Below are 72089 nucleotides of genomic sequence, written 5' to 3'. Positions count from 1 at the left end.
TACAGAGAAATGAGCAGAAATACAAAGGCCATTCTTCAAACACAATACATCAAAAATATCACAAATATCAAAACATATATCTTATATATAAACATTACATCAGATTCATCATCACATATATCAGAATTAACATCACATATGTTCAAAAATATATCATAGTAAGCTAGAAAAGAGGAGCCTTAAATTCTTGTACAGAGAGGGAGTTGTGTCACCATAACTGTCCAATCAATGAGTTACCAGTCAGTCTGTATATCTTTATGTTTACAGCTCTTGGTTCATTCGTGAAAAGTCATTGTGAAACTGATCCAGACCAGAATGAAAAGGTCACAATGAATTATTTTTTCCCTTGCTCCAGTCCTAATGAACTGACCCGCTGGTGTGAAAGCATCTGTCTTCACCCAGACTATTTGTTCTAATTTGGACACTGAACTTTCTTCACCTTCTCAGAGCATTTCTGTGCTGTTGTAGGACCCTTTGCACGTGTTTCTGCTTATCAGCAGACTGAAATAGCAACCAGGGTTAACAAGGAGCTCAGTCTGACACCTGGCCTGTCTGACCTTACAGCTAGTGCATTGGGAGGTTGATTTGCTGATGTTTTAGGAAATTGTGCTTTTTTATTTATAGCATTGGATATTGGCCAGTCAGCGTCATCCACTGATCTAAAACCTGGAAAACATGATGTTTCATGGGTTGTACATTTTCATCAGTCATTTGTCATCACTGACTTGTTCAATACTCATTTTTATAAAATCTTAACTTAAAAGCAGCACTGATTAACATTTCCCTCACCTGCTCTTAAACAGCTGGCAACTCCAATATAAATACAATAGTAGTAAGTAATAAGTACGTTTTTTTAATGTTCCATGATTGTCTAAATGCAGTCTTTTCACCCTGATGAGAACAAGATTTGGCGGAAATACAAATTCTTTTAAAGATAAAGAACACAAAATACTTTAAATGCAGTTGTAATACATTATATAAGCACTTGAAAGCCACACCAGTCAAAGTTGTGTGATGCTTGTGTCACACCATATCTTTCTATCTTTCATACTTACATTTCATAATGATTAGCAATTTATGATCTCCCCACAATTATTAAAACATACTGTATATATGAATACACACAGCGGGTATCTAAGGTACACACACTCTTTCAATTGTGAAAAAAAGTGTGTGTGTGTGTGTGTGTGTGTGTGTGTGTGTGTGTGTGTGTGTGCGCGTGTGTGTGTTTGTTGGGGGTGGGAGCAGGCTGTACCAGTTGATACATCTGATGTGAGACGAACTGGCTCTCTGACAGGAGCTGTCACTGGAATAGCAGGGGGGTCCTTATCAATCAACCCCTGCCAATCAAATCCCCTCACCATGGCAACCAGTGCCCTGTTATCTACACAGCTGTCAGCTCTCTCTCTCTTTCTCTCTCTCTTGAGTCTGGGCCTGCTTACCACACTTTGCACTGGCTCACTGGCAGAAACAGTTGATATATCCAACATCACCTGCAACTGGTCACACTACAGCTTGTATTCTTTTTGTCCTTTTTGTCGTTGGCGTTTCCTCTGCTCATTGAGACCAGATGTACCTGAGTTGTTAGAGGACTTGTGTATCATCAGCCCCATGATTTTCAGGCCCCCCATTTTTGCACAGTGTTATTAATTAAGGTAGCCTCTGGCTATTACAACTTGGGTTGTAATTGCTGATATATGAGCATGTGGCAACATCAGTAAAAATAGCTCCAAGTGGTCAAGAAACACAAGCAATCAAACAATCAGACAGGTTGGAAACAAACCAACCAGTTATCCAGATGATGTAAACCATTTGTAAACCACACTGAGAATGAGCACCTGAAATGTTGCTAATAATTGTACAAGAAATCTGTGCACACAACTATAGTGAGAGTAGAGTTTTCTGAAAAAAGGGGTATACAGGTCTCCTGTGGTATGTGCCTTAACCATTCCACTAGCAAGATGCCCCTAATTTGGGTGATAATTTTACTGTTCACTTTTACTCTGTTTTCTCCTCCAAATAAGTCTGTCCAACCTGAAGATTTGTTTCTAACTATCTGATCGTCTGATGGCTGCTTGTGTTTCTTGATCCATCAGATTTCCTTTTTGTCAGTGTGTTCCCAGATCTCAGCTATTTCCTTGGTGAGTAAAAGATATAAATGTAAAAAAGAAAAAAAAAACAGCATAAATGAGATTAAAGTTCGTAATAAACTGGAATTAGCCTTTAAAGCCTGAAACAAACCCTACATGCTCTTTGTATGTGAATGTGGAGGCTTTGTGGTATTCAGTCCATTTCAAGTGTTGTAAGATGTATAAAGAAATGTTTGTTTTTATTCATGCATTTACACTGAGTATGTCCCAAGCTTAAGCCAGATTTATGCTTTTTTATCGAAGTGTTACCTCTATATATGCCCACTGAAAGCATTTATATTTAACAGTATTTAAGAATGGTCCCAAATATCAACAATTCAAACCCTGACTGTATCTGGTTGTCCAACAAATTAATGATGGAAAATCAGATATGTTACAGCAATATGGTCTCTTGCTTGTCTTTCCTCTTTTCTCTCACTCTTTCTCTCATCAACACACACACACTGACACACACACACACACACACACACATACGGCACTATAGTCACAGAGGGAGAAAGGCAACCTGTGGCCTTTGTTTAACAGTAGCAGAATGAATATGTAAAGAAGAGCTCATAAATAGAGAGCTGAAAGACCCCCAGCTGAGGCTGCTCTGGGCCGGCCTCTAGCCACACACACACACACACACACACACACACACACACACACACACACACACACACACACACACACACACACACACACACACACTGAACCTTTCAGGCAAAGATAAGCAGCACTCAATCAAATGTCTGTAAGGGAAATAGTTGTTAACAGATCAATCACCTATAGGATGAGACCAACAGAAGAACAATCCATCTCTAGCTGAAGCTGTATGCTAATGAGAGGAGTCACTGCTAACACACAGACACACACACACTGCTGACAGGTTGTCTCCATGAGAAAAATGGGCTTTTCTGGAATGAACACAACTAGGCAAACTGTACCTAAGCTGATAAGCATACTTCATGATTTCTGAGATAATGTTACAATATCTAATAGTCATATCTGCAGTTTATTAAAAAATCAAACAAATTAAACCTAAACTATCAGGCTGGGCAGAGAAAATATGCAGGTTTTTAACATGGGTGACATCAGTATGATATATTTGGATGCTCTGGAGAAAGTAGTTTACAAATAGTTTGATACATATTCTTAACTCAATATCTGCTTACTGTAGCTTTCAGCCATATATCTTGGCCTTCATTAGCAACAAAGTTTGTTTAGTTGTTAAGTTCCATCAGAGCTCTCTGTTCTTTCTGCGAGATGTTTGATTTGAGGGGCTTGGCTGTACTGAAAGGACAAGTTCACAATTTTTCAAGTCTGTCTTAAAACAAGTCAGGTGCCAAATGAACACTGAAAGAGGTTTTTAGACAAGAGACATTTAAAAGTTGATGTGAAGCTTATATGAGGCTTCATCAGACTGAGTTAGTCATATCAAGTGGATATCTACCACATTTACAGTCTTATTAGCATCCAATTCCCTCTTTGTGTTTCCTCAGACTGTGTTTCCCTGTTGAGCTGTGGTGGAAAAGGAAAAACCCATTTCAATGTTCATGTGGGCACTTGACTGTTGTTTTAAGACAGACTTGAAAAATTGTGAACCTGTCCTTTAACATCCTGGTCATATCCCCCCATGAGGCCCAGTAGCTGGTATGATTTCATCCTCTGGGACTTTTTTGGGTGTAACTGTGCATTTTAGACCCTTATGTGATACTGCAGTTTCAGCTTTGATCAACTTATGTTTAGGTAAGTTCATTCATCTGTCCTTATCAACAGTGTCTACTGTGGTTTTTCATTCCCTCAGTCTCTGTTTCCTGCGTAGAAAGGAAACAGTGGAGCAAAGTTACACATGTGGGTTATGTGATTGCAACTGAACCATCTCCATAACAACTGAACAAACTCCATCCACTAAAGAAAGATGAATGATGTAGCTGAAAGCACCAGATAAAATTCTAGTGCAGCAAGTGGACTTTGAGTTAAGATTCATAGTAGAGGAACTACTATGGTACTATGGTACTATGGTACTATGGTACTGAGAATGAACCTTCAATCTCAGTTTACAAATAAAACTTAAGAATAATCAAATTGTATTTTTACCATCCAAGGATAATTTACTCACTTTGAATAAAAGTGTTCTGTTCCCTTGCAGCATGACCTCAGTGTATCAGCACAGTGGAATTGTGAATGGGTGTAAGAGTGTCTGTGAGTGCTTACACCAGAGGCACAGAGAGAGAGAGAGAGAGAGAATGTAAAAATGTGAATGAGAGAGTGAGAGGGAGGAGAGAGATACAGCATAGCATACATAGCTGAAATAGCTGATGTTGACTTGTTTGTGTTGTGTCGGAAACACTGCATAAATGTGTGTGTTTGTGTGTGTGTGGTCATGTGTTTGTGTTGAGGTACAGCTGCTCTCTGCTGTTTGTCTCCACTCTGTGGAGTCCCGCCAGTCTCTGTGGATTTTCCTTCTTCCTCGTCCAGGTGGACTCTATCCCTCCATCCTTCCATCCCATCATCCGGTGGCTCGGTGGTTAGCACTGTTGCCTCACAGCAAGAAGGCCCTGGGTTCGAACCCTGGCCGTCCCAGGTCCTCTCCTTGTGGAGTTTGCATGTTCTCCCTGTGTTTGCATGGGTTTGCTCCATGTCAACATGGATTCTATGTATTTGCAACCATTGTGCCTCAGCAAAAAGGAAACGGACGAAAATTAAAGGCTGTCTGACTTACACTTCCTCCATGTATCAATCATAACTTTCATGTTGAACGATGAACAATCAACACTGACTACATATTGGATTGTACATGAACACAGGCTACTGTTGAACGCAAACACTTACAGTAATAGGCCTACAGCCATTACCACCACACCCTGGCTTTACACTGCTCTGCATCATACTGGACTACATGGGCACTGAACTGCAGCTGACTGTACATCATCAATATAGAATAGTTTCATGTGAGGACTGGATTGCCTGCTCAAAGTCTTTTCAGCTGTAGTTACAACTGTCTGCTGCTGGTCTAACAATGTAATATGAATATTAAAGGGACACTCCAGCAGTTTAGAATTGCACTTTTATAAAGTTGGGGGATTCATACGAGGTGAGAATAGTCAAAATCTGCACAGCAGAACATCCTGACTTTCAGTCTGTAGTATCAGAGTCAAGCTCTAAAAACATAATACATTTCCCATAATGTAACCAAAAGTATCTTTTTGCTAGAACCCAGCGGCCTGATAATGCCTGCATCTTTCAAACTCATTTTATAACAGTGTCTCTTTGTAGTATAGTTGTAATATATGTCCAAGGCAAGGTAACCTGGTGACATCAGTATGACATCATCAGAGTTATCTTCTCAAACTTGACAAGGCTCCTCCAGAGCCACAGAAGACATTATACAACTGTTTTTACAGGCAGAATAGAACTAGAATTTGTATGTAGCATTTCAAATATACATAATAGACATTTAATAGAAATGTCACAGGTTGTATGGCATTTGAAAACTGCTATAACAATAAAAACATTTTAAAAATGCAGCTATAAGCAAGGCACCTCCTACAGCACATTTGACTTTCCCTCTATTCACTTCATCTTTCCATTCAAACTCTCTCCTGCTCTCATTCTCTTCCTACCATTCCTGCCAGCTCCCACCAGTTATTATTGTGGCCTGCTAGCCACTGCCGATGCTGTAATCATCATAGCTGTGGTGGCTCGCTCATTACACGAGGGCTGTGCTTTGATTTGGACAAATTGCGATGAGATGTCTTTGCTTCTCCAAGGGTGAAAAACACTGGTTGGGACACATGGAGCTGGATCAGGAAAAAAGAACGTGGACTAGAAAGGGAAGTGAAATATTCTCTTTGTCAGAGAAAGATGAAGAATGTGATGTCTTTTTAAACTTCAGTTCTTGTGGTTGCTGTAGAAAAGAGAAAAGACATGCAAAGCTCTTACTAAATAGTCTGACAGAATAAAATCTTAAGGAGCCCACTGCATTTTTGAATGCATTGTTACTGTCTGTACTGAAATATGTATAAAAAAACCTGCATCTGTGCATCCTGTCACCTAAATTGCAGGTTAGAGTGCTACACACATTTAGCTAATCATGCTAAGCTTCTGTAGGCAGAGCCAAACAATTACCATTGTGAAGTCCTTGTTAGCTATGTGGAAAACTGTCAAAAATAATTTATTATTATAGTCTTTCACATTTAGCAGGCTAGCAATCAAGCAAATCTCAACAACTAGCTGGTTGGAATTTTAAAGGTCTGCTAGGCTAACATGCTAACCTCAATAAAATCAGTTTTCATATTGTACAGACTGTAATTATGAGCTACCGCATCAGGAAAAAAGCCTCCTATTTGTAATTCCAAGTCTGTCCATAGATTTCTGACAGCATCAGTGTCTAGGTGAAAAGAACTACAGAAGGGTACAAAAAAACATTGCTGGCATTTACATTTAAATAAAATCCAATATTTACACTAATACAACCGATTAAGCTAATTAAAGATTAGCTGTATTATTTGTATCTGGTTTCACATGTTAACGAATTGCAATGAATTTGTAACACAAGTCACAAATTTCCATTTATCTGATGTGACTGCATAGTTAGCATTGGGGCTAATCATCTTCAAATTATTCGTGAACGTTCCCAAGATGGAGGTTTTCTCAGCATTCTGCTGACACAGCATCCATGCCACATTAGCATAGCCAGCTCATTTTGTCCCTCTTGCTGTTTAAACTGAGCTTCAGCTATGTTACATAGCCAGGAAACTGGTTTCTTTTGACCTGCCCACTGACATTTAGGCAAAGTAAAAATACTTTGGTGTCTAAACCAACTCTGTCTCTGAGAACTGCTCTCAATATCTCATAGTGAAACCAAAGGTGGTTTGGTTGATTTGAAGGAGCATCATTTATCCCAGCATTAGCATGGAAACGTGTATTGATATATCTGCATGTCTGCTCTCAACACCTCTATGGTTTTGTTTATTGCTATGACAAGACTTGCAAGTCTTTGACTGAGACTTCATATTAGTTCTGAATACACTAGACACCAGCAGGTGCATACTGACTTGACCAATCTATTGGATGATCCTACCAATGATGCTTGCAGTTTTCACTTGACTATGCCTACAGGTTACATTGTTGAATGGGAACTCAGACAGAGTGTAACACAAAGTGTTGAGTTTGATGACAGACTCCAGGTCTAAGAGCTGACCTGGGTCAGTCTCACAGATCAGAGCCATATCTTCTGGGCCAGCTCCAGAATGTGGCTGCTGCTAAAATCACGGGTTACATATGGTCACTTTCTGCTGGGCTCTACGTGGACCGAGTTCCGGGGTGTATCCAACCCTGCTGGGTGGACACACCTCTGACCACAGCTCCCCTAACCAGCCAAGCATAGTCAAACCAATGCGTTATCACCTTGGCTGTGCTCCTGCACAGACCAAAGGCTACTGTGACACATCAATTCATGCAGAAGCTCTAAGAGTCCATATTTAAGTCTTTTAAACCAGAGATCATCTTTTTAAACCCTGTTGCCAATTGAATTGAATGGATACTTTGATTGATAATTGATTTGGTGCAAGCACTATCACGTCTATGTATTTCTATTTGTGGTTTGCCATACTTCACTGTGGACCTGCATCCTGTCTCAAAGCACATCATGTCTTACATTCTAGTTGACTGAGTCAACTGTTAGTGGAGAAAATTGATACCTTCTTGTGTCTGTTTCTGCCTGGTGACAACACAGCTGAAATCCTGATGTCACTTCCTGTCTCTCTGTTGTTTGGGCTTGTGTAACAAAATTCAGTCCATTATTGATGGTTCATTTCAAAAAATAAAAGTGAAACATGTTCCTGTGATATTTATATTTGCAATAAATAGATAAATGCGTTTCTACTACAGCACTTACCCTTAGTTTTAATAGTTAGACAACAATTAATTTGTTAACATACAGAAAACTACATCTTCCAGTTTTACCAGTGAGACGGTGTGTGTATTATATGTCAATGTAAAGTGGCAGCAGTGACAGCAGAAGCTGATTTTAAAGGTATTTTGTAAGGGGAAATTTTCTTCTCAGAATTTTTCATTCAGAGTGTGATGTTAAACACTCTGAATGAATCCTAACTACTCAGAAACCCAAGCATCTAATCGACAAAGCACAGTTAAAACTTAGTCTATTTTGGCAATTAGCTCAAACTTGCAGTTCTAGTAACCTAAGCACTATTAACACCCAATCAAACTGCTATTCAGCTCTCCAAAACCCAAAGACTTGATCGTATTTTTACACCCTTGCTCAGGTCACAGCTCAGCCAATCATGGTAGCATCTGGAGAAGCTGCTATTGTTGTGTTTCGTGTATTAGTGACCATAAAGAGCCTTCACAGGGCCCAAGAGACCCACTGTGGGATCACAGGGACCAAACACAGGGGCCACAACTGGGAAATGGTTGTATTGTTATTCGTAGAGGCAGACACTCAGGTTTCTCTTTTGAGCGCTGTTGGGGGATCCACCATTACAGGTAGTTGCGAACTGTCACTACTTGTTAAGATGAGGGCCTAGTATACAATGAACCGCTGTAGGGTACAATGACTTCAAATAGGTTTCAAGGTAAACTCCCTCTGCACAAAAGAAGGGCTTGGGCCCGTCACGTCACAGACACTGAGGGTCACCTTGTGTATTGAGCTGTGTATTGGTGATTTGTTGTTTTCGGGGTTTTGAGAGTCGTAAACGAATGGAGTAATAGCATGTCTGTGCCATGTTTGCCAGTGAAAGGAGAGTGAATGGAGGAGGGCCGGGGTGATGTTGTTGTGACCCTGCAGAGCAATAATGTTGTGATCAAACAGAGGGATGCTGCATGGGAGCCTGCCCCAGTCTGAGGGTCTGGACTAGCTGAACTTAAGGATGAGCTGATATCACCACATCTGTCCTACTTCCACCTGCTGACCTGAAGTTGTCCTTTTCTAGTATCATAAAGCAACATGCAGTTTGAAATGCATCACTAGTGTCCTCTAGTGGCAGTTTCTGTTCAGTGCCGACAAATCAGCTCAGACAACTGTCACTAATTATCAGTGTCATTATATCACACACCTATGTAAGTAAAGCATACATATCCATACAGTACACTGCAAATGTGTTTATGTTTTTTGGACATGTAAGTAAGCATGTATGAATTTAAGTAAACAAAACCCCGCTGCTTTCTTTTATTGAATGGCACATAACGAGTAGTGACAAAAAAAGATATCCTGTAAGCAGGCAATAATGATGACATAATAATAAGAGTACAGGCTCATGTAGGTGAGACTAGTTCCTGGCCTACATCACTGGAGCCTCTGAGTATTATGTCAGGTAAAAAGAAGAAAGAAAGAAACACAAATATAATAAATAATAAATGAACAAGACTGAGGTCGGATACAAACAACAAGGCAGAAGTACAATACAAAGCAAAATGTTAAATATCAACCTCCTCACCCCAAACCAACCACCCCCACATCAACTCCCCACAGTGATTATGTAGAATATTTTCATTGTCGATTTAAATCAGGGATTGTTGAAATGTCAGCAAATTGCTATCAACCAGATTACAACAAAATGACAAAAACTATTCTTGAATGTGCACAGGCTCACTTTTGAATGGTTATTCATTAAACTTTGACCCTGACAGTAGCCTTACATTTCCACTTACACCACACACACACACACACACACACACACACTGCTCATCCACATCAAAGCCAACAGGTGGAAAAACGCCCTAACACATCCACATTGAGGAATGAAAGACTGCAATCAACATGTGACTGACTTTAATGATGTGGGAGAATAAACATGTGAGTATAGTGGAGTGGTCAGGAGAAACCAGTTCAGCTCTGGAAACAGCAGATGCTTATTGGCCGACCACATTATCATACCAGCATCTACGGCCGTGTCTGTGGCCCCGGGGCAAGGCAGTGGTGATTAACATTTAAAACAGGCCCAGAACTCTCCAATTCCCCTGCCCTCGTTATTCTAAATTATAGTGGACAACCAAAAGTTTCCAAAGATACAAAATATGGCAGTTGAATGTTTGGGAACATACAATAGTGTAAATCATGTTGTCTAGGGTTTGAATATTTCCCTTCATGTCATATACTATTACTTGCTTGAACATACAGATTACCCTGGCAGACTTTTTTCAGTAATTTGTCCAAATAAAAGGAAATGCAATTACAGTTTAATTGCTTAAGAAGTTACAATTTTGTTCATTTACACATAATTTGTGTTAAAAAGTCGTTGTTCCCCTGCTATTGATGAAGCTGTTAACCCACCTTTTGTCCTGTGATCATGTCACTGTTTCAGACCCCTGGTGGTCTGTGCTGGTATTGCATGATATGTATGGAAGCTTTGAAATATCTATAAATAGATTTTTGTTGATTAAAATTAGACATATACTAATATAATTATTTCCCATATCAAACTCATTGTTAATAGATTATAAAAAAACTCTGTGTGTCTAACTTTCACTCCTGGAGATACAGGTTAGACAAAGCCTGGTGCTGAGACTGGACTCTGTGTACAGTAGAGAGCAGCAGCTGGGTGTGTTCATCCACAGCACACAGATATATCAATCAATGTAGTTACACTCTTAAGTGTGAGGAAAATAGAGGTTGACTTGGATCCTAAAAAGGTGCTTTGGGTTACAGTTATGTAAGATATATGGCCAGTGTGGAGAGCTGTGGTGATGAAAATGAAATCATGTGTGTTCCACCAGATGTGAGAGAGAAGGGAGAATGAAAAACATGGCTGAAACGTGTGGACACAAGAATTTTCACTATTACATTGCATTTAGGCTGTGAAGTGGCTCTGTTACGTCTGCATGGTTCCAGTGCACACAGGAACCATGCAGATGTAACAGTTTGCCTGTTTAGTTTGTAATCTGGACATATTCAACAGTCTAAATTATTTGAATGTGGCTTTGTACGCGTATTTTTCATTTTTCTTTTACACATGATGTCACACATGTGCAGCTGGGGATGCCACTAGGTTCGGTCAAGGTGGGGGTCCCTGAGGCATGTCAGCTCATCACAAGAGATCCAGTGTGTTATATTTTATCGGTGTTAAAACTCCTCTATTGTGTCAGTGCTGCAGTTTGTATTAGGAGGTGCAGTCACAGCTTTCACCAATAGCTACATTAAAAATGACTCACATACATGATGAGATGACAAAAATTTGTTCAGAGGCATATTCTGTATTCTCAGAGACATGTTTGAAATGTGTAATTTTTGGGCATAAAATGAATGTGTAGTGACATGTATAAGCTCACTGCAGTTTCACTGAAAGATGATCAAACCCCTCTCAGTCTGTTCTTCCTGATGTATTTATGTGACAGAGAAACATATTGTATGTGTGGCCACAGAGCTGTCTGTGTGGCAGCACGGTGCTAAAGCATAAAGGATAGGCCAGCCCAGTCGTAAGACACTGTCACAAAACACTTACAGCCTGTAGCAGGGAAGTGCCACATTCATCGGCTATCTGCCAGAGCATTTACACACCCACCATCAACAGCTCTGAGAGACAGAGGACATGGAGGAGGAACTGCACTAATTCATTCTGATGTGAGGAGTCATTTATACTGAAACTATAGAATTATAGGGTAGAGGTGGAAATAGAGATTTTAGGCATTCTGATGATGTCTTTTTCCATTAATTAATTAATGAGCAGGTCACAGCCCAGACTACATTCACACTAAGCAAGCTAAACGTGAGCTTTTAGAGAACAATGATGTAAACCTGTTCAGACGTGGTCAGTAGCGTGTGGCAGTAAAGCAAGCAGCTGTTGTCATTAACCTGTATGATTTTGTCAGAATCAATTTCATTCAATTTTTAATCATAAAACAATGATTTTTTTTGGCCTGGTTATTTTACAGGTAGTATTCATGAGCCAAAATCAATCACTATTTTCCGTCTGTTTTTATTGGACACCAGGTACAGACAAATATGTAAATGAGAGAAAGTAAAACATGAATTCAGCTGTATGAAAACATAGTGTGGATGATGCCAGAGAGCTGGAGGACACTGAACAGACGTTTAACCAGCTGATAACGAGCAGCAACTACCACAACTTGAGGCTGAAGCCAATGTGAAAGTACCTTAAAGTGCAACCAACGGCCACTAGACTCTCCAACTGACTCCCATTCAAAAAGTCTCAACTTTTCTCTTGAAATACTACGTCAGTCATTTTTTCAGTGAGTCTTTATGGTCTCAATTGCTAAATTCAGACCCTCCAATAAGTGTGCTGGTGATCATTTTTTAATAATTGCTCCATTAATAAGATTTCATGTCTGCTATGTGGGTGTTTATTGACAGCTGTGATTGACAGTCGGCTCACCTGCTGCATGGGTTTAATGTTTTAAGTTTAACATCACTTATGATACTTATGATACCTCCCCAGAACAACTTAGCTCAAGTAGCTAACATGACGTCACACCTGGCTACATCCATCTGTATATACAGTCTATGGCTGAGACTTAGCAGAGGAATCAAACTGTGAAAATGGTGCTTTTTCAAAAATGCTCTTCAGAGTGGATTACTATGAAAACACCAGTCTCACTTTGTAGTATGGACATTAATACAATGTATTAAAACATGCTACACACTACTTCACAGCAGTTTTTGAGCCTATTATGTTTCCACACCGAAAAAAAAGTAAGTATAAAAAATAAATACACTTAAAACACTCAGTTTGCAAATAAAGAATGCTATGTACTGTTGATGTAAACTGCTGTCCCATAATGCAATGCACAAAGGAAATGGATGAGCTACTTGCAGCTGCAAAAATGTAAATTAACTGCAGATGGTGATGAGGCAACTACAGACGGATCTAAGAAAAAAAGAAAAAAGTATTTTTGTTTTAGTGAAGTGAAATTTACATTGGTCTTCCAAAGCTGCAGATTTATTCTGTTTGTGCTCATATTGTATCATCTGTATTAATCAGTGATTTGATTAAGGGTCCAAATGTGGCTGCCCGCAGTTATTGAGTGCACTTACATGCACATGAGTATCCAGGTTTCTGAAAACAGGATAACATTTTTACATGCACAACACATGACAGGGACACAGGTAGCATTTTTAACCAACTTTCAAATCCATTTTGTCAGGCTATTCCATCACAAACCACTCTGACCCTGCAGAGTGGAAGGAACTTTCTCATCCCAAATGGAGGGAGTAGATGGCCTGATGTGGCTATCAGGTAGGTGGTTTGCTGACTGGTGACAGAGCTGCAGTGAGGGCATGAAAAAGAAAAAGAGCCTCCGAGGATGAAGTCAAAAAGCCCTGTGGGATTTCAGTCCGACAAGCCTGCAGCCGGAAATTCTAAATAATTCCTCTGAAGGATGGAGCAACACTGCTGCAGCATTGGCATTGTACTCTCATATTCTCCATGTGTGTTTGTCTTGGAATTATACCAATAATGTAAATTATGTATACACATTTATACACCATTTTTATTGATTTATTTACCTCACTGTTATTATATTATTCTTATCAGAAATGCATTTTTATACTTTTTATAGTGTACAATTATTAGTTGTGGTATTTTGGTACTGCAGGTTGATTTGTTCTTATTCTTTTTCTGCACACTATCCTACTATTATTGTAGCTCTCTCTTGTTCCCCTCCATTCTTCCTCTCTGGTTTAATTACAGCAGCAGTGAGTGGCTGTAGTGGGGCTTTAGCTGCTGGATCATCCATCTAGTTTTATTACTCAGTGACACTGTCACCACTCGATCTGTCAGCAGCCTTGTTCCATGATAACAGACATTTATCACTGTCCTGTGCCTCCCTGCTGTAATGCCATCAGCACCAGTGACAACCACTTGGCAAGACACACACAAACACACACACACACACACACAAACACACACACACACACACATACACACACACACACACACACACACACACAGGTTTGTATGACCAGAGGGGAACACGCTGCAATAAAGATCAGCAGAAAGCTTATTAGGGACAGAGGTACTACCATTAATTACAATGCTGGGATGGTGAGGTGGTGTGTGTGTGTGTGTGTGAGAGAGAGAGAGAGAGATGGCGACATAAACGTATTGATAGATGAAGTGCATTATACTGCATTACACACAGACTATAACTTCCTTAGGCAAGTCATATAAGGAAGACATTAAGAAATTTAAATTAACATAATTTTATTAGTTGGACAGTCCAGCTTAAGTATTCAACCAATACTCAAGTGTGTGAAGGGAGGACACACACTTGATATTGTTTATGAGAACATACTGGGCATTTAAATTAATGGTGCAGTATAGAGGTGCTGCAGTGATGTCACTATCCACCCTGCCCGGTTCATAAATAACAATGAATAGCTCAGTGTTTTTTCATGAATCGGTCATTAAATGAGGCTGGTTTTACAATGACCTCTGGTGTTGCATGACAACTAGAGACATGCAGTGGTAGAATAAGGGAAACATTGCCTGCTCAGATGGTTACATGCCTAACCATGGTAACATGTATGCACCTGCACTCTCAGCTCAATTTTAGGAGGAAGATTTGTTTTCAAAGCCTTCATATTTACATGTCTCATATGAAAAACATACAGATACATGCACACATACTATGACACATGGTCAGATGTACATTGAGGGACAAGTTCACAGTTTTTCAAGTCTATCTTAAAACAACAGTCAGGAGCCCAAATGAACACTGAAACATGTTTTTCTTGCTGTAATCATTCCTCCTGTTCATACTGACCATTAGAAGATCCCTTCATAATGCACTTACAATGTAAGTGATGGGGGACAAAATCCACAGTCCTCCTTCTGAGCAAAAATGTATTTAAAAGTTTATCAGAAGCTAATATAAAGCTTCAGCGTCCAAATGAGTCAAATCAAGTAGATATCTTTCAACGTTACAGTCTTTTTAGTGTCAAAGTCCCTCTTTTTGTTACTATATATACTATATTTTAGATGTATTTTTGTTCAAAATGACTGTGTGGACACACCGTGGATTTTGAAATCCCATGAAATCACATATTTATTGTAAATAAAAATATAAAAAATATCATGTTCATTTATCAATGATGCTGAGAAATAGGTTCTTCAATAAAAAATGCCATCAGACAGAAACCATTATAAGCTTGTCATGTCATGTCATGTCATACATATAAAAGATTATGTACAGTAGGCGTGCATGCGTCTTCATTCATTGCATTACTCTTAAGCCCCTGACTGTGTTTATGTTTTTCACTGTCTGATTATAACTGTTGATCAGACATATTTATTTTTTGGTGACAGCAATAAAATAAACAACAACACCAAAGCATCTGAGCTTGAGCCATGAATCTGTGTGAAAAGACAGCTTCATTAACAGTGTTAAGTGTGATAATTCACTTTTTGACCACTGAGGGTCAGAAGTGAGTTAGGTTTGGAGTTGGTCAATGAGGGACAGCATGGTGTGTACCTGTAAGAGAAAGTGTAAGTGTAATTGAGTGTATAGATAAAGCTTCAAGTTAGGTTTAATCCATAGTATCCACCTGTAATAATGAGAATCTTCATTTTTATTTTTATTTTTTTTCAAAATTTCAACATGCAACAGCAGGAAAAACACAGATACAGGTAAATAATCAAATGAATGATGCCTGAATTCCATTTAGCTGCTTCAGTTTCAGATCCTGGTATTGTGTATGCTGGCTCACTGTCACAATGTCATGACTTACTGACACACTTGAATAGAAGGGAGCCATTGTTATTGTTACACTTGTACTTTTTCCACTGTCACAAGTCAAAATACCTGCTGTGAAAAGAGTCTATTATGAATGTGACTTGAGTCATGTGACTCAAGTTATGGCTGTGTCTAGAATCACTCCGTTGTATACTCATCCGCTGCTCCATTTATAATAGACATTCAATAGTTTACTCAATAGTGATAATTGAGATGCTGGACACTCTAACCATCATCGACAGCTGTCTCACAATGGTAATTTTTGCATCTATTAAATGTGACACATTGCATTGTGGATTGTTAGCAGAAAGAAGCATACATGCCATGGCCACTACTTTTTTCATTCCATTATGGATTTTTTGGGGGCACTAGTGGATGCATTTACACACTCAGAGTTTGGACACTCACATACAATGGTGGAGGGTAAATATAGAACACTGTATAGTGGGGAGTGATTTCAGGTACAGCCATTACTTATGTTATGGAGTAATCATGTGGAGACACAGAATGAAGTGTTCAACATAGAGTATGTTAGAGTCCACTATCCACTATCCTACTACTACTAGCCAATTGCAATGAGGCCGTCATTTCCACACCTCCCATTCACTTAAAACAACTAATTTTGGACTAAAGTGCAAAGTAAATTTGCATTCTTAACTGCTAAACTCTGTGGACTTTGTTACATTGTAAACCAAAAACCCATTAAATGATATAGTCCATCATATGATTTCTTACATTCCACACCAAGCTGTGGAGTCAATATTTTGTTATATAAAACATATTTAAGAATGTTATTGGAGAGATGGCAAATGTGTTTGAGAATAACTGTCAAAAAAAACAGTAAGACACAGTATTACAATATTATTTAATTCACGTAGTTATCTTTGAACACAATTAAAAAAAAAATGCTTATGTATATTTCCATGTATTGAAACAAACTGGGTTGCACAGTTTGTACAAAACACATTTTAGCACACTTTACTGTACAGACTTTACTGTACAGCACAGATAGTACAGAGTGCTCTGATACAGTCTGTTAAATGACTGAGTATTAAGAGCTGGTACAAGGATTTATATTTAACTACAAGTGAAACAATATTAACAAGTAATATAACTTTGCAACAAAAACAACATGACAGTCAAAAACATGCATAAATATTGGGATTTCACATTGTAGAGTATTTCTCACTGCAATATCCAAAATATTCAAAAATGTATTTTTAAAAGGTTAATTTCTGTCACTCATTGATACTGCACATACTTCATTTCCCACAAGCTCTGATCATTTTGTTGAGTCTACCCTTAAATTATATTTTTAATTGTTTGTGTGTTACTAAGCTGACATGTGGGACATGTGTATGTACAACTTAAGCACTGCTAGCATTCAAACAATGGATACAGGTACATGGTAGCTTGCAGCAAGCAGTGCACATTATATTACAAACACTACTACAATTAACATGACATTTTTTATTAAAGTGCCGTGATAGACACCCTCCCTCCACCCCCAGTAATACTAACCCATTGTGATAAGTGCCCGGAGATTAAAACTTGTCAAGCTATGCAACTGTTCTGTTCTGACACTGCCTCAGCACATCCTGGCTACTGTATCTATCTTTCTGACGTGCCCAGTGTGTACTGCAGGTGTCCACTGATTAAATGATGCAGAGCTCTGCTGCGTGCCAGTTATGCGTTGCACTTAATCACTGAGATCTGGAAACATGGTGACATCACTAAAATAAGAATGACGGGTCAAGAAAACATGAGCAGTCAGACAATCAGACAGGTGGGAAACAAATGTCTATCTAAACCACTTGGTGGTCAGACTGCAAGTGAGTAGAGCTGAAAAAATTCATTGATTAGTAAATTGACAGAAAAAGTATTGGTAACTCAACTTTTGATAATCAACCAAACATTCCTTTGTTCGGGCATCTAAATTGTGTGAATTGGTCACTTTTCTTTGTCTTATGTGATAGTAAACTGAATGTCTTTAAGTTTTGGATGGTTGGTCAGATAAAATAAGACATCTGATATCATCAACTTGGACTTTAGGAGATGGTGATGTGTATTTCTCACTAGTTTCTGACATTGTATGAACCAAACAATGAGTTTTCATTTAGAAAATAATCAGCAGATATTAATAGAAAATGAAAGTAATCATTCAAGCCTTAGTTGCATCCCTAAAAGAGAGTACACCTAAAATTTTGCTAATAATGCCTCATTCCTAGGTCTGTCAGCTGCGACTTTGCCTTCATTTTCTCTTTTAAATGAGTTGGACTAAGCTGGATGTTTATAAGTCTGATCATCTGACTGCTCATGTTTCTTGACTTATTGGACTTCTTTTCAGTGATGTTTCCATGTTCCTAGATCTAAACAATTACCTGGGTGAATACAGTGTTATGATTACTGAAAGCAAGGACATCTCCATAGTCCTAACTTTTCTTTAATGGCTTAGACTGACTAAAACATGAAATCGATAAGAAGTTGCACATTTCAGAACCACATAATGTACTGTTTATTCAGCAATGTTTTGAACCTGAGTATGATCCAAGTGAAACGTCCAGCTTTACCCGACCAGAGTAAGTGTTTGGTTAATGTGTACAATCTGGATCTGTAGTCCCAGCGAGAACCTGAATGTTCATTAAGGTACAGAGGAAGAGCTGTCGAACTCCAGTGATGTGTGTTCCAGGCCACCGTAGCCGTTCATCTTCTTTAGCTTCAGCTGGTCGACGTGGATCAGGCCCTGGGTCTCTAGAATGGCCTCCTTCTTAGAGAACATCCGGCTGATCTCCATGAAGGTCTTGTTTTTGGTCTCAGGGATGACAACGTAGACATAGACGGCCACAGACAGACAAATGCTGCCAAACACTAAGTAGCAGTACGACCCGGCTGACATCTATGTTTGGATGTGACAGATTGAGAGAAGGTGATAGAAAATTGAGTTTGAGACCGAGAGTCTGAGAATTGATTAACAGCATGTTTGTTTTCTAGAACTCAGTGCATGAGAGAAGCGATCTATGAAGCATTTAATCCAAAGAGGAAAGAGTTTAACTCTGTTCAAACTCAAAACAGACCAAAGCTGAAGAAAAAGGATGAGAATTTATGCTGTCATAGGTTAATATGGAGCAGACTTGATGCAAGGAGAGGTTAGACTGTTTACACTGAGAATCCGGTGCTGTTTGGTATCAGCCTATAGTCATTACAACATTATAATGTAAGTGAGGCAAATGAATAAACATCACTGGAGCAGTGTTTTCACTGCCTCATCCTTCATGATTCATCTCCACCAAACAGGAGTCTGAGGCAGTTCCTGTTGGGGACCAGATGATCATGTGGGATGCCCTCTCTGTTCCTCATGAGCTTGACAATTGCAGGTAATTTAAATAGCCAGCTCAGATTGGCCAGTTACTACACTATTTCTATGGCTTACTGTTACATGCTCAACACAAACATGCCTGCATGCTTCAGGCTTGTGACACATAAGAGACTTGGTATATTTTTGTGTCATTACATTGCCTTGCAGCACACCTTCTCCTCCAGTTATGTGACTGCAAAATCAACAGATTCCAGATTTAAAGGGTTTTGGAAAGGACAAACAAATGGTGTTGTTCTGACCACAGTAGCTGATTAGAAAACACTTCTATGTGTTGTTCTAGAGCGCATGGACAAATGACATATTTTGTCATGGTGAGGATTTGCTGGAAGTACCTGTCTAATGTTGCTGTGGTGATATCAATGGGTGAAGTCTAAAACTTAGAAGGAAAGGTTCACAATTTTTCAAGTGTGTCTTAAAACAACAGTCAGGTATGTACTTGATTTGAATCATTTGGACGCTAAAGCTTCATATTAGCTTCGGATGAACTTTTAAATACATTTTTGCACAGAAGGAGGACTGTAGATATTGTCCCCCATCACTACATTGTAAGCGCATTATGAATGAATCTTCTAATGGTCAGTAAGAAGAGGAGGAATGATTATGTCAAGAAAATCTATTTCAATGTTCATTTTGGCTCATGACTGTTGTTTTAAGACATACTTGAAAAGATGTGAACCCTACCTTTAACCCCTTGCATCAAGTATAAATGAAGCTTAAAGCTCATGCAGGGCAGCACAGCAAAGGCTTTCACCTGTAAGAAGGGGAAGACGAAGCCCACTGTGAAGTTGGACAGCCAGTTGAGTGATCCTCCTACGATATAGGCTGCTGGGCGGTGGGACTGTTTAAACAGCTCTGCTGTGATCAGGAAGGGAACCCCCGCTGGAACAGGAACAAAGCAGAAATAAATGAACACAAATCACACAGTTGTTTAATGCTGTTGTGGTGAACTCTGAACTCATTTAAAGGGTTACCCCAGCCATTTAGTATTATTCTTTCATAAAGGAAGGTGACTCACAAAAGATAGATTTTAAAAAGACTGAATGGGCGCCATTTTTAGTCTGGTATCCAGCTCTTATAATACATCCATGGGACGGGTGCCTGCTGTCCTCCGCAGGGCGGGATTCTTACATCGATTTAATGTACCTCATTTTTTTTCATGCTAATCTATGATTGGCCAAAACACGTAAAATGACGCGCCAAGGGAGAACGTCCTCCCTAACCAATCAACAACCAGAATGCAACATTCACATTGCGTTGGTCCAATGATAGTTTCTAGATGTCATCTTCAATTCTCTCCACTGTAAGGCAGAGTAACAGCAGTAGATAACGAGCAGTAGATAGCTCCTTGCATTAGCCAACGCAACAGTTGGCTTGTTGTAGCAGCCTGAAGGACTCTTTATACATCCAAGGAAGGACTGTTAAGGACTGATGTTGCTAACAGGAGAATGGATTTGGACTGTGTGGCGCAGCAGCGGCAGGATGCTACTCACTCATTCATTTAGAATTCAACAACCACTCAATTTTTAATTGAATGATTAGTGATTGAATGTGCAGGAGGTCTGGGTGCTTGCTTGTGACAATTTCTTCAGTTTGTTTTTAAGCTGAGTCGTATATTAAGTAATAAGTTTAAAGTTACTAGAAGAGCAAGTGTAACTAGTGGTGTAATGCATCATAGTTGATCCGTGATTCGTACGGATCGCCCCCCACGGTTCGGAATGCATCTGAACTGCGGATCAATTGCAAAATTTAATGTCTCATTTAAGGCAAAGTAAACAAACTGCTGTAAGTATAAGTCATGGACAGAAAGCATGTTGCTAACAGGGATTTTGAAGAGCAACGATCAAACCAGCATCTAACGGGTCCAAAGTGACATTTGCAGGTACGTTTACCTGCTGTTTAATGTGCTGCAGCTGAGCAGCTAATTAGCAACGTAGCTGCTAGTGGTGAATGCTAGTTTTTTGGCTCGTTCAACAAGCTGCAGGACAAGACTGTATTCATGTTTGTAAGTTATCATCAAGTTTTGATGATGTGGACACAGGCTGTTTCATTCACTACTGTGTTTAAAAGAGGAAGGTATCATGCTTCATATTGCAATTTAATTTAACAATAATTGAGCATTGAATATTTTATATATTTTAAGATTTTATTTGAACATTGGACATCTTAAATGTTTTCATTTAAGACCATGGGCAAAAGTTCGATCCGAATCGTGAGTTTTGTGATCCGTTGCACCCCTAGTGTTAGCATATCAGCTTTGTAGACTATATTTTGTGTCGTGCACATTGATAAGAGTGTGTAAGTCATGTATTTGATACATGCATTAATACTTTCTGATGTGAACCTACACTTTTAGATCTGTGAATGTTTTTAGTGTTCAGTCTTTCTAATATTCAGCACTGATCTGTTCCTGTATCAGATTATAAGCTTTGTGGTACTTTATATATTTCTGTATACTAAGAAAGTACATAGGAAACACGTGTAAATCATGTGATATGTTGTCTGTTTTTGATTCTATAATTCTATAAATTTGAATTTCACTTTGTTGGTAAAATGACACATTCTGAACCACTCCACGGCTAAAATGAGCATTTCTTTGTTTAGAAACAGTATGTTTATGCTGAATGTCTTTAAATAAGCAGCCTTTTCACCACTCAAGTGTTTTCGTTTTTGAAAGCAAATTGATTTATTGGCCAATAAAATTGGGGGACAATGATATAGTTTGATGCGGTTTGTTGTAAGATTCCATGTTGGTTTTCCTCTTGTCCCCCCTTTTTTGAGTCACCAGCCACCACTGGTCCCTAGTCTGGTCAAGCTCCAAAAACACTGAATCCAAAAGAAGAAAAAAACAAAGTTCTGATACAAAAATCTGTTTAGAAGCAAAAATCACAATTTGATGGAGCTGTTAACAACTCAGACATCTGACTACCCCGACTACACACTGCTTTTTGTAAGAGGTCAAAAGCCAAAAAGGTTGGAAACCACTGGTTTCATCTTTAACAATGTGTTGTATTTTAAAACCTTGTTATATTATCCATTGTGTCAAATCTTCATCTGAACAGTAACTAAAGCTGTCAAATAAATGTAGTGGAGTAGAAAGTACAATATTTCCCTCTGAAATGTAGTGGAGTAGAAAGTACAATATTTCCCTCTGAAATGTAGTGGAGTGGAAGTATGAAGTAGTATCACATGGAAATACTCAAGTAAAGTACAACTACCGCAAAATTGTACTTAAGTACAGTGCTTGAGTAAATGTACTGGTCTTTGGGCCACATGGAAGTAGAAGGGGGTTTTCATTCTTTAGAAGTACATTTGTTTCCACCTTGTCTTTAATAGAAAGGGAGTGCCGATTTGTCTCCAAACAGGATACTGTATGTCAAACCCAGGACTTCAGTCAGGAGTTCAGAATGCGTATGAAAAATAGGTGCTCTACTTTTAATAAGCCTATTACACAATTCAAAAAAGGCAACATTAGCTGCTTGTATTTGAGGCATACCATTCTACTGATGACAGGGTGAGTGTGGAATATATTATTAATGTCCATGATTTGATTATTCATGTTCATTCATCATCTTTCACACCAATAAGGCCTATGAAAGGCTAATTAGGGATAAACAGAATCAGCCAATCATGTGAGGGCCAGGCCAGCATGTGGATGGGAGAGTCATATATCAAACATGCATATTACTAACATTATATTATTATATTCTATCATTAAAACAACATTATTTGTCTCTCTTACAGGAATCATAGAGCCAGACTACATGGGTTTCTCAGCATGCATAATTGCATACAGAAAAATAAATAGCCATATTTATCACTCAGTGTAAGATGCTTTGGGAAAGAGTTAGATAAAATGTAGGTACAAAATCACTTACATTTACACATTTACATTATGTTATTCTTGCGGCCATTAATACTTGTAAATATTATTAATTCACATATCTGACAATTTATATGTAAAAATAAAATTAAATAGCTTGAGCTGCCCCCGAAATTACAGTAAATTTGGAATCTATCTTTAAATTAGAGATCCCTTTAAGAATTTCTTAGGTATGATGGCCAGGGGGCGCCATTTCATAACACAAAGCACTCTGAGCTACTGCTGACTCAGTAAATACTGCATTCTATCAGGGGGAGAGTGGAGAAGTCCAACATAAGGTGCAGAATATAGTAAAGTGAAAAAAAGATCTAAAAATCCCTTTACAGTTTAGTTATCAGATCAAATTGAAATCCACTCCATGTAAAAGGGTAGCTCCACTCAAATGATCAAAATAACACACTCCCCTCCAATGTTTTCTCTCCACGCAGGTAGTATTTGTTTACTTGTCCAGGTTTTCAGATATCTGTCTCTGAAATTTCTGCCTCCACTCTAATACAATGGAGGAGAATGGGATTTAGTTTGTTGTGCTCAAAACATTGAAACATGACATTTCAAAAAGTAAACAGTAACATGTCCCTGTTACTCTGGATAATCCACAGAACACACTGAGCTGTAATGATTAGTTGATTGACAGAAAATTAAACGGCAACTATTTGGATGGTTGATTCATCTTTTTAGTCATTTTTTTACGCAAAATGCCAGAAAGTCACTGGTTTCAGCGTCTCAAATGTGAATATTAAAGTCTTTTATAATAGCAAATGAGATATCTATAGACTATTGGTCAAACAAAACAAGAAATTTGAAAATAATAATGTGAGCTTTGGGAAATTGTGATGTTTTATTAGTTTTGGACATTTTATGAACCATATGATAAATTGATTGAATGAGGAAAATATTAAACAAATTAAGTGATGATGAAAATGATCAGTATTTGCAGCCAGATGATGTGTTTTGTGTCACCCAGTGGACTTTTGCAAATGAGCGGGGAGCTCTGGGTGCAGGCAACATGGAGGGAAGTTAAAAACTGTTCAATTTTCTGACTTATCTGGAATCAGTAGAAATGCTTTTCCCATTCATACCTCTGACACCATGTAATATGATGAGTAACCAGAATAAAATGATACCCTCGAGCAGTTAATGCCATGCATGAGGTGAACATGGCAACAGGTACACTGTCTATGATGTCCTGTTTACAGTATTGAAAGATATCAGTTTCCAATGACGACTTCTTAGATGGTCCTGTGTACCGTCATCATTGTGCGACACTGTGTGGTTGGTTGCTGCTTGATCGTTGCCACATATTTTGCTCTTTTTAGTTTTTAACTACTCTTCTACAATGTGTTTTCTATGATTTTTTTTTACTTTTAATTGATTTCTAACAGACTGACCAGAGTGCCACCCTTTGATACATGTAAAGAGCATGTTACACTTGAATCATCTCAAGACTTTAAAGTACGCCACAGACTCAGACTGTTGCATTTAAACATCAGAGGCCTGCTCCCAAAAATGGACTATATCCACATTTTGATAAATGAAACTTTCCCAAATCTTCTTGTTCTGTCTGAAACATGACTTTCCCCTAAGATCTCAAATAATGACATTACTATAGATGGATACAATGTTTTTAGATGTGGTCTAAGAAGTAAGGGAGGCGGAGTTGTGATCTATGTAAAAGACTACCTCACCGTTCACAAATCACCTTGGACCATTGTTTGGTATCTATCACCCCCCTTCAGCACATTTTGATGCTTTGGAGGACATTGCAAAGCTCTGGTCACTGTATGCCTCTGAATTAATAATAATGGGGGATCTTAACCTGGACTGACTCTCTGACAACTCTAACAAATTAAAACAACAGTGCCTGGAACTTAATTGTTTTCAGCTCAAAAACAAACCCACCAGACCAAATGTCAAAAATCCTCTTAACTCCACATTGATTGATATGATATTTGCTAAAAGACCACACAAATACCCTGCATCTGAAGTTTTTGCCCTTGACGTTAGTGATCACTGCCCCATTGCCTGTGTCAGAGACACCAAAATCCCTAAATCTCAATCTCAAATTACCACCACAAGAAATTATTAGAATTTTAATCTTCAGGATGTTGTAACTGTGTTGTCCATCTTGTCCATCTCTGACACTGATAATACTTTCTCTATTACTGATCCTGCCGTGGCACTGAAAACTTTTAATGTTATTGCTGACAGACATGCCCCTTATATAAAAAACATATAATTAAAAACAGATACAGTCCTTGGTTGTCCCCACAACTCTCCAACACCATCCACAACAGAGACAAAGCCTTGACCAAGGCTAAATTTTGGAACTCTATAGTATCTCTTAAGAATTCAGAGTCATGTCTCCCACCACAAATCAAATCTGGTCATATTTCCAATAGATGATTCATAGTTGAAGCTTTTAATCACCATTTCTTCTCCTCTTTTATTTAATAATATGTCTGCAGATTCAACTGTAGACAATTACCATATCTGTCCAACAGAGAGTCCCCAAAGCCTCAGCTTCTTCTGACTGCAAATTTTCTTTTTGTTTGGAAGCAGTGTAGATGTTCACAAAGCTCTGCTTAGGTTAAAAGCATGCAAAGACAGTGGCACAGATAATCTTGACCCATATCTTCTTCATCTAAGTGCACCCTTAATCTGTCCACATTTAGCACATATTTTTAACCAAACCTTTTTAACAGGCTGTTTCCAGCTTTGTGGAAAAGTGCCTTAGTAGTACCCTTACACAAAAGTGGTGATGTCTCTGAACTACTCTCCAATATCTAAACTTTCTGTCTTAGAAAAAATCCTAGAATTGTTGTTTAATTTACAACTATGAGCCTTTATTGATTCACTAAACTTACTACAGCCACAACAGTCTGGTTTTCGCCTGGGTCACAGCACAATTACAGCTGCAGTTTTTAGTCACTGACAACATCCTCTCCTTCCTGAATAAAAAAAAACAATTTTGTGCAGTTCTCTTCATTGACCTCTCAAAAGCATTTGATATTGTTGATCATAAAATCCTACCTCATAAACTACAGTCAATAGATTTAGATGAAGCCATGCTTAATTGGTCCCACTCTCACATTGCAGAGAGAGCTCAGACTGTTGTTGCTGATGGTACTCAGTCAAGCCTTCTTACCATCAGAAATGGGGTGCCACAGGGGTCTATCCTTGGTCCACTGCCGTTTACATTATATATAAATAACAGATATGCAGAAAAGACCAAGTACATGGTATTCTCCACCTCCATCAGTGACTCTGCCGTATCCTGTCGATAAAACTTTAAATGGCACCCATACTACTCTTGCTGAGTCATGCAAATACTTACATTTGACTCAGAGAATATAAAATCAAACTAGGCTTCTTGTACAGAATTAAAGGTTGTCTGTCCTCTTCCAGCTGTAAGACTATTGTCAACGTTCATGTCTGTCCTTGACTATAGAAATATTCTGTATTGTCATGTTGCCCCATCAACACTTCAGCAGTTAAACCCTGTGTATCATAGTGCTTTACACTTTATTACAAATGACAAATTTTTAACTCATCATAGTTGAATGTTTCTTGTTCTCAAGTCTCTCTTGGAAAAGAGAGATTAATCTCAATGAGATTGCCTGATTAAATAAAGATAAATAAGAAAAATAAAATAAATAAAGAATATCAGTAGTGCATAACAATACAGGAGGTTCCACTATCAAATGTGTTTCTGCTACACAGCATTAGACATTAGACAATGAAGTTGTTGCTGGAGTTTTGACCTCTTTAGACTTCTTTCCTTTCTCTGTGCACCTTGGAAGTAGGTGAAGTTGTGCCAGAAACCCCTACTCTGCATCTGCTACACAGCATTAATAAGGTTTATATCCTCACAAGGGCTGAGTGAGTGTAACTTGTCCTTTAACATGCTAAAGATCAACTTGCCTGGACCGATGCAAAAGCCAGCGATGATGCCGACCACACAGCAGACACTGATGTAGCGCATAAATGATAAGTGAGCCTGCGGGGAGAAGAAACAGCATGAGTCAGTATGATAACATTTAGTTATTATCTCTGATGAGAAAGTTGACTTCATTCTTTTCCAACAGCCTAAATCACTGGCCCACAGGGCAAAGCAGGAATACAGTGACTTCTGCCAACTGAGACAGAAACAGGCACAGCTGTTCATCCCACTCTCATTCCCCTGTTTAACATCTGGGGTGTGCTCCATTTGTCTTTCCTGCTGCTTGTTTCTTCCCCTCCCTCACGTCCACTTGTCTCCTATCAGGAAGTGACGAAAGGAAGGGAGGAAAGTGACAAAAAAAGGGATGGAAGTGAAGACAACTGGTCACAGTTACATAAAATTTTACTTCAAAAAGATGGATCATAAAGGTGTGTGTTGCCAAGTGCATATAAAAACTATGTGCCTGTGTCAGGATTGTATTTTTCCCATCATAGTCAACTTGTAGGTACTAGGACCAATATTTCACCTTAGAGAACAACCCAATTGCCAGAACAAAACGTTGGAATGTTTCTGCAAACCACAGAAACGTTGAATATATATGTTTCAACATGTGTAATATGTGTCATATCAACATTTCTACCAAACGTAGCATATTAACATTTCTATTCATTGAACAATGATGTTTTATGGTGTGACAATGCTATGGTTAAAGTCTGGTTAGGTTTAGGCACTAAGACCACTTGGTTAGGGTTAGGGAAAGATCATGATTTGGGTTAAAATAAAATAAAAAATAAAATAAAAACAACTGCAAATGTCCCGACGTCTCGCTAAAAACACCCACCTGCTTTTGTCAGTTGAAACGGGAAGTGGGCATTGGTTTCGAGGTGGTCTTGAACCGTACTCTCTGCTTATTTCCAACTTTCTGCCAAGAAACTTACTAACCATCCACCTACCCCTCCTCCTCCTAACAGGAAAGTCAGCTAGCAGTTATCGTATTAGTTAACAGATCATGAATGACAATGTAGTAAAACACAGCTTTTGTAATATAAAATATGTCTTCATAGGAGAAGTTAGATTTTCTGACATATACTGTACATTAATAAACACTGTCCTTATATCAGCTCACAGCTATGTTATTATAACCCATTTATTAAATGTTTGTATTCTGCTTATAAATACTAATAGGGAAGAATTAAAGTTACATCGGTGGAAATTGAAAATTTACAAATTTAACCATCACAAAGAGCTGTATGCACATTGTCTCAGATACATTATTTTGTCATGATGTCACTAGAAGGAGGCTTTAAACACTGTTGATGTTCAAGGGCACACTAGTAGTTGCTGAGATAGAATGTTTCCTTTTTCATTTGCTTCTTACCCACATCTCCTCTGCTTTCCACTGGAAATGGTTTGTGTTTTGAAACTGTGTTTAAGGAACTCACAATAGTCATGTTTCCATCACTTCAGATGTAATTACATTGACTAAAATTCATTTCCTGGAGGCTTACCCTAATCCTAACCCTAAACTAACTCCCTAACAGTTACCTTACCTTTCCTTAAACCAAATCTTCACTCTAAAATTAATGATTCAGTTATGTTACTTTATTTTGTCCCCAAAAGGGAGGCAAGTGCCCACATGACTGTGTAAACAGATTTATAACTCCACAACATGAGGAATACCTGGTATAAACACACACACACACACACCTGTAAAATGAGGGATAATGTGATTCCACCGCTGCAGATTCCCATCATAGCGAAACCCCCGATCATGAGAGGCCTCCTGCCCAGTTTCTCTATGGTGAAACACTGCAGGACACAGTCACAGCTCATATAAGGATACACACTTCAGATACAGGAACATATTCCTCAGTGCCTGAGGTTAATATAAAGAAAGAAACCACTCCAATAAAAATGGGGAACACCATTTACAGTACAATCACACCTCTCTAATCTGTAATCTTACCCCAATAAGTCCAGCGATGATTTCTATTATTCCTGTGCCTGCTGTGGTATACTGGATCTCTGGTGCAGGGATTCCTGCATTCTCAAATATGTCATTGGTGTAGAACCAGATCTGTGTTGGAAAAACAAGCATTTAAAGATCAGTGAGCTGAAATCCATCTCCACAGTCTGACATGTTATGATTATAATGTTGAGGAGCAGTAGCTCTCTCTGTAGCTACTGTACCTTTCTCTAAAACAACAGTTTGATTCACTCTGATAAAATATTAATAAACCTAATGAATTATTTCTCATGTTTAGTTTAAATAGTTTGTACTAACACTATTAATAAAACTATTTTTAAAAAAGAAATCTTGATTACAAAGCTTTATCATTTTCATCTTAATTATACTGCTTTCTACAAATGCTGGGCACCCCAAACATCCAAAAATCCAAGCGACATGCATTGCTGTCTGCCACACAGTATCTTTTTTTAAATCTTTTTTGATACATGTAGGACATTTAATGTCAAATTGTGTCTTTATGAGAAGGAAGTTCACCACGTCTGATGTAAACAAAGACACACAATGGAATAGGGAAAGAGAGCACTGCAAAATGAAATATGTGAGATGAAGGCCAAATCTGAAATTGTGAAGAAAGTATTGTTGAAATATTGGCAAAATAGATCTTGAAAATATTTTTTCAAGAAACTAAGGGCAAGACAAAGCTCTGCCAGCAGTAAAAGTTGAACACCTATTTATTTTATCCTATCCTAGTTTTTATCCTGAAAGTTTTGCATTCCTTCTCTAAACAATAAAACATAGGACAATTCTTTAAAAACCCCAGATTATGTCCAACAATTTTTTAAATTCTTTAAAAGATTCTTACTTTCTGCAATATCTGCACACCTGACCCATAAATAGAATGGGATTAAAAGTCAAGATATCTCAACCTCTGCGGTTTTGATTTTGACCGTTCTTTTAAAATCTGTGTCTTGTGAATATGAAATCACTGGACATAACAGAAAATGTTGAAGCAACTCCGGGCTGGAAAAAAATGAAACATGGAGCATGGTGGTAGAACAACAACTCTAGTGACAAACGCAAGCTTATAAATCCTTGAAGGATAATTCCGGTGATTTTCTATATTTTTATATTTTTCTTATTGTCAACAAATCTTGTGCAGAGCCAAATCAACAATGAACTGATCTACTAACAAGTATTCTGTCTGCATCCAAAGCCTGATATATCTTATTCCTCTGTGCTGTAGACAAAAAGCCATTGTTTTCAAAAAATATTAATCAGACATCGATGACCAACAGTGTTGCACTAGGTGACATGTTCCCTCATTCTGAATAAAATGGTTAGTTGTCTTTTCTGTATATGCAGTGTGTAGTTTTATTGGTTTTTATTATATATTGCATGGATGACTGGATTTATACTTTATAGTATGGTTTTATGGACTTATTTATTGTTGGATGGTTTGATCGATTTGTCATTTACCATTGCATCTTTGTTATGTTTGGACTGAGGATCAAGGTGATCAAAGCCAGCTGTGACTAAGTGGACCACATTGTCCACACAGCTCAGGATTGGCTGAAACATGACACGTGTGTTTTTGAGTAGACTATGCGTCTGAGACAGGTGCAGGAGAAACCAGGAAGTGGAGAGAACACAGTCACTGGTGGCCAACAAAGTGGGGAACACAAGACATTGAACTGAGTTTGGACCGCAGAGTCCAAGAAGAACCCTGATGATGAAAGACATTAGTGCTGTTGTTGACCTCCTTTTGAGGAGGTGAAGCAACACACAAAGGACCAGATGGATGGTCGTTGACAAGCCTGCCGTGACGCAGAGGCAGAAAGACTTGATTTAACACCTGCTATAAGCAAAGAAAAGGGAAGCAGCCAAGTAACCCAACCTTGTGTGTGAGGATACTTGTGTACCCATGACTGAGGATGCTTCTCTTCTCCCCTTCCTGAACAATTTTATTGCCTGTTGAGGTATTGGACTCTGCTTTCGCCATTTTAAAGGACAGTTTTTAACTGTGTTTTTATTCATAGCCTCCTACGACAACCTCGATACTGGGTACATTTTAGTCATTTTACAGACGTTTTAAATAGAACTCCTTTCTAGTTTATCACATTTTATTCTTTTTACATGGCTGTCTTGTATTTTTATTTTAGCCTGGGATTATTTTTACTGTCATGTGATATTTTATTAGTCTTAATAAATTAAAGTTCTCCTGCAACTGTTCAACATTTCTTAAGTGGAAGTATTTTGCTGGTATACTAAAAGAACCTCACACTGTTGTGTGACACTTTCAGTATTTGCAGTGTTTCTCTGTAAGTGCATGTGTTTAACAAACTGGTGGAGATATTTTCTTCCTGTGGTTTGTCTACATGCATGTGTTTTCTGAAGTTGCAGTGCGTTGAGCTCTCAGGGCCACCGTAGAAAACAGTTGCATGCTGCTACTGGTAACCAGGTTGATGACAACGCTGAGACTGAGCCACTGATCTGTCCTTGCTTGTCTATTATCATTTCCAATTAGCTAAAATAACACACTATCAACATTAGTAGTAGTTTATACCTGTAGTGTACTGGTGGTGTCTTATGGAATTGGGACACACTGCATGTTCTATCGCTACAATTATACCCCCGGAAGCCTTAAAACCAAAGCTAGCTAGTTGCATGGTATCTTTGAACGGTTTTAAGGATGGGTGAGAAGCAAATGTAAAACATTACTCCCTATAATGTGACATATGCCTAGAGAAGAAAACAATTGCGTAAAAGTCTAAATGAGAGAAACATTTAGGACTTGAGGGCCGCACAGGTGGTGCAGCATTGCCACAGAGAGACAGCAGTCATTTGCTCACATTCAATTTAATTCAATTTGATGCTTTAGGGGAAGCAGGACAGGACAGGAGGTGTATTAACTGGAGACAGCAGACGGTGATGGTTAGAGGACCAGGTAGATGAGTACACCAACACATGGTTGGCATAAACTGTTACACACACACAAAGTCCTGTAGTGTTCCAGGAACTGTGCCAAGGCTTGCCAACTGTCACATGCACTTACTGTAGGCCTAAAAATCATCTCAAGCATCTGCCACATCGCAGTCACCATTACTATTATCATCACATCAATGGAGTCGAGAATATTGTTAACATAATCTCAAGTATTGTTTGTCATTGTTAGAACTGTCACCATGATCATCCTCACCAAAATCATCAACCTCAGGAATTATTGTGATCATGCTTGTCAGCATCTTAAGTATGCACACCACCTCAATCACTGCCATCATCATCATCATCATCATCATCATCATCACGGCCATCATTACTAATTATTATCATCATCATCGTCACTGTTGTTGCCATTGTGAGGTATAATAATCAACTTTATTGCCATCACTATCTCTGTTATTACTATCATCTTCATGTTCACAAAAATTAAAAGCATCTCAATCATTGTCACCAAAATGACTTTCATCATCAGCATCATCATCACTATCCTAATTATCATTGTTGATCATCATCATTGTTGCCGTCAGTCACAATAATCATCTTTATTATTATCACCATCCCGCTGTCATTTTTATCATCATGGTCACCAAAATCACCTTCATCCCCAGAACTGTCATTATCATCATTGTCACCACCACTGACAAATATCATCATTCTCATTCTCAGTATTGCTGTTTTCATTACCACCATCATCATCACCATCACCAATGGTAACAATATAATCATCATCTTCATCATCATCATCACACTATTCTAATTATTCTCATCATTGATCATCATTATCACCATCACCCTCTTTGTTGCCACATCATCAGCTTCATCACCATTATGGATTACCTTATCATTATTAATACTAACATATTACCATGCTCATCCTCATAAGAGCTGCTTTTTATCATTTACCATCAGCATCATCATCACCACCCCCATCACCACCAATATCACCATAATCACCATCATCACTACTGTAAGTATTGTAAGTATTATTATCATCACTGTTTTTGTCATTGTCAAGCATACTAATCATCTTGGTCATAATTATTACCATCTATCATCATATTTTATCCCTTTCATCATTATCATCATCATCACTGATGATACTCACTGATGAATATTGACTTTAATTAAAATTAAAGTCAAGTCAAGTTAAAATTAAATTAAACTGTATACTATATATACTCTATATTATCATTCTCATTACAGTATTCCTGTTTTCATTATCAAAAAAATATCATCACCACTGCTAATATCACCATAATTGTTCTCATCCCCAGTGCTGTTTTCAGTATGTGCATGTTTCAGCACTGCTCCACTTTGTTTAGTTAGAGCTAATTAGCAGCTAAAAATACAGCCTGGAGAAGGGCGTGCTAATGAGTTCAGGTCCAGCGCTTACAGTATGCACTTTCTGGCCCGGGCACCCTGGTAATCATTTGAATAATTAATGAATCTCTGGGGCATAATTCAGAGAGGGAATTTGGCTAATCATATCGGTGGAAAAATGATGACACTAGCTTTTGGCTTTATGCACAAGATCACACGAGGCTTATAAAACAATGAGGGATCATTTAGGCCTGTTTTCATCTCAGTGTCTTTGTCTAATAAGCTAGATCAATCAGATGAAAGAGCTGTAGAAAAAGGCGGAGTGGATGAGGTGGACAAAGGGGGTGAAAAGGCAAAAGGAGAATGATGTGAGATTAAATGTTGCTGAAAGAGATAAAGTGCCAATGAAAAGAGCCAGAACTAACTGAAACATCTGATGCTGTTTCATCAGGAGTTTTTGCCAGTTTGTGCTGCTCATCACTGTAGCCTTAAGACTCCATTTACCAGACACCATTTGGCAGCCAACACCTGATGGTAAGCATGCACAAACAGGGGATGGAGACAGAATACGTTTGTTTATACTGTTATAAAGCAAACACCTGCCAAACCTCCGAATGCCCTCTAGACAATAACAGTTTATACAATTGGTGTATTTTGGACCCCTTTTAGAGAAATGCTAGAATAGTGAAATGTTACATTGGTAGAGGTGTGGACTCAAGTCACATATCTTAGACTTACCTCAGACTCAAGTCATGAATCTGATGACTTAGACTTGGTTTGACAAAATCAACAAAAGACTTGCAACTCGATACCAGTGACTGGTGACTTCAGTTCAACTTTTAGCTTTTTGACTTGCAATGACTTGATACCCTCTTCCAAGCACAAAGACTGGAAATTGCATTTAAAAAGTGTATTATGTGTAAGTCTATAAGTGTGTTTCTTCATTTTTATGACAACTAATATTTTGTGATTCAATTCATCAGGCATCAGCAGCATTTGTGTTGTGCTGAGGGAAAGGTGGGGAAAAGAAGAAGAAAAAGAAGAATCTTTATTTGGATAGCACTTTTCAAAACCAGGGTGACAAAGTGCTTCACAAAGTGCAAATGCAATTTTAGAATTCTGCATAAATATGACCTAAAACATGATCAGATATTTACACAAGTCCTAAAACTAGATATAGTGAACCCAATTAAACAAATGAGACAAAAAAATAATTTTTTTCATCTTTTTCATTTATTTATTGAGGGAAATTATATATTACATATTTGTGGGAGGCAAAAGTATGTGAACCCTTGCTTTCAGTTACTGGTGTGACCCCTTTTGCAGCAATAACGTCAATCAAACATTTCCAGTAACTGTTTATCAGCCCTGCATTTCAGCTTGGAATTTTAGCCCATTCCTCCTTACAGAACAATCTCAACTCAGGGATGATGTGGGCTTCTTTGCATGATCTACATGCTTCAGGTCCTTCCACAGCATTTCTTTAGGATTAAGGTCAGGACTTTGACTCGGCCATTCCAAAACATTATCTTTCCTCTGCTCTAACCATTCTTTGTTAGAATGACTTGTGTGTTTAGTGTTGTTGTCTTACTGCATGACACACTTTCTGTTGAGCTTCAGTTCACAGACAGATACCTTGACATTTTCCTGTAAAATGTGCTGGTACAACTCAGAACTCATAGCTCCATCAATGATTGCAAGCTGTCCTGGTTCAGAGGCATCAAAGCTGCCCAAACCATGATACTACCACCACCATGTTTCACAGATGGGTTAAGGTTTTTATGCTGGAATGCAGTGTTTGCTCATCGCCAAACATAACGCTTTTCATTCATGCCAAAAAGTTTGATTTTGGTCTCATCCATCCACAGAACATGGTTCTAATCACCTTCTGGCTTATCCATGTGGTCTTGAGTGAACCGTAGACGGCAGCAATGTTCTTTTTGGAGAGTAGTGGCTTTCTCCTTGCAACTCTGCCATGCACACCATTGATGTTCATGATTTCCTGATGGTGGACTCATTAACATGGACTCTAGCCACTTTCAGAGAGACCTTTAGTTTCCTAGACATTACCCTAGGGTCCGTTGTGGCCTCCCCGACTATTACACACCTGCTCTTGGTGTAATTTTTGTTGTTCAACCACTCCTGGGGAGGGTAACAATGGTTTCGGATTTCTTCAGTTTTTACATGATCTGCCTGACAGTCGACTGGTGGAGTCCAACTCTTTAGAAATGGTTTTGTAACCCTTTCCAGCTTGGTGAGCATCAACAACTCTTCTTCTAAGGTCCTCAGAAATCTCCTTTGTTTGAGCCATGACACACTTCCACAAACCTGTGTTGTTTTCTCTTCTTTAAATAAGGCAGGGCCTCCCAGACTCACACTTGACTGTCATCCCATTGTTTGAAACACCCAACTCTAATTTCCCCTTCAAATGAATTGATAATCGTAGGGGTTCACATACTGTTGCCACGCACAAAGTGTAAGGTTTTTGTCTCATTTGTTTAACTGATGTCTTCTTATCTAGTTATCTTATCTGGAGGACTTGAATAGAAATCTGATCATGTTTTAGGTCATATTTATGCAGAAATACAGAAAATTCTAAAGGGTTCACAAACTTTCAAGCAGCACTGCATTTTACACAAAGGCAAGCAAAAAAGAAACAAGTCTGGACAAAGAAGCATTATCAAAATGCCTTTAAGAAAAGGCATGTCTTAAAATTAGATTTAAGACAGTATGCTGACCTGACCCCTAGGGGGAGACTGTTCCATAGCCCTTGTTCTGATGACCTGAGAAGCCTAGTGGATCTATATGGTGTCAAAGTTCAACCTTGGGTCAAAAATTACCTCAAGGTTTCTGAAGTTGGTGGGCAAGGGAACTAAGTGCTGAAGTGAGATTTCAAGGATCTGATTGAGGGCAATGATAAGAACTTTTTGTTCAGTTTTGTTGTGATTTAGCTGCAGGAAACTATGAAACATCCAGTCACTGAACTCACTAATACAATTACAAAATACAAAATACAAAAACACAGCCAAACTTGTGTATAATGTGTCCTTAAAGGAGAATTTAGAGGGACTAAGACTAGCCCCAGAATAGACCCTTGTGGAACTCCACAGGTTAGAGGAACACAGTCTGATATTTTATCAATGATGGATAGAAAGAACTTATGATTTGATAAATAGGAATGGAACCATTCAGGTGCTGTACTAGTTATCCCAACCCACCTTTCTCAGACAATTGTCACAAGGCACTGTTGGGCCAAGCGCCCCCTCTAGTGTTGTTTGTGAATGGTATATAATAGCCAATGTCTGACTTTGGCAACTGCTACTTGTAGCATTAAAAAATACACATCACAGAAAATAAAGCATGGCCACTCCATTTTGTTCTTGGTATACATCACTCAGTTTTCAAAGTGTCCTCACAGCATCAATGCCAGACAGCTGCATGCCGATGTTGATGACCACCACGCTGAGCACCTGCCAGCGGACTGTGTTATCGAGCAACAGTTTCCATACTGACAGCGTCTCCATGGATGATAGGGAACGTTGTTCCTCCTGCATCTCCTCAATCTCAGCCTGGATGTTACACTTGGTCCTGTACCACTTAAGAGCTGAGAGACAGGGGAAAGGAAGCAGCATGGTTACAACGCATCATGGAACGATACCACACCTAGACTTTTCTCTTTTGTTTTGCTACTTTTCTCTTGGGCAAGATAATGTGTCTCAATAACCACTGTGATAAGATTATGATTATATTGCCTATATAATCATAATTAGAGAATGAATCTCAAAATTTCAGTGACTGTCTTGGCTTTCCTCAAGCGTCATTCTCAGGACAAAATTTCTACTTGGCATTTGTACACTAGAAATATCAAAATTTAATGGACAGTATTTGTAATACTCTGATCTGCATCTCTTTGTTGATGTGTAACAGAGCCAACACACTGACCTGTGATGGTGGCGTGAACATTGTGCTTCTCAATCAGCAGGTACCTGGGGCTCTCTGGGAACCATGGCAACAGCATCAACTGGATGAAGGTGGGTACCACCACCACAGAAAGAAACAGGGGCCAGTGCTCCTCCTGTAACCATTTCAACATGGGTAGGTGCACACAATTTGACTCTCATCGAGTCATAACAGGGCAACACTGATTGTCAATTATGTTATGACAACAATATAGGCATTTCCTTAAAAATCATAAAAAAGCCAGTCAGTAATATGAAAGGTCACATAAGGATATGATGGATATCATATTTCTTTTGGTTGATAGAGTGCTTTGTTGTTTGCAAAATTAATTGATTTCACTTATAAATGATTGTCCACTTCTGCTCTTTTCTCCTCTTTTGGCATACCCCAAAGTTTCATTTTTGGCCATATTATATTGCACTCTATGTGCTTCCACTGGGCTTTTTCCATGAACACACAACTCAAGATCCCTTATCATTGCTACACTGATGACACACTGCTGTATTTCACATTAACACTGAGTGAAGCGCATCATCTGCAGTCTCTTTTAAATTGTCATGTGGATGTTGAATGCTGGATGACCAAAGATTTTCTACAGCTTAGTGAGAGTACAAAAGAGGTCTTCATCATTGGTCCAGCAAATTTCACTAGTGGTGTTGCCAGTTTCCCTGGGATCTGGGTGTCATCTTTGACTCTGCCTGTAAAATTTGACAAGCAAACTTTATTGTTGGTATAGATTTTTTCAACATTTATTTGTCTTCTGCAAAATTGACCTTGTTTTTTCTTTTAAATCTGTCCAGGTATTGACACACATACTTACATACACATACCCTAACTACATATAAAACCTAATAAAAACTAAACTAATCTAAAATGTTTAGGAAACAGTTGGTCTCTAACGTGAGAAATCTGCTGGGGTGATAAACCGGAAGTATGTTTGAAACACAATATAATCTGGGGTAAGATAAAAAAGTAATTTGATATAATTGAATTTAATGTTCCAAATTGAGAAACAGACAGCAGCATTTCTAATTAGCTGAAGCCATCGAATGGCTGAATGGGAGACCAGTAAAAAGCGCATTAAAGTCATCTAGTCTGCTGATGGCAGAGACATAGATAAGTGTTTCCAATTCTAACTGGGATAGAAAGTAACAAATCTTTCCAAATATTATAGATAATGAAAGGAGATGGTGATGCTGTTGCATTAAAAGAAAATTTAGGTCAGTATGAATAATGATTCCTAGGTTTTTGTCTTGTTTTGTTGTCCTAAGAGATTTGGATACCAAAATAGTACAGACCCTCTACCTTTGAGGCATTGTACCCAGCACTTATAATTTTTTTCAAGTCTTTTCTCTGACTGCAGGACGTTTCATGAAGGACGTTTCCACAAATTGATGTATTTGAAGCTGTTGAACAATGAATCTAAAGTGCTTAAGTTATCAGGAGACAGTGAAATATAGCTGTGTATCATCTGTGTAGCTTTGAGAATAGACTTTGTGTGATTAAACAGAAGAGGTCCAAGAATTGACCCTTAAGGGATGCCAAACAGCATGTTTCCAAATTGTAAAAATTACAATTTCAAGTTTATTAATGATTTCTGAAATTGAAGAACTCATTACAAGCTTCTGCTCCTATAGCCATGACAATATGGTTACCTGAATTTTGCTGCATGTTTTATTGAGCAAAACTGAATCCTCTCCACACATAGGTGTTGTTATAACGCAATGCTTGTGTACCTTTCCTAGAAGCTCATGTAGGCCGAGGATTTGGGCGGCGAAGACTCCAGTGCCAATAAAGATACTTGGTACAAGACCCAGGAAGCCTCGGAGGTTCTTAGGTGCTATCTCACCCAGGTACATTGGTACTACACTTAGAGAGATGCCTGCAGTAAAAAACAGAGACGAATATCTATGTCACAATGCTCTGATTTACTTCGATAAAATGGATCATGACCTCATAATGATTCAATTATTCTGTGAACATCTAATTAAGGAGCCGATGGAGAGACTTACACCAGATGGCCAAAGGTATGTGGACGCTTGAATAAAGTATATGGTCTTCTGAACATGATACCCATACATGATTCTTGAACATATGCCTGGATTAAAAGGGTCTGCTAAAAAACTGAACCTTTGTAGAAGGGTGTTGGATTCAGGAGTTCCTAAAAGTGTTCCTTTTATTGTCTGGAAATATCCTCAGTCCAGGTTAGCAGTTCTCCCTGCTGGGAAAACAGCCTGGGGTAAGCCCTGCATCCCCCTCCTGAGTTGTCTGATGCTAACTCTTTGAAGCCAACCAAATCTCCTTCTCACTGGCCTCCCCAAAGCCACACCAGAGCTTTTGCTTCTATGACCACAGAGGTTGCAGTAATTTAGGCCTCCTGATAAATGTATGCTGCTTCAAAATTCCCCTGGACCAACCAAGCCTAAAGTACTACACCTTTAGCTTTACGGCCTCCTTCACAGCTGGTGTCAAGCAACAGGTTCTTTGGTTGCTGCCAAGAAAGGCATAATGACCTTCTGGCCACAACTCAGAACAACTCCACATTTGAGGAACTAAACATGGCCCGCTCAGAGTCCACATATGTTGACAGGGGTGTCCACATTAATTTGGCCCTATAGTGTACATACCCTATGCATAGCCTAACATCAAACGGGTGCACATCAGTGTGGTTTAGATGTAGAGGGTGTGTGTACATGTGTGTGTACCTGAGTGAATTCCTGTGATAAAGCGTCCAAAGATGACCATCTCAGGTGAACCACAAATCCTGCTGAAGCCCATGAGTGAGCCAGCAATAAACACCAGCACTGTTGTGTTTACCACTGTGCCTTTCCTGAAAATACACACACAAAAAAGCAGTAGGCAGACATTACGAATATACATAAAAACATATGACCCAGAGGTTTATGAAACAGCAAGGATAGTGGCAGTATATTGGTCTGGAGGCCAACAGCAGTAACCCACATAATATACACACAGTCATAATGATAGACATGTATGCCTGTATAAGTCCTGATTAGCCATAAAACGCTAACACAGCTCACAAGGGTGGTCATAAGCTGTGTTTGGCCATAAAACACTGCTGTGTGAAGAAACTGATCAGCCTGTAAATGGGATTATAAATCGCCTGCTTTTCATTTGCATTTAAATGTCCACTGATGTTCTATGAAATAGTGGAGATGAATGATGCTTTCAGCTGATTTGCACTGATTACAAAAGAACTTTCCTCTGCACTTTCAGGATTAACACACTTCTGAAGGGCAGATGGGACGAGGCGATGCTGGTGCACTTTGAAGGACAACAGGGCACCAGGGAGGGAGAGGTTATCAGTAGCTCTGAATACAGCGGACAGAGGCATGATTGATAGAAGGGCCTGATCTAGTGCTTTTTGTGCCAATGTAAGAGAGAGAGAGAGTGTGTGTGTGTGTCTTTGAGTGTGTTTCCGAGTACAGATGTCTTATTCCCTCATTTTGTTTTATCCCATATATTTTCACTCTTGTATGTACAACACCACATATACTGGGCCATGTGTGTTTTCGAAATTCTAATATAAGTATTAGATAATATGCTGTTTGGTGACTGTGTGTTATCAGTGTGTTTTCCGGCTTGGTTGGTGGCAGCACCAGATGCTGCAGAGGGTCTCTCAGGCTTGCATTGCCAATTGGCCGCTATCCACCCCCATGGTTGGACAGTCTAGGGGGGTTACTGGGTAAGGTGTCAGGACAGAGCAGAGCCAATGTCCAAATACAGCTCTGAGGGCAACTGAGGACAAATATTTCATGTTTGAGGTCAAACTACATCTGGCTTTGTAGTTCGCAAAGCAGTCTGAGGAGGTTTCAGGTGGTATGATAGCTATCATACAGCATCTGTAAAATTTAGGGGTGCATGAATCCCACTTTCTCTCCAGGGACCAATTCTAATACTCCACCCTTAATGGAGCAAGAACATAGAAATAGTCAAGATTAAGACATTGTTGTTTTCAAACTCATTAGAGTTTAAATAACCCATTTCACTTTTTTCCCCAAATACTTATTTCTCACTTTACAGTTTGAATCTCCCTGAATGCAACAACCATTGAAAATTCAAAAAAAAATCTCTTCTCTTAAACCTTTGTGTGAACAATCATTTACAAAGTAGAACTGACAATGCCAAGAGTCACTTTGCATTTACATGTTTCTTACAGAGGTGTGCTAAGTGATAATTCTGTCCAATCTGACAGGTTGCTGCTCTCTTGCCCAGGTCATTCTTGAAAAATAGGTTTTAATCTCAATGAGACTTTTTTACTTGTTAAATAAGGATAAGAAGAAGATGTTTATACATTTTTTATTCCTCAGCTGGTCAGTGCCCTCCAAAATGACCCATATGAAAACAATTCATGAGAGCTTTTTCTCATCTGCTTCCTCTATGGTTAATTCTCTGAAAAATCTCTGAGAACAATGCTAGAAATAAAAGAAATCTATTTGAACCAGTGTGCTTTTGTGCACCTTTGCATTTCTTTGTATGTTGTACATGCAGAGAAGTCTTACCTGCCAAAGCGAGTGACCAGCATACCCACAATGACGGAGCCCAGCAGACCTCCAATAGCGAAGACAGACACTGTGAGAGAGTACATGAGGGTCAGGGTCTCCCCACTGAGTCCTGTTCCATTACGACTCACAACCGTCTTATTGTAGAAGTCTTTTATATACTGAGACAGGGAGGAGAGAGAAGAATTGGTTGGAAGGAGCTAAAAAGAGGAGAAGAAAAGGATAGTAGAAACATCATATAAAAAAGGTCTTCCCTTCATCAAAAGTTTTGGAGAGATTGTGTTTTTTATGGACCACTGTGGGACTGGCCAAAAATCTCAACATTTCATCAGCCAAAGTATGAAAAAATCCCTAAATGTGTGTTCAGATATAAGGCAAAGCAAGGCCACAACAATGCATACAGATTTGATGGAAAGGTATGAATGAAGGGGAATGAAAAGGTGCAGTTTGCTGTAGATGGCATAAAGTGAGAGGACGACTATGAAGGTAATGATGTTGCAAAATGCAAGAGCTTGTAGACTTAATGTGAGAACTTGTAGAATAAAAATCTGAACTCGTATATTAAATTTTCACTTGTATAAAATATAACCTCGAAATCGTCACTGCAACCTCACAAATGTGCTCTCTTGCATCACAAATTGATGAATCTGCACGCCTTGACTCCTTGCAACAAATGTTTGCATTTTTTCTACTAGATCTCAAGTGTTTTGTTTTTATCTGTGACCTCAAATTCAGCTCACGTGTATGAATATTTTATACAAGTGAAAATTTAAACATACAAGTTCAGATTTTTGTTCTACAAGTTTTCACATCTAGTCTACAAGCTTTTGCATTTTGCAACATATTTACTATCATAGATTACTTTTAGCTCGCGATCAAAAGGAGTTTTTGAGAAGGTCTGGAATAGAGCCCAGCCAGAACAATCCGACACGCAGCAGAGGACAGTTGCCTCTGCAGAGTCCATTATTCCTGTTTATGGACACCTCAGGGGGCATCATCCTGCTTATACCATGGTCACTTGCCAAAGAAAAAAAAATCCTGGTAACATCTGAGGGTATGATTAATACATGGAACAATCATTACCATGCCATATTTGTAGTCTGCTCAGGTTCTTTGGTACTTTGGTTCAGCTATGATCCAGGAAGCTAACATTATGCTAGCAATCAAAGTCAATAACATTACGTACAGTTGACAAACAGTAAATATAATTTTACAGTATGTTTAACAACAAGACGTGCTCGCTATGCCGGTGTTAACTCCTTGTGTTGTTTCTCCCTTTTTCTTTTCAATTTCTTTCTTCAGCTGCTAATTTGCTTTGTGTTGTACCTGAAAGCAGGTTAATAGACTAGAAGTTGTTGGTGCCAACATTGGTCACCTTATTCTCAACAGTTCTAGTGAAGTTTCAACTTTGTCCTCACAGATGAGATGCTGCAGTGGACCAATACAGAGCAATTGGTCAATCCCGCCTCTTTGAGCCAATCAGAGAGCATTCCTTCCTGATTAGAGAGGAAACCTTGTCTTGGTTTATCATGTGGCCAAGATATCCTGGTTCCACGAGACCAATATGATACACACTGTCTTTATCTCCTTCTCTTTTTTTCACTCTGACATTTTCAACTATTTCTCTAATCAAATCCCAAAGTCTTTTTTTGACCTCAACTTCTTAATCAATTTACCATGTGATGGCACGAGTTGGTGGACCCGCGTCAGACACCCAACTGCAGGAGAAACACTGGCAGGCACATGCTTTTACTCAACTGGTAACTCTTACATCTCAGCTCTCAGTTCAAAACCTGACTGTGATGACAAAGAGCTCTGAAGAGTTTGACAGTGTTGTTTCACAATGCTTCTCTAACTCTCATTCTACAGTAGTATATCACCAGTTATATTTTAGTTCCAGTACAGCTCTCATAACAAATGTCAACTGATGATGTATAGCTATCCAGAAGAATGTTTTTTTTTAACCTGTGTCCACATTATCAAAACTAGATGATAACTCAAACATGAACACACGTCTTGTCCTGCAGCTTGTTGAACAAGCTTTCAATTTTGCAGTTAATCCGCGGTTCACATGCGTGCCAAACCGTGGGGGGCGATCTGTACGGATCATGGATCAACTATGATCCGTTGCACCACTACTAATAAGGTAATTATTTAAGAGATGTGTGATGTAAAGGAGCAAGCTACTTGTGAATATAGCCTACTGTCACATGTAGAGCTATACATGATTAGCATTAGACAAAACATCATCCTGCCACAGTATTATTGGTTTTCATAGCCTGGTTGTTGTTAGCTTTGTTAGGTGGTTCTTTGCTAATACTGGCACATGTATCAATGTTTTAACTTTATGGAGAGCTGACGTAAAACCAGGATCTTCAGGACCTTTAGGTCTTATCCTAGAAGCAAGAAAACTTAATTCAATCCTTTTTTACATTTGTAAGAACACAAATGACTTTAATAATGACCATAATAATGACCATAGGGACATAGCCTAAATCAACATTATGTCACATGATTCACTTATGTCATGATATGGATGGTAATTATTAAAATATTATTTAATATCATTGTTCAACTAATTTCAGTTTTTAGTGGCCTTTAACACCATTTCCCATAAGCCCAAGACCTTTTCAGGTTAAATGTCACCAGCTTGACAGACAAGGCTAGTGGCTGCTAGCTTAGGTATGTCTGCAACAATGCCAGGATGCAGAACTGAGCCAATGAACTCTCCTTCGCTGGCTGAATGCATCTGGAGGGCTGTCCCCAGATCAGTCCAGGAGCTGACTGCACAATGAGCTGCTGTCTTAGTAAATCAGATGCTGAATACACACAGACTGTGGGCGCACACTCATAGACAAGAGCAGCAAACATTTTCACAACACCATTTTCTGGGTATCTCTGGCCCTCAGTGTTAAAGACTGGGACAATGTACTGAACACCTCAACAGGACAGAGCAACTGAGATTACAGCTAAAATTCTGAGAACAGGGGTGGATATCATGAATTAGACTGAAACCAACAGTTAAAATAATGTACTGTACTTTTTAGCACATGCACCACCATATAGTAAAACTTCGTAGGAGCTGTTTAGTTTTTATATGCTAAATTACCTTTTGTTTAACCTGGTATTAATCCCAGTGTGAAGGGTTTGATTTCTAATTGTAAATCCTGTATTAGGTAAAAATAAACTTAGAATATGGACAGCAGGGGTGTTGAGTGGTTGAGACACATACCATGTTGCTATGACGTTCCAGCTTTGGTTCCAACAAGGGACATTTGTCGCATGTCATCTCCTCTTCTCTCCCTGTCTTTCTTGTTTCTCTATATTTTCATAATATCCACATAAAGGCTAAAATGCTTCCAAAAAGAACAAAGTCTGGATAATAAACTCCAGGACCATGCTTCACATTTTTGTAAATACCGTTGACAGAAACCGCCAATGAGCGATTATAGTCCTGAGTTTCAAAAGCTAGTGGAACAGAGGCTACTCAGGAAGTGACGTCAGGACTTAAACTCACTACTGAATAGTGGAAATAAGCATTCTCTCTATTGTTTTAGCTCTTCTGTCTTTTTGCCCTGAAACTTCATAAACTTTTACTATATTTTAATATTTCTGTTTACTTCTGTTTGAGATTATTTTAACTGAAAGTTTTATGTCCGTTTAAGCAATTGGTGAGTATCAGTATTTAAACTTGAGTGGAATATTTTAGTTCTCTCTTCATGTGTGGTGTTGGATAAAGTAGGCTTCACTGTACACTCATTCTCACTGGGCCAAGCTGCATTCCTTCTAATAAAGTCCAGTATGTCATGCAGTTCACATTCCCCACAACAAGCAGCCCTTCTCAACTACTCTCTCACCCTGTCTGTGTCCAGCAAACACATACAACCACATTCTCCCTCTGTCAGACGCAACGACCAGTAACCACACATTCTTACTTGAAACAACTTCAGCTCAAGCAGACAAATCTGCTTCTGTTTGTCTCTGTTTGTATCATTCCATTGACTTTCTTCTCATTCTTGCTTCTTGTAAAGCCTCTGAAAATGCAGTTTCAAATTTTAGGTATTCTCTATAACATTAGATATTTATGACATTAACCATAAGCGGACAATATCCACAACTATCACCACATTTTCATCTAACGGTTGCTAGATCCTGATTGGTGCACAGAAATATTTGACATCACTTTCCAACCGAGCTCTGCCCACTTCAAACCAATAAGAAAAACAGGGACAAAAGTGAAATAACCAAAACAGTTATAACTTTGGCAGAAAGTAATATGTTCATGTGGAACCCCGTCACTCATAGTAAGAATCTGATTGAGAAAATAGGTTTTCAGGGTCTTCACAATGACATTCGTTTGTTGTCATTTTTAATCTTATTTTTTAAGAAGTAAAGGATCTAATACTATATGAAACTGATTTATTTATCAATTTAAGGGTCTATTATTTACATTTTGCACTGAAAACTATGAAGAGTGAAACTGAAATGACAGCACATTTATTCGTTTGGAGGAATAAATACTAAATTTTGTATTGTTTTCTGTTCTGCTTTTTAATGTGTTGCGAGTGTATCAAGTGTATCATGAATTGCATCAAATCCAATTGTGAGCTCTCTTTATCATTACATCCCTACTAATCAGTAGTTTTAATATCTGGCTGTGGATCAGTGTTAGACAGACTAAAGGACTGATCAAACCATCCTGACCTGACAAATAGTGAGTCAAAAATCAGATATTTGATATTTAATTCAAAATGGCCCAATAACTCATATTGGCTTTCTAGAGTGCATTTTGGTCACAACATTTGTGTGTGTGTGTGTGTGTATGTGTGTGTGTGTGTGTGTCTTACCACAGCAGGGGAGTTGACCACAGCCAGATTGTAGCCATAAAGCATAGAACTCCCGAAGGAGGTAAGGAATGCCACCGCCAACAGAGAGCCGGTCAGGTGCTGCAGACAGAGAGAGAGAGAGATGTCATTGTCAGGAAGTGCAGAATGCTGAATGTAGGTTTAATCTATCCTTTTTATATCTCAAATGAATGATACCGTGATGGTGAAGTAGCCCACTATCCCTGGTATTATGTACACATGATTGATAATTCCACTCCTCACAAGTGATGCCCAGTGTCAACATTCAGTAACAATGCAGGGTGTGTGAAGGTTTAGTTGGCAGATGGGAATGTAGCATGTTCAACTTTCATGCAAGAGATCAGAGTTTGCTCTTAAAATTTGCTTTTTTAATGGAAAATAGTGTAAGTTCAGGCAGAGGCCTGAAGGAGCGCTTGTGTTTGCTGGTTGGCATTAGCTGTTTCTAAATGCTTCACAATCATTGGCTAATTCACAGCTGTATGTCCAGTAACATCCAAGCATATTCATTCAGGCGTACAAGCGTTGACAACAAAACTTGACTCTTACATTTACTCTGCTGATCACACTCATGCCAATGCTGACCCAGACTGGAGACTGTCCACCCAAGAGAAACAACACAATCTGTTGCAATGTCAGTCGCCCAAAAACGACATATCATTATGTTTGAGTGACAGATGCCATCTAGTAATTGTAGTAGTAATTGTGACCCGGAGCAGTGGTGCAGTTCAGATGACGTATGTTTGTCCCCTAACCTTAACCCCATGGTTATTACTGTTGCCATGATGACGAAGATGGCCTAACTTTAAGGAAGTATCTTTAACCCACACCACGTTTCTCTAACCTTAACAAAGTGATTGTTTTAGCCCAAACCAGATCTTTCCCCAAACCTCACCAAGTGGTTTTGTACCTAAACCTAACCAGACCTTAACCACAGCACTGTCACATCATAAAACATGGTTATTGTTTAACAGTGTTGTGTAACAGTTTTGGAAAGTACAGACAAATTATGTTGTCCTGCCAATTACTGCCAATAGGGGTGCCATATCAGAAAATGCCCCATGTGTCGTTCTGGAGTCACATGGTCAAACCGTGTATTTGGTTGTTTAATTTGGATGACTTGTTGGGTGTTTTATACTGTTGACTTAACTAAGATTTATGTTCATGTATGTTTATTAGGGGGATTAACTCTCTTGGCAGAATCTTCTCTTTGAGAGCTTCCTCAAAGAGCAGAGACTTTCCCTCTGAATCTAACTATAACTATTCGCTATTAATGGTCATGTATGTGTCTCTGACTAAACTAACCCTAAATATGATCTTTCCCTAAGCTTGACCATACAAGTTGCCATATAATAGAAAGTAAGAATTTTAAACCAGTTGTCAGTAATCCAGAGTTTTGCAGAATAGTTCAATATTGAAATCCTTGTCTAGCGATAGAGTTGGATGAAGGTATCATTTATCTTGTATGTTATTAATGCTAGTGTTTCTCCAAACAAAGACCAAACATGAAAACCTTTCTGAAAGGGCATTACAAAGGCATTCATGTCTTATACCATCCTAATACTGTAGCCCTCTTTATGCTTTGTGCCATAAAAACATAAAGCAAGTTTGCTGTCAATCTGACCTCATCTTTTCAGTGAAAGACTTCTTTACTGTAATTATACTATGTCTAGAATTATTGTGTTAATGATTGATGTTATAAATGCACATGTACCATGTTTAATACAAAAGGTATAATAGTAGTGGGACTAGTGTGGGAATAGTGTTTTGGAATGAAGCTCTAATTTGTCCTTCTAAAATGTCTTGTTGGCATTGTTCACATTCCTCATAGCAACCAAACTAAAGGGCATGCATGGCTGCCAGGTTCGAGGAAGCTGAAGGGCAAATAAAGAATTTTTGCTCCCACAGTGTGACCAGTATCTGGTACAAAAACCATCCAGCTAAACTTTGAAATGTCAAGGTATAAACTGTGAGGGAAAGAACTGCATTGGGAAAAATGTCATGAGGAGCGATGCACAGGGATGAAGAGTTTGGCCTCTGGTTTTGGTGTTTTGAGAGGGGGATAGAGTATGTGATGCCATAATGTGAAAGGAGGTAAGGGTGACAAAAATAGTGTTTGTAATGTACAAAGTGAACAATGTCAAACAAGTCACAAAAAGTCTAATCAAAGTCAATTCAGTTTGAACTTGAACAAGGGATGTCCAGTACCAGTGTAAGATGATATGAAGGTAAAATATCAGAGGAGACAGAAAGGTCCCAGTTTGGAAATCTATTACCAAGAGGCACAAAATATGATATCAGAGTGACTTAAAGTGCTGAATGACAACAGTACTAACTTCAGAATACAGGATGGAATGATAGCAGTTCTCTCCATGCTACCATGTTAGCATGCACTACTGGATGCATGTAGCGCTTGCTCCTATATGGTTTGCATGCAGTTATTGTAAATTGCTTTGGACAGAAGAATCTGCCAAATGAATATAATGTAACACTAATGCTGCAGACTTGAATTATTATTTCATAAATTGTAAACAATGTTCACACCTTCTGTGGTGTTCATTATTAAATAAATACAGACACAATGCAATATGAAAAAGAAATTGTGAAATAGTTCAATACACTTATTAAAATCTATGTCTAATTATCAGGTGAATATATCTGTTCACTTTTAATTACAGCAGTTTTTATTTATATTGTTTTTTTTTGTCTGGTTTTGTTTCACAACATTTTTCAAGTGACTGTTTCCCTTTCAAGATGCCACTTTTCTTTTATTTTCTCTCTTTTCTTTTTTTGTTTGCATGTTTCCTTCATTGGATAGTTGTTAGTATTGAGGCAAGAAGGAAATTGGGGTGGAGAGTAGGGGTGTGCCCAAATACAAATACATTATTCGGCAAAGCACAAATAGTGTTTTTTTTTTTTTTTCACGAATATTTGTTTCATGCAAATATTTAAAAAAATTATTTGTTTTCAGGAAGGAAAAAAAAACATTAAATACCAGCGCGCAGGTTGGTTACATCACTATCACAGTCTCTCTCCTCTGCTCTGCTGTTATGTCAATCAGCAGGTTTCAACAAGAAGGGTCACATCCACCTGCTACATGATGCACATTTCCTAATTTGGACATCACCCCCAAAGTTGATGGGTGTTTCCCAGAGATAAAGCTGAGCTACTGACACACGCCAAGTATTCCCAAGAGACTCTCCATAACCTGTTGTTCCCCTTCTCCTTTCCACAAAGTTAGGTTGTAAAAAATAGGCAATAAATGAAAAGTGCAAAGCAATAATCGCCTTTCAAGTTCTTCCCTACACATTACATGGTGTGCTGTCTCTGTGTTATGGGTGTATAAATAGGTAGAGGTCTGTCTGCAATGAGGCGATGAGTAAATATTAAGTCTCTTTCCACTTTTATTCAAATACAAATACAAATAATATTGCTGCCTCAACAAATACAGATACAAATACAAATACTGGGCTCTCTGCACATCCCTAGTAGAGAGAGGTGTATGGCATGCAACTGGAGATGTTGTGGTTACATGGTATGTGACTTAACCATTCAGCAACTGGCCTCCTCAGTAATAGGCCTACCACTTTTCATCAGGTGTGTCTTTGTCTGCCAATTGAGACAGACAAGGAAGATCCAGTTTTATGATTTTAAGAGCTGTAACAGAAAAGTGTCTGAAATGCAAACAAACATGGAAGCCTCAACCAGTTCTGTCTATTATACAGCCATTGCTGTACACTAGATAACTATTGAGTCAATGATAACTGCATTCTTAAGCCCATTTTAAACAGAGATCCCGCAATTTGCCATAAAGAAGACCCCTCATTATGCCAGCTTTGCTTTTTTTAAACTGAACCAAACAAAGCCAGCATAATGCTGCCCCAGTATGTGATTTTAGATAGCGTGCCAGCGTTCTGGTATCAGAGGCGTGACGTGTAACGGCCAAAATACACCAGGCACGCACGGAGTGTCATATTATGGCTGCAGTGGAGCACGTCCATTGCTGATTAGCTGCTACACTGACCGTTGTGCAGCTCATCTCTATTTTTACGCAGCTTTTCTCTAAGTGCTGCTATGTTGCCATCGAACGGGTAAAAACTACAAAGAACTGTGCAAAAATGAGCACAAACTGTTTAAAAATGATTAAAATAAATACCTTATGAGGGTTTTTTTTTCATTATCCATGATCCTGTAGTTAAAACGATCAAGTTAATGAATTCAGTACCAGTTAATATAGCCTACGCCTATGTCTACTGTGACTTGTCCCACCATGCCGGCTCCCCCTTTTACGCAGACATCGATTCAGCTCTGTGACTACCTCCATAGCTGACTTAATGGTGGAACAACAAATGCCCCCATCCTGTGTTTGTACGTTTTATACAGAACAGTGAGGTGGAATAATGGCGCAACATTCCCACCTTGAACAGGCTGTATAAAAGGGGCTTTAGTAATGCTTGAACACTTGAGAGCAGTACAACAGAGTGGGCATAGTGTAATATCAGCGCATATAATATAATATGTACGTGTGTACTCAATCAGAAGCCTCTTTCTATTGTTCCTTTGTTGATACCAAACCACAAACCCATCACCCACACAGATTTTAAAATATCTTCTGAGGGACTGGTGATTATAAAGCAGATATTGCTCCTGTGGCTGAGGGATTAAGTAAAAACTAAGATTTTAAAGGGGTGCTATTGGGAGGATCAGGGCAGTACGATGATTTAGATGTGACAAAGCTGTGGAACTGAAGAAGTCTAAACCAACGAGGCTGGTACATGACTGCAAAACATAATACTGTATGTGCTATTTATAACACTCATAACAGCATTGGAACCCTGAGCTAGAAACTCCAGAAATGTACAAGTCCATCTTTGATTATGCAGGTTTTGTTTATCAAAATAAATAATGATTATGGAAGTGGTATATGAATAATCAGTTTGGACTAGTTTTTCATCTCATATTAAAGTTTGGTGACCTACATCAAATAACTCGGGATAGGATCTTATTAATGGTCAGCTGCTGATCTACTTTGTCCCAAGTTCTGGGGCTACAAGTTTGAAAGTTGGTAGTAAATGCTATTAGCTGCAAAGACTCTGTGTCTAAAACAATAGGGGATCAGTCAGCTGACGGCCTTGGCTCTGGATCTGACCCGATTCATGCAGTGAGTCTGAACTTACCGATGTGATTTTTCCCGACGATGGAATTAAAACCTCTTCAGCCATTTAAGAAATCTGTCAAAGTCCCAAACAGCAAACAGCAGAAGGGTTTCTGTCTAAACTGCAGGAGATGTCATGACTGTAGTAGCAGGCGTGGTCACAGGTTCAGGCAGCAGCAGGTTAAAGTGACCAGACCGTTCATGAGCAGTGGGTCAGGCCTCCTCTCCACCCAGCAGCCATACACAGGCCCCCGTTAACAAGCCCACACAGTGTCATCACATGACGGAGAGCAGCGTGACGGACTGAGAGAAAAGCCTGCTGGAAGCAATTATGTCTAAGTGAATTTACAAAGAGATGGAGGAGAGGAGAGGAGGGACAAAGTAGGAGAAGGAGGACGAAGAGAAGAGGAAAGAGAAAAGTAAACCGAAAAGAGAGGGGATGAGGTGAGGTGAGGAGGACAATATAGGAGAAGAAAGGAGAAGAGAGGCAAAGAAGTCAGAAGTAAATAAATGGGGAGAGCAGAGGGGAAATAGAGGGATAAAAAGGAAACGAGGAGGGTGGAGGAGGTTAGAGCGGGATTATGTGGAGAACAAGGGGAGTTTTGTATAACATACAAATAAATAGAGAGCAATGGATGTCTAGAAGAATACATCATGTAAAACACAACAGTAGTTATCTGTGATGTACAGTATATGTGATTTGTAGTATATGGAATGGAACATTCAAAACCACTATTGGTAAACTTTTGAATGCAAGACTTCTTTACATGTTTTATTGAAGCAAAGGATCAGAATACTGATTATTAATCGTCAAATGCCGCTCTGCACACAGACTCCCACAATCAAACACTCCCCCAGCAATCACATAGCAATCATGTGCTATTTTGGTTGCAGTTCAAAGTAGGACAGCGTTTTCTGTGACTGGTCATTGGGTAACAATCAGCCACCTCGCATTACACATTTCTTAATCCTATGACTTTACCTCCACTGCTGCATGAAAGGCTGTTTTGTTCAGAAAATTCTGCCCTTTGGCACAAACATTCTCTCAATTAGCCTACAATTCATCGCATTACACTAAGTTATTATATTTTTATGGATTAAACAAGGGTGATAAACCATGTTAATCACTGAAGAGTGCCGGTTGGTGGATTTTGTTACATTTGGACAGAGCCAGGCTATATGTTTCCCCGTTTCCAGCTTTTGAGCTAAACTAAGCTAACTAGCTGTCAGCTGTAGCTTCCTATGTAATGTACAGACATGAGACTGGTATCAGTCTTCTCATCAAACTCTCTACAAGAACGCAAATATGTGTATTTCCCAAAATGTCAAACATTTCCTTAAACATTAGCCAAGTGCTGTGGGGACCTAAACAGAGCCACAGAAATGTTGTTATTACTGTTATGTTGCATGTAATGTTAAAGAAAGATGAGTGGTGTTGACTGTGGGAACAGAACAGCCCATGACATCAGCTGAGTTGTAAAGCCAGTTCACGGCACGGGTTAACCTCCATCTGACTGTGTGTTCATTCATCACATTTATGTTCGAAGATCTTTATTTACAACCTTTTCACTAACCGCATCTGTCTCTGCAGGCTATGGCATTCTAGTCAACTATAATGCATTGACTTCCAGTTCTGTGGAGTTCAGTTATGTTTACATTCAGAGTTACTCACCAAAAAAAAAAGTTTTGTGTATCATCTAGATCTGGCAAACAATTTTTAATGCATCTCACCTTCCGCATAAAAGATAAAGAGTGATTGAAAAGCTTTTTTTTTTCTTTCTTTCAAATATTTTAAAAACTGCAATCTAGTAGTGCACTTGCCTTTGCTGGTGCATTGCCACATTTCTTGGCGCATTATGGCCACCTTTACATCAATAAAATTGTGTGAACTTGTTGACAGGAATGGAGAAGTATAGTTTTTGGCCTGTGGCAAGTCAGCACTTGAGCCCTCAAAAATTATTCCCAAGCCCTGCTGCAGGAATGTGTCATGTAGTCCCCATACACTGCTGGCATTTCACCCCGCCTTTGAGTGTAGCCTTCTGATTTGGAATGTGATTGATAATGGACAACCCTTACCAATGGTAGTGCTACAATCAGACAGTTTGTACAGAGGCTGGTGCTCTAGGAAAGCCGAAAGACTTACTACATTTAAGGGGGAGCAGGAATGGGACCAAGAAATGTCATTGCATTCTATCAATTATTTTAGAGAAATGTATGTTGTGTGTGCTAGAGAAAAGGTCCTGGAATTTTCATGAAAAACTGGCTATCAGTTTTATTTATTATACAAGATGTCGATTAACTTTTGTTGCCTAAGCCTAACCACATATGGGAGTCTGGATGTGAACCTTCAGCTCTGGTGTGAAGTCCTGCACCTTGTACGTTTATCATCCACCCTGATCACCTCCCTATGACTCACCTGTGATATACACTAGGGGTGTGCCCGAACACAAATATGTTATTCGGCAAAGCACAAATAGTGTTTTTTTTTTGTTTTTTTTTTTACGAATATTTGTTTCATACAAATATTTTAAAAATTATTTGTTTTCGGGAAGAAAAAAAACCCCCATGTCAAATACTAGCGTGCAGGTTGGTTACATCACTATCTCAGTATCTCTCCTCTGCTCCGCTGTTACAACTATCAGCAGGTCTCAACGAGAGGAGTCACATCCACCTGCTACATGATGCACATTTCCTAATTTGGACATCACTCCCAGAGTTGGGAGTGTTCCTCAGAGATAAAGCTGAGCTACTTACACAAACCAAGTGTTCCCAAGAGACTCTCCATAACCTGTTTGTTCCCCTTCTCCTTTCCGTAAAGTTAGGTTGTAAAAAATAGGCAATAAATGAAAAGTGCAAAGCAATAGCCTTTGAAGTTCTTCCCTACACATTATGGGGTGTGCTGTCTCTGTGTTATGGGTGTATAAATAGGTAGATGTCTGTCTGCTATGAGGTGATGAGTAAAGTTTTAGCTCCATAGTCAGCACACAGTCGTCGGAGACTGGAGACTCCAGTTCAAGAACCAGTGTAGGGACCTCCTTCGTAAGGTAGTTTATTCATGAACACTTATTGTAACACTTTAATTTTCTAAAATTAAAAGTGCAATAAAAGCAAAAACAAGCCTCTTTCCACTTTTATTCGAATACAAATACAAATAATTTTGCTGCCTCAACAAATACAGATACAAATACAAATACTTGGCCCTCTGCACATCCCTAGTACGCACATGTAGCACTACCTGCATTTGCCAGGAATCCAGACAGCTTTTATGTCAAAATGGGGCATTACATATATGGCATGTATTTTAGCCAATGGACACTCATTGGAATCGATTATCACCAAAAAAATGAGATATATCCTCAATTAAGAGCACATGAATAAAACACACCTCAGTACTAATCAGTTCCATCAAAAACCCATATCAACTCAAGGATTGTCACGCTGCTTTTTACTTTGGGACAGTCATTTGATATTTGTCACTGATCTAAAGATCTGAGATCTTCAGACTTATTTGTTTCTGTGCCAAAAATGTTAGTCTTTATAGTCTGAAAGTGTATTCTTGTCAGGAAAAGCATCTGGAGCAAAAGTTGTAACTAGCTGATGTCTGTTGTTACTTCCAGTCTACTACTATAGATCATGGAATCACGTCTGCGTGTGTTTGTGTGGAGTGACCTTACTTGTCCTTTATTCATCCACATCCCCTTCCTTCCCATGAGTTTAGTTCCAGGTTATTCATTAGTAGTAGACAGACTGAACTGAATTGAAAGCGGTGTGGCTCTTGTTAAACTAACAGGAGCAAACTGCAGCCCACTATTGCACCAACTTCAACTTGTTCCTAATAAGAGCTGAATATCAGTTGTAGGTTATTCAGTTCAGTTCAATTCAAACTTTATTTCGGACTCACAAGAGGGTCCATAGCATATATATGGTATAAAAAAGAAAAATAAGACAAGATAAAACCACAACAATTCATCACTCAATTTAAAAAACAGTTCATATGTAGTTCTGAGCCTGAATGAGTGCCCAGAGCAGCTCTTCCTAGGGCTGATTAAAGCCTCTATGATGCTGTTCTCTGACTCATCCAAGCAACACATAAAATTGTACATCAGATGTCTTGGAAATGCCTCATATGTAGGAACACCAGAGCACACAGTTGACTGGCACTATGCTATCTGGGAACCTGGTAGCCACATAAGGATTAAAAGACAGGGAGGTCCATAGAATATATTTTCATATAAATAAATGTCCATTCTGTTTAACATATTGTGGCACATGCAGAATATGTAGGATAAGCACTGATAGCCATGGTGACTTACTGTACCTGGCAGTGGAAACAGCACCACCTGCTAGCTCCGCTCCACCACCACCAGTGTCAAGACACCGGGGGGGATCCTGTCCTGTCTCCTATCTTCATATATGCCTACGCTTTATGAAGATCCTCCACATCGATGGAGTATAATCATCAAATTTCTTTCTGTCGCTCCATCAATAAATATTGTTTTATATGTAAGGCAGTAAGTGTCGCTGTTGCACTGTCTATTCCCCTGAGAATTTTGCAGTTGTTGCTGTTTGTCCCTTTCGGGACAGTGTGGTTCTAAAATTCATTCTGTGCGGGATGCCATTTTTTAAAAAAGTTTACTTTCACTACTTCGCAAAGTAAGCCGTGTTAATGGCGGCCTACATCATCCTAAATATCTGAACTAAAAACACCCATCCGGTCAATCTGTTCAATTATTGTGTTAATTAAGATGTCAACGTACACTTAGGCGAGTTTTAGAAGTGAGTACTTGTGGTTTTGTATGTAAATATTGGCCGTAATATTGGCTAGCTTGCTATGTATGAGTAGAGCACCCATTCAGTGGAAATAGTGCAGGGTGAAGAATTACCTTTTCAGTTATCGTCTGCTATCAGTCTTGTTATGTCATTTAATGTATTTTCACACTAAATCATATGTTAAGAGTGCCTTATTTAAATTAAACATGTAGTAATTTGTTATTTTCAGAGTTAGGTTATTATTTTGTATTATTTATTTTGACACTAGGACACATTTTCTAAAAAAAAGTTAAAAAATGTACTTTCACTACTGCGTAAGGTTATGGAGCCAGCAGCCAGTGTATTGGATCAGCAACAGAGATAAAAGCTGTCATTGTGAGCCAGTAAAGTGTTGCTGGGTCTCAGCCACGATCTGCAGCTCCTGTGTTGCGTGCCTCCTTCTCTCTGTGTGTTGCCCCATTGCACATCGGGGGGCACGGCGCAGAATCCCAGGGTGTGTGGAGAGGCCGCAGCATGTTTGGGTTACATATACTTCCAACTGATCCCTCCTTATTGAACCAGAATGCATTGCGCGTGGTCCTGTCCAGGGCTGCTGATGGCATGTTTACAGAAGGCAGGTGGCAAACATGTTTCCCAGCAGAGCAGCTGGTTAGCAGAGACAAGTTAGCATTTAGCAGAATTATATCTCTTTAATGAGACTTATTTTCATTTGCAAAATGTTTTTCCTCATTGAGTCAGTTATATCGTACTGGTGTGCAAGACAGTGTTGTAGTTGAGTCACTGAATCTTGAGTCTGAGTCAAGTCTCAAGTCCCCAGTGTTCTAGTCCAAGTCCAAGTCCAAGTCACCAAAGAGGAGTCCAAGTCGAGTCCGAGTTGAGTCCCCATTACTTGAGTCCAAGTCTGAATCATCAAGGTTGAGTCTGAGTCGAGTTCCAAGAAGGGCTCCAGTGCTCCACTCTGGCATGGTCAAAGAGCTGACATACCAATAAAAAAGGTCTTCATTAAACAAAAATGACACAGCTCTCACCATTTCATATTAATATTAATGATGCACTGACTGCAATTCTGATTTTCTTTCTTTGTAAGAATTAAATTTTTTTTTTTTTAATTTTTAGACTTAAAGGTATTACAAAGTGCAAGCTTTTTGTCTTCTTCACTCACGCTAAAGAACTTCCACACCAACGACATGTTGCGTGTGTGGCTGCGGCTGGCTGTGCCCTGTGTGCACAACATGCATGTTGTGTGTGAGTGGCTGTGAGTGGCTGTCACGATGTGTCCACAACTTGCATGTGGTGTGTGTGTGTGTGTGTGTGTGGCTACACTGTCTGTGCCACAGCTGCCACTGTGTGCGTGACATGAATCACAGTGCGGCTATGTGTGGAAAGAGATCTGCCAATCACCGATCAACTGAAAACCGGCCATTTTAGATCAGTGGAAGGATCGACCGGTGCATCACTAATTAATATAGCTAATATCTTATGCCATATTAGAAGGGCCTATTACAAGAAAAACCTAATAAAAACAAACAAAAAAACAAAACTTTTACTTCTTTATCAATTATCAAGTCTGAGTCCTCATCTCCAACTTCCAAGTCCAAATGCAGTCAATGCTCAAGTCCAAGTCTAAGTCATTAGTGCTCAAGTCCAAGTCCTGGACTCAAGTACTACAACACTGGTGCAAGGATCATAAACGATTGGCCTGCTGGAGTTAGTTGGCTTCTCGGATCATTGCAAACTTACCAGGAGCTGCCCACAAGCCAGAATGCTGCCAGAGCACATTAGTGGACAGTCAAAAGAACCTCATTCTACTGTCTCCATTTCAGCTTGTTTTTTTTTTTTTTTTTTTTTTTTTTAATTTTCTTCATTTCCACTCAGGTTTGTTTATTGAAACTGTAATGGAAATGTGAGGTGGATGGAAACACACCATACACACACAGTTTGTCTATAAATGCATGTTGCTAATGAGAGCAGCAACTGATACATAAGGTGGGTTTTCATCCAAGCTTTTTGTGCATTAAAAAAGTGAGTGGAAATGCTGGAAATTCAAAAAAAGTCAAAATATTTAAAAAAAAAAAACTTAAATATTCGCAAAACAGTAGTGGATGGAAACATGTTAATTAGCATTTTCCTTTATTGCTTTTTCTGAAAATTAATTTGCATTTGCACTACACTTGCATGGAGACCTGACTATAGTCACCCAAATAATGTACCTATTCATGCCCCTGTATATGTCCTTTCTCCTCTGCTGGGTTTGGTTGGATCAACGGGTAATATGCTCACACTGAATGAAAATCTGCTTCTACACCTTATCTATGTCTGTAAAGTGAATGCACAGTACACTGTCTCTGCCCAGATACTTCCTGTGCATGCAAGAGGTGCACAAAATAACATGAACGCTTGATAATAATACAGACCAGTATCTCTCCTCACTTTAGCCTCATGAAGTATACAAGCCTCTAAAATGGTTTTTAATGCAGTGCTGTTAGACTGCATTATTTTGTCCACTCCCTTGGTTGGCTTGGCAATGTGAATATATGGCACATGTTGCATGACTTACCAGTACTATAAGCTGCAAATTCACTTTCTTTCTTTTTTCTTTTTTTTCTCTCAGTCATACATTGTTTCCCCTGGGTGTTTTCATTAATATACTGTAGCAAAGCCTGGTCCCAATAATCTTTCAAAGTAATGGTTGGGTACAAGACAGGACAGTTATCAGTCGTTTACTCTAGTCAAAGTTGATTTAGTATCCTCTCATCCTGGAGCACACTTTGAACATTTTATAGGTACAGCTGTTTCATTGATTCTTTTCTTTTTTCCCTGTATATTTGAACTGTTGGTTGTGATCTGTTTCATACTGCTAATTTAATCTACTTCTATTTTATCTCATTTCATCTAATCTTACTTTGAATGTTATGGAGTATCTGTATAGTTTCATTTTAGATATATAGAATAACTCTCTATCATTCAGGTCTTCATTCATCCCCAGTTTGTTCCATTTCTTTCATATTTTTCTGTTCTTTCATTATCTTTGATGATTTCTTTCCTCTTTCCAATTAATCATTTCGCTGCTGCCTGACTCTCCACTGGAGGGAATTCCTAGCCAAATTGTTGTCTCTCCTCTCAAAATTCACATACACACACACACACATGCACGCAGGCACAGTATAACAAGCATGCTAACGTTGAATCATGGAGGCCCCCTGGTGGCCATGTTATTGACCTGTGTGACAGGGAGGCTGTGTGTCCTCTGTGAAGTGGAAGAGCTTAATAAAGACAGCTGGGCTGGCTGAAGACTGATGGGGCTGCAGAGACTATCCACACATCTATCACAGTGCTAAATAAGACTTGTGCAAGAGGAGACAGTTCAAGCACCAGCAGTGTTAGTACTGTTGGTGGTAGCAGTAGTCTTAACTTTCACGTCAAAAAGTAAACTATGGCATATGGAGATTAAAACTATGTGTGTAAACTATGCTGAGACGAAGATTAAATCAAAGACAAATATGTCATTTATGAAAATAGGCAAAAAATGTGGTATACAGCAGTGTGAAATATGTTAAAGTTAGTAAAAGGTTAGCAATTTTAGTTGCAGATGCAGAGCAGAGGGAACAGCAGTTGTAAAGTTGTATCAGTGATCATAGTAGCAGTTGTACAGTTGTAATATTAGTGTTAGTAGTTGTTGAAGTAAGTAGATGTATTATAAAGTAGCAGTTGTAGTAGTCCTAACGGGAGGAGAAAGAGGAAGAAGCGAGAACATGAAGAAGGAGGAGGAGAAGCATATGTACTGGTTAAATGATATGTTGTTTAGTCCAGAGGATTTCATTATCACTTAGCCTTACGGCTGTGTCAGCTGCTAACAGGCCACAACATGCCAACAACAAGGAGGGATGCTGGCCTCACCTGATGAGCAGAGCATAACTTGCTCTCTGCAGCTGGTCCACTCACCCCCTGCAGCACCTCACTCTAGTCTCGTGTTGCCTGAGCTTGGTGTTGATTTCACTTCATTTAGATTAACAAATAGACAAACAGAAACTAAACCACAATGCTTTATGGATTATCATTCATTGTCCATCACAATTTCAACAAAAGAGTAGCATGCCACTCTCCTCTCTTCTTCCTCTACTCTTTTTGTCTCACTCCTCCACTGCATGTAGCAGTTTTAGCAGCAACAGCAGCAATAGTAGCAGTAGTTATAGATGTATAGCAGTTGATGCAGCAGCAGTAGTAATTATGGTATTATGGTATGGTAGTTGTAACAATAGTGGCACAACATATAGTTGTAGTAGTAACAGTAGTAGGAGGAGGAGCAGGAGTAATTGTACTAGTTGTAGCAGTAGTAGCATCCTCAGCTTCAGTGCTGCTGTTTCATTGGCTGATGCTTCCCCCAATGGGTCACCGGATGATTGTTAGGGGGAGGGGCTCAAAGATGGATTACCCAGCGCCATATTGGCCATCAGGGCCAATCAGCAGCCAGGCAGGAAATGGATGGCACTCATTTGTTCTCATTATTATCGTTACAGTCATAATGCACCGACAGACACACACACGCCGCTTGCTGTCACCACCATGAAACATTCTCATTAGTTATGCTGGGAGACAGCCTGTGTGTGTGTGTGTTTGCAGCACACACAGCTTAATCAGGAGGCTCCCAGCCCTCTCAGTGTGGTGATATAGCATCTCATTACTCCTGCAGTATGGAGAGTCAGAGTGAAAGAGCATTCATTGATTTGTAGATGCTTCACAGAAAGACAGGCTTCTTTACACACAACACAGGAGACTTGACAAATGCTGACACATGCGTTTAGTCAGTCTAGAAGCCTTGCTTTTGTCAAGTTGCTGAAATAGTTTCTTCTTACATAGATACAAGTTGGACAGATATATGGAGCACATACAAGCTTTTTATTGCAGTCAGATCTGGCACACCTCTGATAGAGTGGAAATGCAGTGATGAGTAAGTGATATTACACTGGTAGTAGTAGATTTATTGGGTTTCAGTGAACAGTTTTTGTTGGTATTGGTGCTGCTTCAGATGTTTTTCAAAAATTTGAAAAATGATGTAAAATACACAAGGGTCAAAAGTGACAAATGTAGATAAAAATACCTGGAAATGGTGTTTAGCTGCTTCAGTTAATATTAGTATTTTAACTCTATTAAAAAATGTAACCAAGCGGCAACCTCTGGGGCTGTAAAATGAAGCCAATGTGGAAGTGCCAAAAACTGCAGTTCCTTGAACGGCCACTTGAGGCTCCAACAGCGAGTCAATCATAGACCCCCATGTTAAAATGTCCAACTTTACAGCGGAAATAAACATGTTTATAGCCTGGTACAAAAAACGGTTTTGCTCTCTGTAGCTAATTTCCCCTTTCATGACAACTGTACAGGGGGTTTAAATTTTATTAAGCCGTAAAGTTATGCATAATGAAGGACATGGCTGCTTTGAGTGACAGGTCCGCCAGCCGCTAGGTGGCTTGTTTCAGCTGTTCGGCCCGCCTCTTTGCCCATTTTTGATTGGCTGGGAGTTAGGCGGCGTCACGCACTGCCAAGATGGCGATGGCCGGAGCGGCTCACTTTGAGCTTCAAAACCGCTTTTCAGTAAATACGTCCATATTTTTATACAGTCTATGACTGTAACCTTAAAACTAACATTGTAATGATAGTCAACCCTGTTTCTTTCCCCTTTATTTAAGCTTTCAATTTGAGCATTTTCATTAACACTAAAGAAAATAAAGATGAGAGACTTTACTGTACCCGACAACTGATACAATTTACCAAGGTTTATTAGATTTTATTCAGAGGCCTCCAACTTTGTTTCAGAGCCGCAGCTCTTAAAGCATTTAACACACTCTGTACATTCTACTTCATCTATGTTAAAACAGTTGTTAAAATAAATGTTGAAGTGTAAATAATTCACTTCAACATTTGTTGTGAATTCCTCACGTTACGGAAACTGTGTGGATTATATTGCGTATAGTTACCATCTACGCCAATTACGTACATCAGTTACATAAGTTACGTATTGCAAATCCTGCGTTATTATGGATCCCACTGCTTTTCTTGGCAAGACACACCCTGTGTAGCATTCACGCGCTAGGATTGGCCAGGCACCATGCTCACGCCTCTAGCCTGCTATTTCCTACTGTATGTTCAGTGAGTGTCTGGTGTTGAGTAATGAGACACGTTAATTCTAAAGGACTATGAGTTAACGGTTTGAGGCAAGCACAGAAGCTGTATTATGTGTAGCTTGGAAAATAGCTTTATGGGGCACTGAATTTGATGAATTTACTGTTTATCAGACCACAAATGAGACGAATGAGAAGAATTAGCACAACACACAGACTCTCCCTCTCAGTCGCTCTCTTCTTTACTGTCTCCTCCTCGCTGGATATAAATTAATGGTAAGCAGCTGTCAGTTGTTTTAGAGGTGTGGAGGCCGTCTGGCAGCTCAGGGATGCCATTTGCCCTTTTCTTTCTTCCTTGTCAGATCTCTTTTCCTGGGACTGCTGCTGCTGCTGCACCAAGGATGTCTCACAAGCTCTCTACTCTTGTCCTCTGGAAACTCTGTAATAAAAGAAAATGCCTGGTCAAGATGTCTTAAATAAATTAAGTAAATTCAGTGTGAATCTGTTTACTTAACTTTTACTACACATACAGTAAATGTGACCGCTCAGCTCCATGCCATAGCCACGTCCCCTGGAAAACCTAAAGTTGACTGAGGTGGTTAATAACCAGCTTGATGATACCTGTTATCCAGAACAGACAATATTAGGCACAGTGAAGCCAGCTAACTCAAAGACAGCCCGAGTAAGATGAACTTGTTTCATGGTACAGGCTTCTGGTCTGGTGCATGGCTCAATATCTGCGGTAACTTAAAGACAGCAGTAGAACTGAGTGTATTTTCAAAATAAATGACTTAGACCTTGAGCTGTTTTTCTTTTTTTCACTTTGTTGTTTGATTGACAGCTTAGAAGAGTGACTCCACTCTGTTCCTATCTTGGCTGTAAATGTCACACAGGCACAAGGGGAAGGCCTGCAGGCCTTAATATACTGTAGGTTGTATGAGGTGTGTGTGTGTGTGTCTGTGTGTGTGCGTGCGTGAATGAACTGTGTACTAACATTTGAACTCAGTGATCTAATCAGTGTTTCCATTTTAGAAAGCAGCCCTCACTGAGACCCTGGAGGGTACACGCGCGCGCACACACACACACACACACACACACACACACACACACACACACACACACACACACACCCCTTAGAATTCAAAGAGTAAATCCCATCAATATTACCTATAATAAATTACCTTACAGAGTGCTGATACACGTCTGTCACACAGTACAATTTTATATGTTATAGATTCCAGCAAACTCTGACCTGCCCTTTTACTGGACAGCAATATTTTTAAGCAACATTTAAACACTCGCATGAGTCATTTCTACTTTTTACAATTAACCCAAAGCTTTGAAAACCAAGAAATGACCAGCCTCTACCTGCTACCTTTATATTTAATCTCATAATGCCCTTTAGGTGCTACCAGCCAGAAACAAAGATCAATAGACTTTAAAAATAAGTAGAGCAAGCAATGTTTTTTATTCTTGCCTTTTTCTTTTATTAAATTAAAAGCACATTTTATTAAATTACTGGTGACAGTGTGAACTCTTGGTGGTAGCTTGTGTGGTCCATAGCCTAAGTGGACTGTTAACATACTGTGATGACAGAAAATTGCAAGAAGAAAAATTTGCTTACTTATTTAAAAATACAGCACCAGTACCACTAGTGTTACTGCCAACCATGCAAGAGAAACTTAAAGGAAAGTTCCTGTTTATTTGAACATGATGTATTTCCCATAAATGTGGAAGTTGTGTCCTGCTAACTTTGCTCTCTGCAGCTCTGTTATTGAGATTCTTGAGATTCAGATTGAGATCTGGTCAAACAGGGCCCTACAGAGGCCATACCGACGGTTATCGGGGTAACCTCCGTCAGCCTCCCACTGCTTTAGAAATAAACATGATTTTTACATGAATCATTTCAAAAGTTTGAGAGTCTGAACGAAAGTAAACACAGGAACTAGCCGTCTGTAGCAGCATTTGTTCCTCCTAGAGAAGTAGTAACTTAGTAGATAAATAAAATGGCACATGTCTGCATGTTTCCAAATTGAAAGGATAAAATGACAAGATACACACTGGGGAACACCCCCAACTCCGGGAGTGATGTCCAAATTAGGAAATGTGCATCATGTAGCAGGCGGATGTGACTCCCCTCATTGAGACTGAGATAGCGATGTAACCGACCTGCACGCTGGTATTTGACATGTTTTTTTTCTTCTCGAATACAAATAATTTTTAAAATATTTGTATGAAACACATATTCATAAAAAAACAAACAAACAAACCACTATTTGTGCTTTGCCGAATAATGTATTTGTATTCGGGCACACCCCTAGTTCCTGTGTTTACTTTCATTTAGACAAAACAAACTTTTGAAGCAATTCATGTAAAAATTGTGTTTATTTCAAAAGCAGTGGGAGGCTGACAGAGGTTGCCCCGATAACCATCATTATATGCTGACCTCGTTCGCCCAAATCTCAATCTGAATCTCTAGAATCTCGATAACTGAACTGCAGAGAGCAAAGTTAGCAGGATACATGTAGTCACAACTGCCACATTCATGGGAAATACATCAGGTTCAAATAAACCAGAATTTTCCTTTCAGATGATAAGATGCAGTGTTTCACTGTTTCAAGTCAGTTTCCTGGTTAGGTGTGGTCAGAAGTCTGCTTTGTTACCACCTGTAACAAAATATGACTTCATCAATTCAATTTGAAGGAAGTAATAACCCCCCTAAAATAAAAAACTTAGAGTCTTAGAGTCACTAGAGTCCTGCTCCTTTGTCATGAAGGTGATATCGTTCTCTTCTCTAGCACACCAGGCACATGGCTAATATTATATGTAGCTAGTAAAAGAAAAAATATGGACACTTGTATATATATTAACTGTCCTTTTATTCGAAAAGTTGTACAAGAAAGCAAGGAAAGTACCTTTAATAAAGCCCTGGAGGGCAGGAGTGGTTATAGAGTAACCGCCCATATGGGACGCTCTAAGAAGTAAAGCAAACGCGCCCACAAGGCCAACACTACACCTGGCATTCTACTGGTTGTGGAATTTTGACAGGGTCATTCCACAAAAAAATCCGAGAGCAGAGCAGAGATCTTAGAGCAGATGTTTGACGTGCGCACAGAAGCAGCCCGAGTGCGAGCAGAAGGGCTGAAGCTGGAGCAGGAAATCTGTGCATATATGCTATATATCTGAGTACATGCATACAGTCTGAGCAGAAGCAGAGCAAATCTAAGCACAAACAGTGGCTATTTAAGTGTGAGGACAGGGTTTGAGGGAACAACTTACAAAATCTGAACATGAAATCAATAAATCATGCTCTCATACTGAAAGACCATGCTCTTGAATAAAGATAGCAAGAAAGCCCCAGATGCGTGTGTGTTTAGGACTTCATTCAGTCAGATCATATAAGAACATCTGACAAAGAATATGCTGCTCTTTGTTGTAGTATTCACAAATATTAAACACAAGGTCATGAGTGTTAAAGGGAAACTTTGGGATTTTTCAACCTAGACCTATTTTCCGATCATTTTGTATCTAAATGACTATTGGGGACAACAATTTTTGAAAGTGGTCCAGTATAGAGCAAGAGCGCATCTCAACTGGCAGCAGTGAAAGGGGCTGCAATGTAATCTGACGGAGCAATTGCACACGTCAATGTATGTCCACTGAAAGTGCTTGTTTTTGCCACTGAAAAGACTCAGATTGTTATTATAAGTGTCAGACAACATTATGGAAAGGACCATACAGAGATATAAAATGTTTTTCTTTACCTTTCACTTGATCCGGTCTGTTTGTCAGTGTGTCTAACCAAGTTTTGCTCAAGGAGAAGTCTCATTCTGAAATCTCGTGAGAGTTGAGTTGTTGCAGGAAGACAGTGGTGGAAACGTGAGTGGGAGTTGGAGAGAGGAGTGCCAGGGGGAGTTTGTTGTGTTGTGTGAGTAAAGAAAGCGCAGCTTAGTGTTATCCATGTGTTAAAGTGGGATTTGGCAGGTCGGGGAACCCTAAAATCCAGTGTAGCAGTGCAGTGGGGAAAAATGATTCACCTCAAAGTAACTCCCAAATTGATTTGTACTGTGAGCTCCGTTGGACTTGCTTTCTTAGTGGACAGGCTACATGATCAGCTGACCTTTTTTTAAGCACTAATATCTTGCTGTGGCTCTGGGCTGTGCTGCATTTGAATTAACCAGATAACTTCAACAACACATCATGTACATATCCACTGTCTGATTTTAAAAAGAAATCTAAAATGAATGACATTACTTATGCAAGCTTTAAATTTGATCATTTTCACACATTAGCATTCATAATGTACTTTCTAATTGGGAAATACTTATCCCAATTTGAGGGCACTTTATGCTCCTCATACTAGTAGCAGGACCAGTGTGGATAGCCAAGTTGCACAGAAAACAGTTTGTGTGTTTGGTGATGTTTGTTGAGCTCTGTTTGAAACATTGCATTTCTAATCACCTACCACTTCAGAAGTCTGAGTTTGAGTCTGGGGCGGGGCCATGGGGTGACATTATTTTGTGATTTGTTGAGTGAGTATCTCGACAGCATCAGCTGGAAGGAACACTAGGCTGCAGCACACAAAAAATGAACTTACTTGACATAAATGTATTTACGGGATCTCAGATGTAAATTTGACCCCCTAAACATGCTCAAAAACTCACCAAATTTGGCACGCACATCAGGTCTGATAAAAAATTTGATAAAATGTAAAAATTAACCCCCAAAGTGCCAAAATGTTCTCTCTAGTGCCACCTATGTGACTAAAATGGCCGCCACGGCCCGTAGGAATGTCGTAGACAGATCAAACCAAAACCGACTTTTTCGTCTCATCAAGACCTACAAATCATACTCTGACACCCCTAACCTAAATCTAACCGGAAGTCCGTAATTAGGCTTTCAAAATAAGACTTTTTCTCAATTTTGGCTCCCGAACAAACGCTATTTACTCCGAGGGTGTTAATGGTATCGGCTTTAAACTTTAATATATGACTTATGACACTGTGCTAAAAATAAGTTGTTAAAAACTTTGTAATAACTTGAACGGTTTGGATTTTATAAGCCCTGAAAGTTGCAGTGCCACATCACCCTTACAATGTAAAGCAATAGGGAGGCATGAACTTTGTGTCAAACAGAGGCTTCTGACGTCTAAACTATAAGTCTGACCACTTTCAAACCTGTATCAATGGATTTGCCATGAAATTTCCTACTAACAAATATGATTTTTAAATTAAGATTTGGCCAAAGTCATGGGATTTATGAGGAGATTTCACAAGAAGAGTACATTGAAATTCTCCTGTCCAACTGAGAGGGAGAGAGAGAGGATAGGAGAGGTGGGGGGGGCGGGGGGGGGAGACTTTCTGAAAACAGCCTAAGTCTGAAGACATCTACGGGCCCGTGACAGAAGCCCTTCAATTGCGCTGCACCCCGCCGTGCGCAGAGGCGCAAGGGCCCGTTCAATGCTGCTTGCAGCTTTAATTATGTATGAAACTGCCAATCAGATTTATTTACTTATTAATCAAAGGTGTCGGAATGGCCTTCTGGATCGTTCCAGCCCACTTTAACCCCTGGTGTTATCTAAAAGATCTATCTAAAAGTCAAGGCTGAATATCTAGCTGATTATTTAGCTGTTTTCCTGCAGCAACTCAACTCTCACTAGATTTCAGAGTGAGACTTCTCCTTGAGCGACATTTGGTTAGACACAATAACAAACAGACCGGATAAAGCAAAAGATAAAGAAAAAAGTTGAATCTCTTTGTATAGTCCTCTCCATAATGTCATCAGATACTTACAATAACAATCTGAGCCTGTCAGTGGCAAAAACAAGTACTTTTAGTGAACGTACTTTGACGGGGTGCAATTGCCCCAAAGGATTACATTGCAGCCTGTTTCGCAGCTGCCAGCTGAAGCACTCTCGCTCAATACTGGACTAATTTCAAAAACTGTTGAAAATATGGGAAAATAGGGTCCAGGTTAAAAAATCTTGATGTCTCCCTTTAAGAGGTGGTAATAGAGGTTTATTTAAGCCTGTATAGATTAACATCAGGATGATGAATGAAGTGCCTCTGTATGTGTGTATGTGTGTGCGTGTGTGCGTTTGTGTGTGTGTGTGTGTGTGTGTGTTAATAGACTCAGCTGCTCATCAGGGACAGGGCTGGCCAATTGCTTGGTCCACCCACCAATAATAATAAAGTCAATGAGCACACACATGGACAGTGCACACACACATTGAAGCTGTCAAGCTGTGATCAGTCAAAGCTGGTCCAGACAAAAGCATCACACGTTCTGGACAATAAACTGATTCATTTGCATAGAAACTGAGTGCAGCGGATGACACAGAACGGCTGCCTGGGACTGATCTATTAAGAGGGCTGTGTGGACTTTACCCTCCTAGTGTGAGGACACTCATTGACATAATGTATTCCCCAGCCCCTTACCCTAACCCTAGCCTCTTTTTTTGGCATAAAATGTTTTTTTTTTGTCTTTTCTTTTAGTTTTTTCACAGCCAATAAGAAAATTCCAGTTGAGGCTATTTTAATTCCTAAATGTATTGGTGTTGTTCAAAAGTAATGTTTCCAATGTTTCTCTGGATTTTTAACATTTGATTTCAAGGTTCAAGTGTAGCAGAATATTATATATACATATATATATATACATAATATATACACGCACTTGATTACATCATGTACTTTACATCAGATCATGCCTAACCCTAACCCTTACCCTGACCTCAACAGAACTCTAACCTTACCTAACTTTAAACCAAGTCTTCATCCTAAAATTAATGATTTACATAAAGGAGACTTGCTTTGTCCCCACAACATAACTGTGTAAACAGATTTACGTCTCCACTATGTGAGGAATACCTGGACTGCACACACACACACACACACACACACACACACACACACACACACACACACACACACACACACACACACACACACACAGCAGAAAGCCCAGGGTGCAGTGCAGCTGTATTACCCAAACCTGTCAGATTTATGCCCCTGCTCACTGCCATTATTACAGCCACAGTTTATTGGGAAACTGCTAGATTATGAGAAGTGTCTAACAAATTGCTTATGCTCCTGTAACTGGATTACAGCAGCAGCTAGCTTCCACTGCTGAGACTTGGCAGATTGCATGCAAAAACACACACACACACACACACACACACACACACACACACTAAAATAGATTTCAGGCTGTATATTAATATGCATGTGTTTTTACATGAATGCATGTATGTGTGAGTGTAGTTTACCGAGTACGTAAGTGGCACTAGGACATCATGCATGGGGAGGCTAAAGGTCAGCAATGGCGGTGTGGGGGGTTGGGGTTGGGTATGCTGAGCAAAACTCGAAAGAGCAGCTGAGGACTTGTGTCCATATAGCATTTTTCTCAAGCAGAAAAGTCCTGGCAGGGTGCTGGGGAGTGCTGGGATGAAGCGCTTGTGTGGTGAGAGGAAAAAAACACTATGACAACGTATCAGCATTCTGACTGCCGTTGTATGATAGTTTGACTAGTATCCCCCTTTTGTCTTTTGTTGTTTTTTTCAGCATAAGCACTAACCGGAGGATGCTTGCCCTTATACTTTGTATGGATGAGTTTAATAATGGTGATTCCCCTGCTGTCACTGCTCAATCTGACAGCCGTAGAGCAAGGAAGATGTGGGTGCATAACACAATCCATCTGAGCTATGATTGGTTGCCTGAAAAGGAGTGACAGTGACGACACCAGCACCCAAAAGTTCAGAGATTTTCAACTAGAAGTGCTCAGAGCAGCCACACAAAAAGGTTGGAGTGCTCTGAAAAAAAGACTCTGGGTGCAGTGCTTCTTCTCTAGGCGGCCGCATGCTGCCTCATATGTTCTCTCCTCATTGGGAACAATTGAAAAAAGACACTGGTGCTCAGGAAAAAAAACACTATATGGACACAAGCCACGAGATTGTCACTAAAATGAGAATAGTTGGTCCACCTTAAAGGTCAGTCCACCTTAAGTGAGCCTAGTCAGTTTGTCGCTAACTTCATGCTACATGCTTCTGTCTTTTCAGCTGCTGAACTGCTGACACAGGCGTTTTCATTATTTTAACTTTACCAGTATGTAGTGTAGGGTGCACAATAGCCAGCAGTAAATTCAGGGAAAGTACAGCCTGTTTGCCAGTAGCCCCCAAAAATCATGATTTTGTTGAAGGTTAAGTTTATTCAGTGATAATTTTAGCCTCTTAGTGGTGCCACCTATGAATCACAGACAGTGGTATGTGTGTGATTATGGTAACATCCTTGTCACCATGACAGTTCATCAGCATTATTTTTATATATTATCACTTACAATGGTTATTAAGAATTTTTATTTTACTCTGTTTCTTTTAACAAGATTCCTGAAAGTGCCAACGCTTTTACACTCTTATACAATCAGTGCAGCTCGGGATAACATAAGGCGACTGTGAATATTAAAACCTTTAATAATAATGATAAACTTTTCAAAACAAATATTACAAAGTGCTTCACAAAGCAATAACAACAAGATAAATTAAGCAAAAGTAAAGATAATAAAATAGAGAGCAGCATTAAAAAAGAACAAATATAATAATGAAATGGTAAAAAAGTGGTAAAAAAAAAGGTGATTAAAAACAGAAATAAGTGTACTCACTGTTACCTGTAATTACACACTATTAATCAGCTCAGCGAATTATAAATGCATCACTGTCATTCATAGATAAGCCATTTATTTTCCATACTCATTCTTGACTACATAACACATATGCCAGCCATATTATGAAAGGCTTTAGGCCTTGTAATATTTGGATATTATTCCTACAGTCTCTTCTGCTTTTAATTCTGTTTTAGTTGTATGATTAAATTGCTTATATTATGCCACGCTAGATTTCACAAATTTCTACTCAGGATTCTGAAAGAGTTGCTGTGTCTTTAACATGAACATGCTCAAACTGAGCCAGTTGATAACCAGCAAGGCAGGATCACTAATGTTATACACAGTGAAGCCAGGTGATCCAAACACAGCCAGACTAACTTAATGAGAGCAGTTAGATGTGTTTCAGAGAAGGATATTGGCAGCACTTTGAATTAATTCAACAGCGTCCATAATTTCAAGCGAAGAAGGAGAAAAGAAAACACAATATTATATCATTTTAAAGCCACGCACAAGTCTAAACTGAGCTTCAGTCAGAAGGCCAGTGTGCTGTAATGGGCAGAGAGCAGCTCCCAGCACTACCAGAGAGGACTGTCCTCCATATGGGAACAGCGGCCAAGTGTGGAGAGCAGGATGGGGTTAATGAGGAGATGGCAGGGGGGGCTGTGGCGTGGGGTGAGTGGGGGTAGTATGTTACACACACCTCTTTGTGTCACTGATATGA

General features: G+C 39.2%; 1 protein-coding gene and 1 long non-coding RNA gene across 2 annotated transcripts; one reads left to right on the top strand and one right to left on the bottom strand.

Annotated features, from left to right (window-relative positions):
* Positions 1-16690: 16690 nt before the first annotated feature.
* Positions 16691-51938, bottom strand: slc2a15a (solute carrier family 2 member 15a). Its single transcript, XM_042433682.1, has 12 exons — positions 51850-51938; positions 46658-46756; positions 41811-41971; positions 39993-40117; positions 39024-39169; positions 37270-37402; positions 36744-36931; positions 29005-29115; positions 28746-28847; positions 27020-27095; positions 19970-20097; positions 16691-18738 (listed from the first exon to the last, which is right to left on the bottom strand). The coding sequence occupies exons 1-12, from the start codon at positions 51892-51894 to the stop codon at positions 18484-18486; spliced, it is 1569 nt and encodes a 522-aa protein (XP_042289616.1). The 5' UTR covers positions 51895-51938; the 3' UTR covers positions 16691-18483.
* On the top strand, positions 39051-40803 carry LOC121911816. The gene is made up of 3 exons (XR_006099955.1): positions 39051-39140; positions 39280-39314; positions 40525-40803. It is a non-coding gene; the product is annotated as an uncharacterized LOC121911816 (long non-coding RNA).
* Positions 51939-72089: the final 20151 nt, after the last annotated feature.

This window comes from Thunnus maccoyii, chromosome 14 (assembly GCF_910596095.1).
Source record: "Thunnus maccoyii chromosome 14, fThuMac1.1, whole genome shotgun sequence".
In the NCBI taxonomy this organism is placed as follows: domain Eukaryota; kingdom Metazoa; phylum Chordata; class Actinopteri; order Scombriformes; family Scombridae; genus Thunnus; species Thunnus maccoyii.
The sequence above is the reverse complement of the archived record's forward strand: the minus strand, read 5'-3'. Positions and strand labels throughout refer to the sequence as shown.

Coding starts and splice junctions, on each gene's coding strand:
- slc2a15a (XM_042433682.1), bottom strand. CDS start 51,894: ATGGCTGAAGAGGTTTTAATTCCATCGTCGGGAAAAATCACATCG. Junction 41,972..46,657: donor TGGTCAACTCCCCTGCTGTG/GTAAGACACACA, acceptor TCCCTGTCTCAG/TATATAAAAGACTTCTACAA. Junction 18,739..19,969: donor TCGTCTTCCCCTTCTTACAG/GTGAAAGCCTTT, acceptor ATCCAAACATAG/ATGTCAGCCGGGTCGTACTG.